At 38.1% G+C, this 72089-nt stretch overlaps 2 protein-coding genes and 1 long non-coding RNA gene across 3 annotated transcripts; 2 read left to right on the forward strand and 1 right to left on the reverse strand.

The window, feature by feature from the left end:
- Positions 1-17028: 17028 nt before the first annotated feature.
- EPYC (epiphycan) lies at positions 17029-50223 on the forward strand. The gene is made up of 6 exons (XM_026499916.4): positions 17029-17201; positions 37691-37862; positions 43067-43225; positions 44082-44284; positions 45551-45646; positions 49719-50223. Exons 1-6 carry the CDS (start codon positions 17037-17039, stop codon positions 49887-49889), a joined length of 966 nt encoding a protein of 321 aa, XP_026355701.4. The 5' UTR covers positions 17029-17036; the 3' UTR covers positions 49890-50223.
- Positions 35429-53713, reverse strand: LOC130544483 (uncharacterized). The gene is made up of 3 exons (XR_008960794.1): positions 53392-53713; positions 42299-42375; positions 35429-36053 (listed from the first exon to the last, which is right to left on the reverse strand). It is a non-coding gene; the product is annotated as an uncharacterized LOC130544483 (long non-coding RNA).
- Positions 53714-58596: 4883 nt separating this feature from the next.
- CCER1 (coiled-coil glutamate rich protein 1) lies at positions 58597-59850 on the forward strand. Its single transcript, XM_026499914.3, has one exon. It carries the CDS (start codon positions 58597-58599, stop codon positions 59848-59850), a length of 1254 nt encoding a protein of 417 aa, XP_026355699.2.
- Positions 59851-72089: the final 12239 nt, after the last annotated feature.

The raw sequence follows: 72089 nt of genomic DNA on the forward strand, positions 1-72089 counted from the left end.
CCTATGAGTTTTATTTACCATCCCGCCCTATACATTTCAGTCTCAAGATTACACCATTAACCACTGCCTGCATTTCCAGCTTGATGTTCGGCCCTAGGAATTTTGGACTTACCAGCCCCCACAATTATGTGAGCTAATTCCCTAAAATAAATCTCTATGGCCTATATGTCCATATTCTATTGGTTCTATTTCTCTGGAGAACACTGACTGATACTGGGGGCACTGACGCCTACCCTAACTCACATCATGAGCGTAGCTAACACTGCAGGTACGGTGTGATCAAACACTTGCTTACAATAGACTGCTGGAGCAGACCCTATATGGAACCCCTTGTTCCGTTACGTGCTGACTCATGCTGAGCGTGCAAAACCACGCGTACTTGCAGAAATCCTAGCTCTGCTCTCAAGCTACACGTGCCTTTAAGATTTCAGGGAACTTCAAGGATATCACCTTAGATTGCAAAGGATAAATAAACCTCCCCTGGCGCATGCCCACGGCCCCAAAGCTCCACACATGCACCCAAATTCTTGAGTGAGGTCGATTCGGTTGCCTTCAATGAAACCTAATCTGAATACGCCATGAAGGTATTTAATGTTGCACATTTTACTTTCCTGCATGACCTTTACGTTTTCTGCCATTCTAGAGATTCTGAAGTTCTATGAAGAATCTTTGCAATGATTTGTTGGAGTTTGAAGAGATCCATGCTTCCTGTTTCCTGCTAAAATTCTAAACTAATTAGGGTTGACTATAAAATACAAGACATGCAGTTAATTCAAAGTTTAGGTAAACAATTAGTAATTTTTTAGTATAAATATTTTCCAAATATTACATGAGACAGTCTTGTACTTTAAAAAAATTGTCATTCATTTGAAATTGAAATTTCACTGTGTTGCTATATTTTTTAAAAATTATTTTATTCATTTATTTGAGAGAGAGAGCACAAGCGGGAGTGGGGAGGGGCAGAGGGAGAGGGAGAAGCAGACTCCCTGCTGAGTAGGGTGCCCCTCCGAGCTTGATTCCAGGACCCTGGGATCATGACTTGAGCTGAAAACTGAGCAATCCAGGTGTCCCTGGGTTGCTGCATTTTTATTTCCTAAATCTGACAACACTTATTAATAATTGAGAGATATAATTACAGAATAAATCAAACAACAGAGTAAATCAAACAAAAAGCTCCACATTTACTATTGATATAATAATCAATAATATGGTTAAAATAATTCATAACTGTTACAGTTATTAGTTCAATTTTGATAAGAATACTATAATCAATCATAATTATAAAAGCTGACTTAAAGAGCTCTGGTGTTTCCAGGTAGCACAGTTCAAAAGACATTTCACCCAGAGATAGTGAGGGTTGATAAGAGGTAACACTTTTAAACTTAAGAAATAATAATTCTGAAAAATAAAAGTTGTATAAAAAATAAGGGAAAAAGTACAAACTTCAAGTTAATAAATAAATAAGTCACAGGAACGCAATGTACAGCATAAGGAATATAGTTAACAATATTGACCTTTGTATGGTGAGAGATGATAGCTAGATTTATGAAGGTAATCACTTTGTAATATATATAATTGTACAATCACTATACTGTATACCTGAAACTAATATAATATGTATGTCAACTACACTTCAGTAAAAAAATAAACAAAAATTTAAAAACCTGAAAAAAAAAGAAAATATTGTATTATCTGTAATTTGAACACTTTTAGTTAAACTAGTAGCATCTTGGTGTATTTCCCTCTACTCTTGTGGGGGGGGGCATGTGGCTAGATATGCGTAAGCAGAGTGAAGAATGGGTGTCATATGATCTCTGCTGCCTTCTGTCAGCCTCTTCAGCTCTGAAGTTTATTGTGTCTATTAATTTGTATTCCCTTGTGCCTATGAGTAACTGGCATCTCAGGACTGAGTAAAGACTTCTTGAATGAGGAAGAGTAGGCTCTTATGATATGTTGAGTAAGAGAAAAGTCAGGACAGTGGCTAGCACAGTGTGACCGACAGCCGAGTGGGCAGGAAATGGTACTATCTCCAGAGCTGACACAAGACATACTGAAAAGCACCAGTACCAACTACTGTTTCCACCAACAGACACTTTGGTCATGTGACAAAACAATCATCCATGTGGTCTTCTTGCGTTTTCCTTGGATTTAACGTATTTCTAGACTAATTTGACCCAATGAAACTGAATGGCTACATGACATAAATTTTAAAACTCTGCTTTCTGTACTCATACATTGATTGGAGCCCTCCTTTGTTCCAGAGACAGAGCTAGACAGTGGACATCCGAAGATAGGAAAATGAAACATGAATTTTGTCCTTCTGGAATTTAGCTTTGTGGACATTAAATTTGATAATAAATAAACACAAAATATTCAATGAAAAAATGTGGAAAAATAAAGCAAGAGGCTCTGGGGAAAAACAAAACAACAACAATAAGAAGAGAAGCATTTCTGATTCCTTGAGGCATTTACTTAGTATTTTAAATACAAATAAAAAGACTGAGAAATGCAAATCAAAACTACAATGTGATATCACACCTGTCGAATGGCTAAAATCAACAGCACAAGGAACAACAGCTGCGGGTGAGGATGTGGAGAAAAAGAAACCCTCTTGTACTGTTTGTGGGATTACAACTGGTGCAGTCACTGTGGAAAACAGTATGGAGGTTCCTCAAAAAGTTAAAAATAGAACTACCCTATGATCCAGCAATCTCACTACTGGGTATTTACCCCCAAAATACAAAAACACTAATTCAAAGGGATATGTGCACCCCCATGTTTATAGCAGCACTATTTACAGCAGTCACATGATGGAAACAGCCCGTGTCCATCAACTAATGAACAGATAAAGGTGTGTGATGCAGATAGACGATATATAGATACATAGATGTAGATATATAGACACATACACACATATATACACAATGGAATATTATTTAGCCATGACAAAGAATGAAGTCTTGCCATTTGCAATGACATGGATGGAGCTAGAGAGTATAATGCTAAGTGAAATAAGTCAGAGAAAGACAAATACCATATGATCTCACTCCTCCGTAGAATTTAAGACCAAAACAAATGAACAAAGGGGAAAAACAGAGAGAGAGAGAGAGAGAGAGGCAAACCAAGAAGCAGACTTTTAACTTTAGAGAACAAACTGATGGTTACCAGAGGGGAGGGAGGTAGAGGGATGGGTGAAACAAGTGGTGGGGATTAAGGGCTGCACTTGTAATGGGCACCAGATGATGTATGGAAGAGTTGAATTACTATATTGTGCTCCTGAAACTAATATAAAATGAAACTAATATAACACTGTATGTTAAATAACAGGCATTAAAATAAAACTTTAAAATATAATTTTAAAAAGGCTAAATAGAATTAAATCTTTAGGTTTGGGATCCATATTACCCAATATACCATATAGTTGCTTTTACAAATATTTCACCAATTATTAATAAACTTATTAAAATTCCATTTCAACTCTTTCGCAGGTGTATTTTTTCCTTTTATCATCTGTCATTTTGTTAATGCCTTTGGCAATGATATATTAAAAAACGGAAGTCTGCAATTATATGTGATTATAACTGGGGGAACTTATGAGGAGAGAAGAACGGTAACAGCTTATAAAAGCTATATTGAATGCTATCTCAAGCTGCAAACATCAGAGTCAAATGAATGTTTCAGGCATAGAAAGAGTAAAATTTGAATGATGTTCTGGGATGAGAATCAAGTTTGGAGCAAAAAGCCAATTCACCTACACCAGCTGTAAAGGCCAAGACGAAAAACGCATCATCTTGTAAACAAGCCCATGAATGACTTATTCAACTCCGGACGAGTGATTTAACCAAGTTCGACAACATTAAGTGACTTCAGCCAAGAGAAGACTAGATGTGAACTGTAACAGAGCCAACAAACATCAGAGTCAGAAAACGAGGGAGCAAAGTGTTAAGACTGCCGGCCTTTATATCCATGTGTAGACATAAAGTGAGAAGTGAGGCAATATTCTGTAGTAACCCCATAAACGTACTGTGGGCTACAGTTCTCAGCTCTGATAAAAGCCTCCTTTGAGTTCCAATGTTTTTCTTTAAAAGAAAATATTTGCTGAAGGAGACAAAATTTCTCAAATATATATTGTATATTGTATATACATACATAAAATATATATATACAAACATATATATTATATATAACATATATAAAATATAATATATAATATACACAGTGTGTGGGTTATCCCTGCAGATTAATGCAGGGACCCATCCATAACTAGAGGTAGTAGCAGTAGGAGTGGTTGTAGCCATAGTAATATTCATCTTATTTTAAAATATGGTCTATCATTATTTCAGTGTGAGATTATAGTTTTCATTTAGGTTCTCACTACATTAGGAAAGTTCCATAAAAGTGTATGCCCCAAGTACAGTGCCTGGGATACACAGACACACGTCATTTTATTTCCCTTTGCTTTATTGAGCTTCACAGATACGGTTTGTATGGGTTTTTTTCCTCATATTAAAGGTCTGTGGCCACCCTGCATTGAGCAACTCAATTGGCACCATTTTTTTTTCCAGCAGCATATTTTCTCGCTTACTGTCTATGTCACATTTTGGTAATTCTCACAATGTTTCAAACTTCTTCATTATTGTATTTGATCTGTGATCTGTGATGACTAGTCACTGAAAGCTCAGATGATTGTTAGCAGTTTTAACAATAAAGTGCTTTTTTTGATTAAGGTATGCTTATTGTTTTTAAACACATGCTAAACATAATGCTATTGAGCACGTGGTAGACGACAGTACAGCAGAGACAACTTTCACATGTACTGGGAACCAAAAAAATTATTGCAGTGGTCTGGAACCAACTCTGCAATATGTATGAAGTAGGTAGTAGTACGTACTCAAAAAATAGGGCAAATTAGTGACTAAATTAATATATTAATTGTTTTTGTGTGTATGTGAAATGAAAAGACTGAAGTTTTTTAGAAGACTGAGTTTTCGAAGAACAGTTTTAGATTTATAGGAAAACTGAGCACATGGAGCAGAGATTCCCAGATTATCAACCCCTGTGCCCCATATACTTTTCCTTTATTATAATATCTTGCATTAATATGGGATATTCATTATAATTAATAAACCAATATTAATACACTTGATATTAACTAAAGTCCATAGTTGACACTGAGGTTCACTATTGGTGCTCTATAGTTCTATGGGTTTTGATGAATGCATAATGTCATGTGTCCATCATTACAGTATACAAATAGTTTCCCTACCCAAAAAAATCCCCTTTGCTTCACCTACTGACCCCAACACATGCACTCTAAACACCTGGCAACCACTATTTTTTGATACTGTTTTTGTTGTTTTGCCTTTCCCAGAATGTCATATGACTGGAGTCATACGATATGTCAACTTTAAAGATCAGCTTCCTTCATTTAGAAATATATATTCAATTTTAATCCAAGTCTTTTTATGGCTTGATAGCTCATTTAAAAAAATATTTGAATAATATTCCATTGGATGGGTGTGCCACAGTTTATCCACTCAACTTTGAAGGATAGTTTGAATGCTTCTAGTTGTTGGAGAGTGTGAATGAAACTGCTATAAACATAGTGCTCCCAACGCCTTCCTCCCAGCCTTTCCAGCGTTGCTGTCATCCATTTTACTTGTCCGTACACTACATTATCCACTATCCTGGCAACTTGTCTACTTTTTCCAATTAAGTCCTTAACGATATTCTACTTTTTCCAATAAAGTCCTTAATGATATTTATTTCAGATTCTCTATCTGAACATTTCAAAATCTATGTAGTATCTGAGTCATGTTCTGATACTTGCTTTGTCTCTTCAGCCTGTGTTTTTCTTCTCTTTAAGTGTGCCTTGTAATTTTTGGTTGAAAGCTGGGCATCATTCTGAGATAATGGGCACTGAGGTAATTGGGCTTTTAGGGTGAGGTTTTCTGTTAATGTGGCCAGGAGTTGGGTTGTGTTTGGTGTTTTCCATAGCTGTAGGTGCCAGAAGCTTTAGTTTTCTCCAGTTTCCTTGTTGGATGTTTCCCCCAGCCCTGTTGTCTTTGGGTTTCCCGCAAGAACTCTTTCTTAAGTAGAGTCTATGTCTTGAAGCTTTCTCAGTTTTAACCATTGTTTTTATGTTGAAGCCCTGCTGATGTGCTGAGAAGGTATTGGGGAGGGTAAGCATTGTATATTTTTATAGTTAAATCTCAGTTTTTTAGTAGACCTTAGTCCCTGGGAAGTATGTCTTAGTTCTTTCTCTCTCTCTCTCTCTCTCTCTCTCTATGTGAAACAAAGAGGCTCGCAGAAGCTGGAGTTGGCTGATTGCCCTTCTGTCAAGTCAGAGGGCTTCTAATAGAGCAGCTTCCCATGGAGAACAGGCCTTTGTTAATATTCCTTTGGGCATATTTCAAAATATTTATGAAAAACAATAGAAGAGTGGCCAGTTTAAGGACATATACAGGAAAGAGAAAAATAATAACATTAACTAGAGTGAAAAGAGATGGTGATAGAAAAAAAGCCAAAATGAGTTTCAATATGATGTAATTGTTATTTTAGAAAAAAATGATTACAAAGAATTAAACAGAAATCAAAATTCAAAGGTAGGCTAGAAGAGATTTGTGCTGAGATTAAGAATAGTAACTAACCTGCAAGTGAAAACTCATTCTTCTCTTGGAAAGAGTGATACAGAACCATAAATATCAAGCCATCATTTGGTGATGTTACCAAGCCTCAAGGTGAAGAAAACATCTTATAAGCCTCCAGAGGAGAAAAGAAAATGACCTAAATGGTGGAAAATAATTAAGCTGGCTTCAGACTTTTCCGCTGCAACCTTCAGAGCCAGAAGACAATGAAGCAATGTCTCAATGTCCTAAGAAAAATGTGACCTAAGAATATCCAACCAAACAATTTGTGCTCAGAGTAAAAAGTTCACAGACATTTTCAAACATACAAGGCCTCAGGGAATTTGGCACATATGAAATGTTTTTTTGGGGAAAAAAATCTGGAAATAGATATAGCTAAAAGCATTGTTATCTGTAGATACACAGAAATAACAACATTTTGGGTGGTGAGCATTTGGATAGTTATTTTCCCTTTTTCTCAAAACGTAATTAGTCCTTGAATTTTTATAATGATGAAAATGTACAATCTATACCAAAATAATAAGCTTTTTAAATAAATGCAACATAAAAAAGGCAAATAAAATGTAATAATTTAGAATCCAAATTATGATTAAAAAGCATTAACAGCATTAACAGGGTCAATCAATGTTATTATAATTATCATTGATTAAGCGTGAGTAATGTGAAAATGGTAAGGAAAACATAGTATTCTGTAAGCTACACATGAAGCAGAGATTTAATGGTACTAGTATAACATCTTGTTTGTCAATAACTTGTTGATACCTTATGTTGATTCTTTGGGAAGACAGATAAAAATAATAAATTTAGGAAAATTCCTCAGCTCACACAAAACAGGTTTCAGAAAATCCCACACTAAAGCTCAAAGACTTTTGCCACTCGTGATTCATTTGCTCTTGTTTCACTAGTCTCTACTGGAAACCACTCCTCTCCCAGGTCACTGCAGGCTGAGGGGTAAAGCATGTGGCCAGAAATCTAAGTTGGTTCATTAGTCTACTCAACAGATGTTTATTGACTGCTTACTATGTGCTTATGGACTAGAAATGCAGCCATAAACAAAACAGATAGATCACATTTTTGTGAAGATCACATTCTGGCTAAGAAAATAAAGAAGGTAACAGTCTCGGCAGGGATGTCAAATAGTTATAAGGATTATAAAGAAGTTGCTTCTTTTTTAGATGGAGTGGTCAGAAAAGCAGGGACTGAAGAGGTAACATTTAAGCAGAGCCCCGAATGAGGTGAGGACTCAGCTGAACAGACACTAAATTCTCTCAACACCATTTTTTAAAGTGATTAATTAAACGAGGCTCTTGGGTGGCTCAGATGATTGGCATCTCCCTTCAGCTCAGGTCATGATCTCCAGGTCCTGGGATCGAGCTCCGCATTGGGCTCCCAGCTTGGCAGGGAGTCTGCATCTCCCTCTTCCTCTCCCTCTGCTTTTGCACTCTCTGTCTGTCTCTCTCTCTCAAATGAATAAATAAAATGTTTTTAGAAAGTGATAAATTAATAATTATAATTAATTATGTGTATGCAATTTGATCAGAATCAATAGCGCAAAAGGTAATATTTTCTTAGGTTAATAGAACAAAGAACTATCCCCCTGGATTTCAACCCAGAAAGATGTAAGATGTGGAGCAGACGTAGTCGCCTCCTTTGTTTGGACCCACTGAGAATGATGTGAACAAACGGAAGTTCTCCAAAAAGAGAGAAACTTGTATTTTTCAGTTACTTGGGTCAATGAATTCCCCATTCCAAAATCCGTTTGATTTGGGGTTTTCTATACCTCTATTTGGAAAGAGTCCTAACTGGTATGGAAACTCTCTCAAATTCTCATCAAAAGTCTGTACCATGTATCTTTGTATGTGACACAAGAAAGTCTTAGCAGAAAGTAAGTCTAAAACTTGCTGCATGAAGCCCATGGGCAGCGGCTTAGAAAGTGTTAAGAGACAGCTTGGCAGTTAGCCAAAAAGAAAGATGCAATTCAAAAAAAAGGAAGAAGAAGAAGAAGAAGAAGAAGAAGAAGAAGAAAAAGAAGAAGAAGAAGAAGAAAGACCAGAAACCACTTCTCATAAATTCAAGTAGTCCTGTATATTTTTGAATAACCCAAGCAAATCATAGCAGTTTATTAAGTAATTATTTATTACTTTGAATTACTATGCATTTGATTCATGCAATCATTAATTGATTCATTCATTCAAATAACACTGAGCATGAATGGTGGGCCAAGGACTATTTTAGACACTAAGGATACAATTGTGAATATGACCAGTAAATTTTGTGCATCATGGTCTTTATATTCACCTGGGGAAAATATATATTTAAAAAACAGAAAAATAAAAAAACAGATTGTGGCAAGTGCTATGAAAAAACCCCACAATTGTAGTGTAGGCATTAGAGTGTGATGGAAAGGAAGAGGGTCCACACTGATGGGGAGGGGGCTAAGCAGAAAAGCTCCTTTGAGGTAGTATTTATGCAAAAACTTGAACAGCCATTCTAACGTAAGGGGTGACAACATTAAGTGTAATGGTTTGAGGAAGCCACAGTCAGGCACGTTTCAAGAACAGAAAGGTCATTCATACACTGGTAGCAAGTGATGAGGGAGTGGGGCTTGATCTAAGCTTGGAGAAGTTGGTAGGCTGTTGCTGATGGGGAACTTTTGGGGACATGGTGTAAGAGTTTTAATTTTATTCAAAGAGAAATAAGAACCTACTCAATGTTTTAATGAAAAACCATGGAGTTTTATACATTTACATTTTAGATGACCTCTGGTGGGGTTGGAGAGTGAATGATAGAAGCACATCAGAAGAAGCAAGGAGACCTGGTAACAGGCTTTTTTGATTGTCCAGATGAGAGAGGATGGTGGAATGAGATACACAGGAAGTAGAACTAACTTCCTTTGATAGATTAGATGGGGGGAAAGTAGGGAAATGGAAGAAATCTACAATAATTTTAAGGCTTTGGACTGGAGCCAACTGAGAGAGATGTGACATCTTTTAACACAAGGAGCAAAAGAACAAAGTTTAGGGTGGGTCCAGAGCCATGATATCAGGCACACTGTGATGGCTCAATGATGGATCCAAATTAAGATGTCAAGTCCAGAGTACTCAATAGCATATATGAACCTGCAGCTCGGAGTGAATGATGAGGACTGGAGATGTAAAGCTGGAGGATTTAAACACAAGGTGGTGGTTCAGTGTTGTGGTTAAGAACTTGGGCTTTGCTGCCAGACTGCTTCAGCTTTGATTTGGGCTCTGCTCTTACTGGTTGAAGTCACTTAACCTCCCCGGACCTTAGCAATGAGGATAATAAACAATGCCAGGTGCATAGTGAGCGTTCAAAATGTTAGCATGGACATTATTCTTGTTTTGTTGTAATTATAGCATGGAAAGGGTGGAGGGTACTCAAGGGAAAAGGATAAATAGAGAAAAGATGAATCATTGGACTAAAACCAGAGGCACTCCAAAATTTAAAGGCCGAGTAGAGAAAGAAGTAGCTGACAAAGGAACAGACAAGGCATAGTCAATGGGGTAAGAGGAAAACCACAGTGAAACCAAAGTTGACTGTTAGGACAGAAGTTAAGACAAAGCCAGAAAATTACCCATACAGAGCCCAAACTGCAGGGGAATGGAGAATGAATAGGAACAGAGCAAGGGGAGACAGCCAATGAATACCATTTGTTTGGGAATTTTTTTCTGCAAAGGGGTGATAAAAATAGGACAGTGGTAAGATGAAAATGTATTTTATAAAGTTGCATAATTTCAGATATAGAGTGAATCAAGTCTGCAGATACAATTTTGGACTCTGCAGTGTTTTAAAATAATTTGACCTTGAATGTGTTTAAACTTACACATGTGTTCTCAAAGACACTGTTGTAGCTGCCATTTCTGACCTTCATTCAGTTCACTCGTGGTAGAGGGAATTCCTGCCAGAGTTTTGCCCAGAGCATATGCGTCCATATGTAGAAGTGACCTAGCAGAAAGGGAGATGCTGGGAGGGAGGAGATAGTTAGAGAAACATAGATCTCAAAAAGAGGAAAGGGAGTAAGATCCTGGGCACCCCTGGGGGAATTTATTTTTAACGTCTTGCTCTGTCACAGAGGGAGAAAACACAGAGGATGCCTATCTGTGCAGGTGGATGGGTTGGCAAAAGTCAGTATTTTTCTGATGACTTCTACCATCACTCTAATGAGTTTCAATAAATAGAAAAGGAATATGGGAGGTTTGAGAGGAGAGAAAGTGTTATAAAATAGCCATCTTAGTATGGTAGATCTGTTGGCCAGAAGATCAAGTTTAAAGAATTTGAAGTGACACCAACCGTTGTTGTGTGTGGTTTTCACTGGTAATATACAGCTGCTCAGATGCAGGAGAGAAGAAAGTGGGGGGTGGTATTCAACTAAAGCTGAGGTTTTTCCAGGTGAGTATGATGGAAAGAGAAAGAAAAAAAAGAGAGAGAGAGAGAGAGAGCAGAAAGTGTTCGAAAAGTTATAAATATGATAACGGTGCATCAAATCTAAAGGTAAGGAGAGATGTAACGATAAGAGATGTAAAGAACTGTGGAAAAGTGATGGAGGCTATGGCAAGAAGGTCTCATTAGGCAAAAAGAAAAATGACTACAGTGCCCCATTAGTAGGGTTATGTACTGCTTGGTGATGACGAGCTAGAAGGCATGACAGCGATGGCAAGTGGCTGGGTAGGAATGAGGTAACTTGACTATACATGTGAAGATAAAGGAGCCACCATGCCACCACGATAGATGGCTCATGCACACGGAGGTTGGCATCCCCGGAAATAATGACAGGGTCTGAGTAGAGGGTAAGAGTGAGCCACAAGCTAAAGTTGACCACAAGAGGTTTGGCTAGGAGATCAAACAGTTGATGACAGGGGAGAGGTGACAGATAGTTAAGCCAAATGCCATGAGTTTCAGAATGAGCAAAATTTTTGAAAGAGTAAAGAGGACAAATCATTTGGAAGAGAAAGTGTAAAACAAGAAAAACGTCTCCATCTTTGAATTATGTGAGTGAAGAAGACAAAACAAACCAACAACGCCACCACTTTAAAGGACAGCAGTAGGACACTCCGTCGGGAGACAGCCAAAGTCTTTTAAGATAAAAGAAGCAAAGGGACATTTTCAAAAACGAAACTAAGAGCAAAGCAGAGTTTGCAGGTTGCAGGTCAGCCTTGAAAGACTCTGGAGGAGGTGATCGGATCAGAGGAGGGGATACAGGCAGCACAATGTATACGGGTTTATGGTCCAAAGACTCCAGGACTCCTACCAATGAGTACAACGTCTCTACAGCAACATGGGGATTCTTCATAGGAAGGTAGCTATCATTTTGGGGAATGGTTTTATTCCTTATAATCAGTGGGGTGGGATATCTACACCCTCCTGTCGCTTGTGCTGATGTGGGCCTTTGGGGCTGAGGACAGGGACAGACAGCCATGTGCAGTCCTCAGAGGGCTCCTCTCTCTTCACCACTCTACAGAACAAAGGGCATCATTGACCATTCTGTTTCAAAGTAATTCCATTTAAGCAAGCAAGATGATGTTTAATTAATTTTGTTAAGCATTGTAGCCAAAAGGATTTGTAAAATGTTTTGGGGCTTAGAGAGATAAAGCCAGAAAGCCTCAGTTACTAGATAATGCAACTAGTCTTAATAACTGATCCCCTGAGGGTTTCTGATAACCAAGCTCAGGCTCTATTAAGAAAATTATCATGAAACTAAAAGATATTTACCAAGGATAAGAAAGGCTGGACCTGGTAATTAATCCTTCTCGCTATTAAATAGAGATTAGGTCCTCATGAGACTGTTACAAATTTGCGCTCCCACAGTTCAACATAGATTTTGAAATATTGGAGAGAGTCCAAATAAGACCAAGAGAAAGGACTTTAAAATTATCCATGTTTTATAAGGAAAAGTGAAAGGCTTATCTATTTGGAAAAAGACAAGACTCGGGAATGATCATTTCTGCTTTCAATTCTATATTAGGACAAAGAATTTAGTTATCAAACTGTCATGAAACAGCTGCATTAGTAGACAGTGTTCTGAAGCCTAAAAACCACGTCACTTAAGGCAACAGGTCACTAAAGGATAGTGTGAAAATGTTATTTCTGGAAATAGAATCTTATAGGTTCAGCCAGAGCCTTTCAGAAAAGAAGGCACAAACACAGATGACACCTTTGTCACCTGACAATGTGTGCAGAGTATTAGATTAAATAACGGTGGAAGACGAAGAAATCTTAGGTATTTTCATGGCTATCCTATTCATCTATTTTTATCCTAAAGCACCTAAAAGAGCCTAAAACCTAGTGACAGGTCAACGGTCTTAGAATTTAAGAAACTGAGAGACACCACTGCCTTTTTACCTTCACTTTCAACCCTCAGGTGAGCTTAGTAACATCTGGGAACTTGACCCAATTTGGTTTTCTCTTTGTGTCACATGCGACACTGGATAACTTAATGTGTGAGTGTCACCCATCTGTGAATGAAGAAGTCCTCCGATGGAGAATGTGTTGAGAGAGTTAGCAACATATACACTGCTCTAACACACAGTGGGGGACATTGCTGGGACAGAGCCCGTGTGGAACTTGGATTCAGTTCTCTTTCCAGAAGCGCTTCTGAAAGTAGCTTCCATATCATGTGACACTGCAAGGAGGCAGGGAAGGAGTCCCTACTTCCCAGGATGGCCTCTCTGCTGTTGGAGAGGTCTTGGTAGATTCTGTACTTCATCCAGAATCACAGCTTCCATTACAAATAAACTGGTCCCAAGAAAAATACTGCACACTGAGAGCAAATCGTGTACAAGTGCGGAAGCAGGTGTGGGTGATGAGGGTAATGACCGTCAGCGCCCTGAATCCATGAGCAGCAAAGCTCGGGCTGGGGAGGGGGGATGGCAGGGAAGGCAGAAGGAGATGTGAGAGTCCTCAGGACAGACTTTCTCCTCCATCAGTGTGCCCTAAAGCACTTTCAAAATTCAATGCAGCTAGTCACTTCTGGTCAAGGAAAAAGGACTCCTGATGCACAGGTCAGAACCAGACTCCTGGATATATGGAAAGCATGCCAGAAGCCAGAATGCATGGTACAAGTTTTGTCTTCCTCTAGAACTTCCGCAGTGTGAATGGAGGCGAAGAACGGAAGTTTAATACAAACGTATTTTCTCTCCAAACCTGTAATAAAGCTGAATTTCACAAACCATGTCAGGTATCAGGAGCCTACAACAAATCTTGTATTCTGGGGGGAAAATGCTTTTATGTAATTTGATTTGTTTGGCTCTGATAGATAAAAGAGAGGAAAAAGGAGCCTTCCCCCCCCCCAAAACTCTCAGATCATATTTATGCATTGTTTCAGGACTTTTTTTTTTTTAATGGGCGTGCAGAGAGTTTATTGTTTCATTGCTCTCAGAGCATTCCAAGCAATCAAAATAATTTGGATTTTCTTTTCTTTTTTACTTACCCAACATTAAACAGGTAAGGCTTTTGCAACATTTACTGAATTTCTGTTAACATTAATGAAAAGTGAAGAAAGTAATTTAAGACATGCAAGGAAAATTATTTATTAGGACGATTCAAAAATAGTCATCTGTAGTATCACTGTGTACATTAACTTTTCTTAATTGGTGAACTTGTTATAGATGAAATATAGTCAAACCAACTTTTTCCATTTAAAATGTTTAAGGGGACACCTTGGCAATGACAACTCCTTTAACATAATTTCAAGAGCTCTATACATTATGTCATTTGGATTCTACTGCTTATTTGGAGTGACTATAACGTAATTTGGGGTTTCTAAAGACTGAGAAGCATTTCTCAAGGTTAGCTTTTCCAAACAGAAAATTGAGTGTTATAAATTCCACCTCCCACAGACCAGAATTCACAACCATTGGTCAGGGGCAAATACTACTGGCTCTGCGTCCTCAGTCACTTCGTGCCATTTCACCAAGTAGGAGCCAAAGGTAAGTTTTTACACTTGCTTTCTTCTTGGGTCAGAGACTTTTTTTTCTAGTATAATACTCTTTAAAGAAATAATTCAACTTGCTTTAATATCTCATGGTGAACTTTGATGCAATGGGTTGGGTTTAAGTTTGCTATTTTATGTTTATGTTATTCCTGGAAAATCCAAAATTTTGAATTAGCTCAGGAATTAATAGCATACAGTAAAATAGTTGATCTTAATAGTCAGGATGGATGCCAATAAAATTATAGTAGTTTCCAATATATTCCTTAAAGCAAGTCTTCTGACATAGACCATGGTTCTTGCCAGGATAACCAGGCACTATTGATTAGTATTGATTGAAATATTATGCAAAAGAAGAAAAAGGGGAGATTTCAGATGTTTAAAAATATACTGATGAGCCTATGGGAATTAGGCATTTGGAATGTCTTTTTAAGGTCTATATTTTAAAGTCTTATAGAAGCATAATTTTCAAAATATCGTGACATGGTGTGAAGTGCACAACAAATTTAAAGTCTCCACAAAGACACTACATTAAGTACTAGTATAGTCACTCGAAGGAAAAAACATTTTTTTAAAACTAAACCTCGAGAGGTGTTCTTCACAGTCCCAGGCTTTGCACAGACTTTTCACCGCCGATAGCTCTAGAGGATAGGCACAACGCAAGTAAGCTCTAAGAATGTGGACACTGACAATCAAATAAAAAGTATGAAGTGAGGAAAATAATCAGCAAGTGCACAATTACTTTGAACAATGAAAGGTGCCAGAAATGTCGAAGGAAAATATTTTTTCGAGGTTAGCGGTGACCACTGTGAATGCTCCCCACCTGAAAAGGGCAGTATGGTTCCTGGAAGATTTGTAAATCACACTGTTTGATTAAGTAGGACCTCGCTGGTGACTGCGTACAGCGGTCCCAAATCCCCAAGCCTGCAAAGAGCCCGGCCAAGGCAAGTAAAATAGAGGCTTCGTTTATCCAGTGTGAATAAGAAAATGATTTGAAGAAAGCATAGGAGGGAATAAAAAGGAGCTCCTTGTACTGCTTCTTATTCTCAGAGGGATTTCATATCCCTCTGCCTAAACCTGCTTCATAAAGACTTTCTTTCAAGTAACTGAAGGTCAGTTAGTCTGCCAGTGCATTCAAGTTTTAAAGTAATATTTATCATGAATTCCCTTCTACGTGTGTGCATACGTACAAACACTGGAGGTTCTGTTCTTGAAGTAAACCGAAGAAGTGTACCCAAAATACAAAACCTTTAAAATTAGACATGCTTGATAAAAAGTTTTACAAATGCTTTGCTTCCTCAGGAAAGGACCACCAGGTCACATTTTTGATAGGCCCAGCTGAGATGTTTAAAATTAAACGTGAGAGTTTTTTTTCTAAACTAAAATGTATTCAAAGGTGTACATACAGAACTAAAATAATTAAAATTATAAATGTTATACATATGTTAGACATATATACATATATATACATGTATAATATATTATTCATATATTATAAATATAATTAAAATGATAGGATTTTGATTGAATCCACCCGTAAAACAGGATGTTATCATGGAAAATGAGAATTGTGCTTAACAAAGAATTATAAAACAAAACACTTTTTCATCTTATGTGTGTGGAAATCCTCCTCTAAGGAAATCTTGCCAAATAGTATCTTTTAGACACGATTCTTATTGATTCTGAGTTTAAAGCTTAGATGGCTATTAAGAATTGAAAGAAAACACTAAGGACTAAAGGAAAAATAATTTTCTTTTCTGCTCCATTTAGTTAAGTTTGGAAAAGTATTGCATGAAATATTGATGCGTACACATATTCCATTATATATACATTAACGACACCCAGAGGCAACAAGGAAGTAAAAGGGGAAACAAACAAACAAACAAACACCTTCGTTATTTTGTCCGGGAAAGGCCATAGGTTTGAATGTGCAAGGAAGAGTTATGAGCCCCAGTCAGGTCACCAGCCAACCCTGTTTTGGTTTCCTCATCTGTAAAATGTAGTAAAAGGTACAGTCCTCCTCCTCCTCCCCTTCCTCCACCTCCTTCCTACTCCCAGAGTCGATGAAAGAAACTTAAAGCTTAGCAAAAGGTAAAATTCTAATGCAAAAGTTTTCGTGAATAAGTGCATTGCAATATCTCCACATCCCCTTTTCTCTGTGTTTCTCTATGAAGGAAACTTAATTTCACCGTAATTACAGTATCTACTGTAAAACCGTGGGTAGGTTTCTGATTAATTTGAACATTGGTATCATGAGGCTTCAGAATCCATAGAAGTCCATGTGTCATGTTTACCCATGATCCTGTAGGGAAAGCTACCGGCTTAGCTCCACCGCGCTGACGTTGATTTATCATTCCTATTTCGTGAAAAGTGTTCATAAGTTATTATCAATGAAATATGTATACATTTTGGCCTTTTTTTTGATTAGGAAAGCTTGAAAAATGAGAATGTTAGCAAGACTCGTTCTGGGACTTGTCCTCTTGGATGCTGCTGTGACTGCTCCTCGTCTAGAGCCCATCAACTACAGCTCAGAGACATACGATGCCGCTTCGGAGGACCTGGATAACTTCTACAGCTATGAAAACATACCTATTGCTCAGGCTGAGGTAACTGACTCCTCCCACTCTTGAGACTTTTAAAAGCATGAGTATGGGGAATCACTGAGATGCGCTCCTTTCAAATAGTTTGTTGGTTATGTATAAATAGAGATGTTCCATCTTGATAATTCCATAGGAACCTCTCCTCCGGAATGTGTTCAATCTGTTGGAGGTTACCCTTGGGACATGCTTTTGCTTTCTCACAGTTCACTTCATTTCCTTTATATCTTCTCATAAAATTAAAACAACAACAACGAGAAAGAGTTTCTATCAGAACAAGAGAAAATTAAAGGAAAAAGCAGGCGGTGAGGAAGAGTGGAAATAATACATATGCAATGGTGAGGAAGTTGGGGAGGTTTGGGGCAAAGGAAAAAGATGTGAGATTAAAATAAGTTGGAAGAAAATAAAAAGAATGCAAAGAATGGACAATGATTTGGAACTCCACTGTATTCCAAGAGTAAATGTGCTTTCCGAAATGACTGATTATCTCTCAGCGGTAATGTAGGCATTGGCAAGGTTACAGCCCATTACATAAATCTGATATGACATGTTTCTAATTAAATGTTAGGCTTTTTACATAACTAAAGGATACAGACTAATTTTTCTGAATCAGAAAACAAACAGACCTTGAAATGTTGGCGTGTAATTAATGTACAACATTGACAAAAACTAATTAAGAAGAAACCAACCAAAAGGGAAATTACATCACCTTCACAGGATCGTAACATATTTTGGGCGGTCATTCAAGTGTAAATCTTCTTAGAATAATTACTTTTGATAACTGGGGAAATAAAATATTTGGACAAAAGCATATATTTAAATGGAACTTAGCTATATCTTTATTAAGAGGATAAACGTTCTCATTATTGTTTATGTTACCTGATGAAATTCAAGAATCAAATTTGCGCAACACAATAGTTTTCACATCTTCTTCCCAACTCCATTTTCCTTTCCGTCTCTCTCCCTCTTTTGCCCTACCTCCCCTCCACTCCTACTCTGTCTCCCTCTTTCTCTTTCCCTCTTTTTAGTAAAGTTTTAGGGTTATCAGAAGACCGCTTTTCTTCTGCAAAGTTGTGACTCTGTTTTCCAAGTCCTTGTTCACTGTTTGATTGTTTTGCTGGTTGTCTTCCGTTATGTTAAGGGCATTTCCGTAGAGTGTATGGTCATTAACACCAGTCTTGCTGTACATGGTCCTGCTTCTTCGATCTAACGCATCAGTGGAGAGTATGAGGAGAAACTTTTCCAGGGCTTAACTCATCTGCGCTGCTTCTTTTCCCATCACGCATAGATATTTAAAAAAAAAAAGACTGCATATGTATCTGCAGTCATCTACTGAACTAAATATTGTAGTTTAAACTTGTCATGCCTCCAAAAGATATTTCATAGGGTCAAGAGGTTTGGTGAGTACTAAAAGTGAATCCTGTTTTGAGTAGGCCTGGGATCAGATTCTAGGGCATGCTCGAGGATGCCCTAGATAAAATTGTGAAGGAGAGGAGCTTTATCAGCAGACTTCTTTAAAGGCATTCCTTGCTGTCAGAACCCCTTTTTGCTGCACAGACATTCTCATGAGATTCTGAAGCTTTTTCTGCCATCAAGAAATTTAAGTTAATAAGTGTATCTCTAGAAAGAGGATTTAGTATACAACCCTTCCCCAGTATTTGCTTATTCTGATATAGCAACCTTCTTGCAAGGTACCAAATATGTGGCGTTGTGTTCCCTTCCCTCATTCAAGCATCTGAAATTTTCACGCTGGCCTAGCCAAACTCAGCATCCTTAACAACTGCAGGCCCCAGAGAGCTACTAAGTAATCTCTTGTTGCTGATTGAAATAGGTAAGTCAAGGCTGATTTAATAATCTTTTGTGATGAAGTCATCATCAGAAAACCAGCTTATAGATACATGATATGCATACATATATATAGAGATATCTACATATATATTTGTCTGTGTTATAATGAAAACATAATACATCTGAAAGCAAACTACGCATATTTTTTAAACGTTACCAAGTTGGTCCAGTAGCAAAAATCAATCAACCAACCCACTCGCCCACCACCTATGAAAACAAAAACAAAAACATTGTGATACAGTAAATAAAATGTCATGAGGAACAAAATTCAGAACGTCAACTCAGATCTTAACAAATCTTTAGTGTAAGCTGCTTTACAAACAAAGAATATATAATTCCTTATAGAAAGATGTGAAATAAAGCCAATAGATCCAGTCATGTGAGTGGATTCTAGGATACAGTTACTCATATTATAAATTTCTAGAACTTAGTCTTGGAAATGCAGATTCTGGCAACTCCTGATAACCTTATTTGTCTCATCTTTATAAATTCAGAGTAATTGTTCTATATGTTACATATGTTCTTGATCCTATGTGATATTTTTTGCATGAACGCTGGTAACATACCCATATAAGGGACAGTTGATGAAAAATTCATGATAAACAAAGCACATGGAGAATGGTGGGATTGGGTTCTTTAGTTTTTTGTCCTCAATGCCAAGAGTTTGGTTCTGCCTATCTTAGCCTACAATTTATTTTTCATCTATAGAAAAGGCAACCTTATATTTTAAATTTCCAAATTTACAGAATAACTGAACAATGCTTCTGAAATATATACCAGTTTCTTTCTTCTAAATTCTAGCACTTGGCATCGTAGGCCAATATAGTAAACTTTCCAGGCTTTGAACAATTACTCCTTAAGGCCTCTGACATATGAGGTAGGCAGAATTCTAAGATGTCCCCTAAATGACCCATCCACTGGTCTGTCCAAGCCCTCTATAATTCTTAACATCATGGATATATTGGAATATCACTCCTATAATTAGGTTATTTTATATGGCATAACTGAAATTCAAAAAGAGAAGTTATCTTGGTTGGCTTGACCTATACTTGTGCTCCCTTTATAACAGTGTCTTGAGGTCAGGGACAAATTTTGAAGCATGAGAGAAATTCAAGGCAAGGGAAACTATATGTTGCTGGCTTTAAAAATGGATGGGTCCCCATAACAAGGAATGCAGGAAGTCTCTAAATTTTGAGAGAAACTGACAGCCACTGAGCACATGGAAACCACAGCCCTATAGGTACAAGGAACCCAGAGCTTCACATGAGATCACAGCCCTGGCCATTAACCTTGACTTGGGCCTTGTGAGACCCTGAGCAGAGAACCCAGTCAGGCCATCCCTGGACTTGACCCACAGAAACTGCCAGTTTTAAACTGCTGAGTGTATGGTAATTTGTCTTGTAGCCATAGAAAATGAATACAATCTGTAATAATGTAAATTTTTTCCTGAAACCCAAATTTGAATTATACTGCTGCAAGGCTTGCATTTATGAATCCAATGATTTATCTAGAAATAAGCCAGATCATCCCCCAAATCCCAGAGTTAGAATCTCAATAGGGCTTTGTTGATTTCTACTGGTGGTAGTATATTCATTACCTCCCTAGTGATTAGAAAGGGTCATGAAAGAATTTCTGGTTTTGAAAGTCTTATGCAGTAACAGTAGTCCAGACTGCTGATTTATATGATTTCTGATTATTTAGAATATCCAGGATCTGGATTCTATATTAGGAACAGATCGGAGGCCCAACAATTCTATCATGATGCTCTATGTTACCCAATGGATAATAGATAAATTTGCTGGTATAATATAAAATTGTTGCAGGTTTTTTTTACTTAGCTTTTATTTTACTTTAATGGTATAAGTAGGAATTGGATATAAGCTATAAGACCAAAATATGAACTTTTTGTTTTCTGATGAATATTAGCTAAGCTTGATTGAGCACTTATTACACGCTGAGTACTATTCTCGGCCTGTCACATACATGATCTCATTTCTGACAACAAAACTAGGAAGTGCTATTGTCATTTTCGTTGAATAGATGAGAATATTGAGATAAAGAGTAGGTAAGTAACTTGACTAAGATTATAGTTATTAATGACATATAATTATGGTGATATTATCTTCTCATATCAGAAAATAATTTCCAGCAGGTTAATAAAAAATTATACTATCCTCCCTCTGTTTTCTACCGTTTTCCAAATTGTCCTTTTAACTTGATATTTGTTTTAGTTGAACTGAATGCTGGTGCTCCCACATTGCTAAAAGAGAAAGAAAGCATTGTTCTATGGGTGAATAATGTAAACTGGAAGTAACCTTGATAGACAGTTGACTTACCTAATTACTGTGAAAAACAATGGCTTAAGTCAACTACTTCAAAGAATAATTGTAGATAGGCATTCTTCAACATAGTATATCTATGTTATGGGCTAGCCATCTATTATCTATCTATCATCTATCTATCTATTTACTCTCTATATAGATACAGATATGTAGAATCATACATATTTGGTGGCTTGGAATGCAGAGAAACATTTTGCTATTTTCTTTGAAGATTTCATCAGAACACAGTTCAAAATTTGGTATTCTCTGATTGACTTAAATTGAGTCAGTGTTTTTGACTAAGGTAGGTATTTGGTGTTTCCATTTTTGTTGTATAGTTTTGGGGTTATTGATTTTTCATTTCTCTTAGGTGTAAGATAAACACTGGCCCTGCCCATGAGTTATTTCTTTTGCCCAGAAAAGTCCTCAGTGGCTATGCTAATATTTATGGAGGATATAAACTACCATTCCTGCAGTAAGTTCTCCTTGGCTCCATCCAATCAGACTGATCCTGCCCTATCCTTACTTTACCCTTATAGAATTACTTTTACTTAATCTGCAGTAGACACCATGAATGTTATAGTACAAGCTACGTGGAGCACTTGATTGTATTTAATGTGGGACAGTATGAAGGGCATTTCCATGATGACATACAATTCTCTCCAGGATCATATGGAGTAGAAATTTCTCTCAGGCCTCGGTGTCCAAGTGGATTGCAAATTTTAAGGAAGTTGCTTATTTTTTGGGCTCTACATCTTGTAACTAACTGTGCTTGTCATTTTGCTCAGAAATCCGGGGCCTAAGTTTTGCCTTATTCTTTCCTCATTTTATTTATTTATTTATTTATTTATTTATTTATTTATTTAGATTTATTTATGAGAGAGAGAGAGAGAGAGAATGAGTGGGGGAAGGGGTGGAGGGAGAGAATCTTCAAACAGACACCCCACTGAGCAAGAAGCTTGAGGCGGGGTTTTATCTCAGGACCCATGAGATCATGACCTGAGCCGAAACCAAGAGTTGGGCGCTTAACTGACTGAGGCACCCAGGCGCCCCTCCTCATTTTATATTACTTTCCTCAGCTTTACTTTCTTATCATCGTAATGTCTTTGTATAGATTGAAGCATTACCACACATGCTTTTAGAACTGCCTCATATACTTCCGTAAATAAATAACAAGAGCAACTAATAACGGGTTATCGGTAATAATTGACCAATAGGAAATGTTTTGAATGAGAGATGCTTTCCTTGCTATTACTCTCTGTTGATCTTAAAATTAGCCCATTTTTTCCTCTTTCATAAAGAGAACAAGTAGCTAAATTGTTTAAAATCATCCTTAGAAAGAAAACCTCCATTGAAACAAATGCATTAAGCTTAAAAAATAGGTTTCAGAGATGAAGAACCTGTAAGAACCATCAAAGGAATGAAAATTACATTTAGCGGAATTGTAGAAATGGACAAAAACTCAGTGAACAAACTCAGTTGTATCCAGTAACAGTTGAACAATGGTTTCTTTTCAGTTGCCATCATGGCAATATGGTGCAATGCAAATAATTTTAGAATAAATGTTGATGCCCTGTAACACTAGAAATTGCTTAAGTAGAATGAAATTAATTTGGGGCTACTTATTGAATGAATGTCCACTGTAGATAATGGTATATAAAAAGTATTTTTAATTAGGTTATCTAAATATAATAAATTGGTATAGAACTTTGGTAATGCTAACAGGTAGCTTATTTCAAAAACTATCTCTGTATTTTCTGAACAAGTAATTAAATTAGTAATATTTCTACTATTTATTTCCTCTGGTGATGAAGGCACGGAATACTTTTATCCTTATATTTGAAAGGATGTCTCACTTTGGCCAATTTATACATTTTAAAGTTTCAAACTTATGGTTTGCATATAAAGCACTTTTTATTGGAAGAAATAACTTAAACTCAACCTGAATTAAATGTTCTTTTCAGAATTTGGGAACAAATAAAAGCTAACCTTTCCCTTCACTCTCCCTCTTCACCAAAGACACTCTGGAGGAAGGGAGGGAAGAATTTTGCTGATGAGCTTTTAATATGGTTGTCTGATTGACTTACCATATGCTTCTTTTAAAAACAGTGTTACACTTTTTGAATGTTATTTTAAAACTATTGGAAAGTTTTTAAAAATGTAGTAACAAACATACACGATGATACAGGTTCATCAGGAAACAAAAGAACACTGGGGGTCTTTGTCAGTGACTCGGTTGTATTTGCATTATACCTTATTTATGAGTCCACAAACGTAAGTTAATCCTCACAACTTTCCCTTGAAATGATAAATTATTCTATTATTATTATTAAGAGCAATTGAGGATCAGAATTTTGCTCAAGGTTATTCAGCTAGTAAGTTTCAGAGTAAAATTTAAACCAGATTGTTTCAATGCCAAAGCAGAAAGACTTTGGCATTAAAAGCTTCCATTATTTTCCTTTTTCTTCTCTTTAATCTTTACTTCTTTTAGCTGTGTCCAATGTTGAGCTTTCTCTCCCCTGGAATTAAGTAATTTGATTGCTAGGAATCACAAAAGCAAGAATTTTCAAGCGATTATAACTAACACAATATCTAAGCATCTGTCTTAGCTGTCAAAGTATTTAAAGGAGCGAAAGGTAAGACAATCCTTCTGAACTAAAAGCTGCTTTGTGAGAAATGTGGCGATTGAGCAATCTTTGCCAAACACATTTCTTCCTTGCCCATTTTCAAGATAAAATAGAAAGTAAGATACAGCTTTCATTGCCAGTCTTCACAGTCACATTCTTTTAGATAATTAGCATGGGTCACTTAAATCAATTTGAGCACCAGGCGCAATGTTTAGGGAAGAATTCCATTGCACTGAAGATATCCACATGCCAGCCTATGAAACCCCTAAGAATACATCTTTAGTAACCAGGCTGACGACCTCAGAGCCTTTTAACGCCTTTGGAAGCCAACTGTTGACATAATGGTAATGACAAGGAATAGCTTCATGATTTATTATCAACTGTGTGGGACAATTTTGGAAAAAGATAAATTTAAAATTCCATTCTGTTTAACAAACACCTTAGTCTGTGTTAGAGTGAAAATCCATTTTTTTTTTTTTAATGAGAAGCAGTCCTATAATTTAAATATTATCTGCTGAAGGCCTGGGCCTGGTTAGGAACTGACTGACACCAGCGAGCCTCCTAATCCGAGTGACTATATCGGTGGGGACCCTTCTTCCCAGACCTGACTTTGCCTGGGCATTTAAACTATTAAAGCACACACTACGAAGAATCATGAAAGAAACCACTGGCTTTGGGTGTTTCTCATGTAGAAACCTGTTTCATCCTTAAGATGTGGTTTGTCGCAGTGTTGAGTGACATGGGTCCTGGAGTGAGACTCCCTGCGTGTCAGTCCCAGGTCTGGACACCACTGTACAACCTTGGAAAATCGTACAAGCCTGCTGAGCTTCAGCTTCCTGTTTATAAGCTACCTCATGAGAATGAGGTAAGACACACTTGGTAACTGCTTAACGTAGAGCTCGGCACACGGTAAATGTTTCATAAAGTTTAGTAGCTTTGTCATCAAATGACTCATTCAGGCAATAGCCACTGAAGCCCATGCACCGTGCGGGGGGCAGGGAAGCCTTCACGCAAGGGGTGGGATTTCAGCTGTAATTAAGCCTCACTGCAGCGGGCATGAGCTCACTTTAGATCTGCCTTCCGGTCTTTTGCTGGGAGCCAAGAACTGGGGCAGGTAGATCACACCAGGTCTTCTCTGTCCCTCAGTATCTCTCAGTCTACTTGTCTTACAAATACATCTCTTCAACACAGTAGAGGAAGTGAAAAAAGATGTGTGTGTGTGTGTGTGTGTATAAGATCTGTAGTTATCATATATATATATTTATATTTATATATATTTATATATATATATAAAAGATCTGTAGTTATCTTGTGAGACATAAAGGCTTCTATGAATTCTGTCACAAAATATATATGCTGAGAAATTATGCCCCAAATCCGTCCTCAGTTGCAGACCTGACAGCAAACCTGAGACATGTGATTTTACTTGTGTGTTTATCCACCACAGTATTTGAGGCTGCTTACATGAATAAAAGCTGTAATGTGTACAGCAATAGATATATAGATATATAGTAAATAATGTAGACATAGATAAAATATATAATCTGCATACATCAGTATCATCTCATAAAATAATTTCTAAAACTATATAATACACTGTATATTGTGTTATGTTCTCCACAATATCACATCTTGTATATGTATACAGATTACATATATATAAAATATATATTATTAAGTATGTATTATTTTACATTATTTCATGAAAAATATAAATTAAGAAAGTGAAGCAAAGAAAAAAGAAACAAGAGTTGGGAACATAATATGAAGCCAGGAATCAGGTACATATATAAAAATGCATATTATTTTGTACTGTAACACATATAGATACATATAATACTGAATTTTTTCTGGGCAATTGGTGTTAGGTTTTAAGAGACCCCATAAAAATTCCTCCTAATGTACTGCCTAACTTCAGACCCAGTTCAGTAACAGAAATGAAACTCAGACAAATAGTTCAAAATATCTCCTTTACTATGGATAAAGACTGGATTGAAATACACAACTTAGGTATGAAGCAATAATGAGCAGCCTAATATAAAATTCCAGAAGTAGATAAGCCATCAGTCTTAGGCAACGGTGGTTAACCACAGTCCTCAGATGAGTGCCTGATCCAGTAAATCTTAGTGCACAGAGGGCCAAAACGGTATTTCTTGACAGGCAGGAAATTCCGCTGAAAGGGAGGGTGAACCACTCAGGCCTAGTATCTTCTCCCACCCACCAATTAGCCTAGTCATTCTTCCTCAGGAAGCGTGAGTAAAGGAGCCAACAGAGGATACACCCACTTCCCAGGATGGCAGCCTTTAAGCCATTAAGCTTAACTATTAAGTTCAATATAACTCTTCCCTTCAACAAAAAACTTCCCATTTTTAGGACGATCATGCCCCTGCCTTTATGAGACCCACCCCCATGCCAACCACCACTCTTAGGTGTCTTCTGACGGAATGTAGATTTTGATCTCAGAAGCTCTAAACTGGATCCAAGAGCATCAATGAATTTATCTCAAAGGCCTTCCTGTACCTGAGATTGACATTTTACCCCCAGTTCTAGGTTCTACCTCAAATTATATCCAGCCACATTAATAATAGGGCTTAGGAAAGACTCCGAAATGAAATTAAATGCTAAGTAAATATACTCAAAAAAAAAAAAATTCCAGAAACATCAAGATAACACAAATATGTATATATTTCCCCTACTTCTGCAAAGTTTTTGAGGAAAGATAATTACAGATTAACCTCTTCTGCAAATTAAAGTCTTAACTTGTTTAAATCCAAAGAGATTACTGCACAAAATCAGAATTGCTTGACTTTGATTTAAAAACCCAAAGAATAGATAGTCCAAAACTTCCTTTTTCTAATTCCTTTTGCTTTCTCTTCATCTTGCCTGGGCCAAGCTGGACTGTCAGTAATGACAACATGAGTGCATTCTTCCAGGTACACGTAGTTCCTTCAGAGGCACAGCCTTTGTTATTAGCTCATTACCAACTGTCCCATGACCTTAATATTAAAAAGAGTAGAGCATTAAGTGCACACACAGAATTATCACAAAACTGACCCTATTTTAAAGAACAAGTTAATCCTGAGTCTGCAAAATAATTATTCTGAGCAAAAGTATATTCCCCAAAACCAGTACATAGTGTGGGCAGACACTCAAGCAGAGACTGGGTGGTACCTAAGAAAAATTAGTAGATGGGAAAAAAAATCTTGGTGTAGCCTCATCCAGATGTTGGTCAGCTTATGTTTATTGTCCCTGGTTTGCAAATTTTGAGCTCAAACACTCAGAGAAATCTTCCATCAGGAGTTAAATTATGGCACTCTTGCACCGTTCTTAAGAGTAGCTGTTCTCAAAACGTAGTTCCTGAATGGACAATATCAGCATCACCTGGGAGCTGGTCAGGAATGCAAATTCTCAGGTCCCACCCCAGACCTAATGAATCAGAAACTCCAGAGGGCCAGTGATCAGGGATTTAACTCTTCCTGGTCATTCTGAGGGATCCGTGGTTTGAGCAGCACTGAATTAAGAAACATCCCCTAATATAATGGCTCTTTTCTCAGACCAGCATTTGAGACACTCCTGTTTTCCAGAATGTTTTTAAAACATATGATGGCGGCCAGCCCAGTCACCAGGTCAATCAGAAGTTTCCTCCTCTTTTTGCATACTCAACTCAAAGCCTTTGAAAGTTTATTTTCCTGCTAACCCCGGGTTTCTGGCACCTGATGCTGCCTTGTGTATTCTCTCAGGTGACAGATGATCTTGTGAGCAAGAATTTTCGGCCGGTGGGGGTTCTTCAGCCTGAAAGCTATGCCAGTGGCTTCTCCTTGGCTTCCTGCTCTGGAATCCAAGAAGTCTACCTCCCAGAGAGCTTTCTCTTCTTCCCCATGTTTTCTTTCAGCCGGGGCATCAACCTCAGCAGATTCTTGAACTGAAGCTGTCATGAATGTTTGTGAAGTCTCTGGCCCCTGGGAGCCAGGGTAAAACAATCCTTCTACCACATTCTCATCAAGACTTAACTAACCTTTCAAAGTTCCAGGACTTAATTAGCATTTCTGTCTTCCACGTCCTTTCCAGTGGAGTACATTTCCTCTCTTAGTGTAAAGGTTCTCAACTTCGGCCACATATTTTTCATCACCTCTAGAGCTTTTAGAAGTCCTAATGCCTAGGCCACACCTCAAACTATTGAAATCAGAATCTCTCCGGACGGGCCCAGATCAGGTGTTTGACTTCCCTCAGCTCTTCTTTTAGTGTGAGTCAGTTGTTGTTGGTTTTTTGTTTTTTGTTTTGTTTTTTTCTGAATTATTTCAATCCACATTTACTTTGGATGCCATACTGCCCTAGGACTGTGTGCTAGAGGTATGCCTTCTCATTTCTTTCTGATCCAGACTTTTGTTTTTCTAACATAGTCCTATAGATTTTGTCTTGTGGCATCTAACACAGGGACATATATATATATATATATATATATATATATATATATATATGTGCACCTGGGTGGCTCAGTCGACCAAGTGGCTGGTTCATGATTTCGGCTCAGGTCATGATTCATGGGCCATGAGATCAAGCCTGAGTTGGCTCCTCGCTCATCAGGGAGTCTGTTTGAGATTCTCCCTCTCTGCTCCTCTCCCCACTCACACTCATTCTCTCTCATATAAATAAATAAATCTTTAAAAAATTAGTAAATTATGGGCACCCGGGTGGCACAGTCCATTAAGCATCCAACTCTTAATTTCAGCTCAACTCATGGTCTCAGGGTCCTGGGACTGAACTTCCACACGCAGCACGGAGTCTGCTTGGGATTCTCACTCTCCCTCTGCCCCTCCCCTCCCAAATGAATAAATAAACAAAATCTTAACATTTTTTTAAAAGATTAGTAAATTGTAAGTCTTCCAGAAGTAACATTGTTCAAACATTTTTTGGAACTTGTCATATTTTTGAGTTGGGTAATCCTACCCTGAACATGTTCTCCCATCACACTAATATCTAATCTAAGATTGAAATTGACCTGTTATTTTCCTGCCTGACTCCCTTTTAATATTCCAGTTTTCACTGGATCTTCCCCAATTCTACAAATTCATCATTTCAATACACCTAGGACAAGTTCTGGTTAACCTTGTCTTGAGTTTGCCAGGAATACATGGGCTTACCTAGTGTTTGTTAAAGTCCACACACACAGGCATGGAAATAGTGCAAGAATTATTGCTTGGTAATGTTGTCACCCACCAGGTTGTGCAACCACTGGGTTTTGATGTCAATGCAGCCAGTATGAGATGCAGATAGATGAACTCTAAAAGATAACCACAGTGACACCATGCCAGTCTCTCTGCTCAAAATAAGTGGTTGCAAATATATATTATACACTCCATTTCTTAACTGTAATATATGAGAAGAAGAATACAGAAAATATATATAAAAGATATTGAGGCTGGATCAACTTTTCTTGTGTGTTTTCTTTGGAGTTATGATATCAAAACTCTGAGTAAAGACATAAATATCAAAGAAATTAAAATCCAGGACATTTAAGATAAAAATCCTTCCACTAAAACTATATTGAATCTATAACATATAAAAAGACATAAAGGAAGTTGAAGGGAATTGGTACATTTGGTACTGAGAGAAAAAAAGAAAGATCATAAAATCAAATATTTTCAAGGTCAATTAACTACTATTCGGCAGCCTTCTCCTATTGGCAGGGTGATTCAATCATAGTAATAATAGCAAAAATTTATGCTTGTCAAGAAAGTTAAAGATTCCGATACCTTGAAAAACAGTTCTTCCTTTGCCTCATGCTATTGCAGAGGTGATTTACCTAGAGTCCTTTGTTCTGGTTCTATGGTTATCAACAATCTTTTGATCATAATAGCTTCTCAGGTGAGACTACGGAGGCTACAGAGACTGGTGGCAGTAGGAAGATTCAGGTCAGCTTTCTGGTTTAGTACAATTTTGGGGTTTAAAGTAATTCTGCCCTAAAAGATAAAGTCAGATTTCTAAGTTTGTAAAATTGTGTAAGGCTTTACCATTGAAATTGGACAGCAGAAACAAATTAACATACTAATTATCTCTTTCAAAAATGATTGGCTATTAGCTGGTCCTCCCTGAGACATCCTTTATCAGTGCACATATTAGCCTATTCAAAATGTCTATTATTACCCTCTGATGATATATACATCATCATCATCATCACCATGAGTGAATAGCAATTTCATGTAGAGAAGTTCTACATATGAAAAGGCATGGCTTATTATGCTCTGTGAATCGATAAAGTCTGTGTTAGAAGGAACAATTTGCTTTGCGTTAGCATAAGAAAGATTGAAATTTAAAAGAAAAATACGAAATTACTCCATCATAAAAAACAAAAAACAACTAGAGTCTAGAGGGTTCCAAATCTCTTAGTTTTCAGTCCAACTTCTTGTTTTCAATTACTGTGATTGACTTTCCCCCTACCCGTATCCTCATGAGATTACTGATTTCAGCCTACACTAAATTGTCTTTCTGGCATCCTTACTTGGGGAACAAGGACAGTAAGGGGAAAGGGAATGTGAACTGGCTTTGTTATTAGATGTGTCTAAAGCCTTTGCCAAAGTTCCCTACCAATATTATTTAGAGACATTCAACTAGAACTAGATGATACATTTTGTGAGAACTCGGATATTGAAAATCTATTAAGTTTCTGGAGCCTAACAGGATGATGGTGAATGAAGACCTCAATAAACTGGGATAAAACTGAAGTAGAATTTTTTTCTGGCAACTAAAAATGGAATATTGCCACTTCTGACAAAAAAGAAAGGAAATGAGAAAATAAACATGTGAACAACAAAATACTGTGGTCCCAGAAGAGAGACACGGATTAGAGAAGGTATGATTAAATGAAACCTTCAAATCATCAGCTCTCTTTTTTGCATTAAAATTTTCATTTAAACATTATATTAAATACAAAGAAGCGTGACCATTTAGAGTTACAAATTTATGATGAATCACCATCTATTAGGATAGATTGTTAAAAATATGAAAGAACTCACATGTTTTCAGAAATACATCCTAGCAAGTCAATATCAACTATTATGATTTTATGGCTTCGAAGTAAATAGAAAGTGATTAACTAATTTTGATATTGGACTTGTAGATATTTACTCCTTATATAGATTTATTAACTCTGATTTATATAGATTTATTAACTCTGATTTAATCCAGTTAATAAAATACTGAGCTTTAAAAATAAGTAAATTGAAATAATGGTGAATTCACTCAAATGTGGTAGTATACTATTTCAGCAAGTACGCCACCAAATCGGCAAGATCAAAGAAAAGTTATTTATAAAAAAGAAATCAGAGAGAATAGAGTGACAACAAAAATAGGCATTTATTATTTTTTTTCTAAAGTCAGTGATACGTGCTAGGTAAATCAACCCATAAAAGCATTAAAAAATAGTTCCCTCAGTATGAATAAGAAATGGATAAGAAAACAAAAATTGAAAAGATGTATATTAGGGCAAGTTACATCAGCAAACAATCCCCAAATCCCAATGGCTCTACACAATAAAAATTTGTATCTTGCTGACATGACTGTCCAACGCAGGTCAACAGGTTACAGTCTTCCAAGTAGTTATTCAGGGATTCAAACTTCTTTCATGCTAGAACTTCACCATCTTTACCTTGGGACTTCAAGGTCACACTGGTATCTTCTGTTGACAGATTGAGAAAGTATCCTTGCTCCTCACTAATTTGGACCAGATTTGCTGCATGACTTCCTTTTGCATTCAGTTGGCTAAAACTAGCCACATGACCTAAGCCACATTCAAAGAAAGTGGAAAATGTACTTGAGCTGAATGCCCAGGAGGAAAATGAAACTGTGGTGAATACATAGAACTGTCTTAGCCATCATGTTCAACCAGACTAAAGTTTCATTCTGACATAATACTTCTTTCTCACAAAAGTGAGAATTATAATAAATGCTACTTGAATTTTACAATCCACCCACATCGATGTTATATGATATTTTTCATACTTGTCAATATCAGGGGAAGACTGGATGACTGTCAAGTGCTCCCACAGGGCAACATGCCTTGGTATGGTCTTCAGCCTATAGGATCAGCAATTGACTAACATCATCAGTGATGATCAAATCAGATTGTAGGTTGATGAAGGATGCCAAAGCAAAAATTAGATGAGGCTTAAAATTTGTTCGATGAAGTCCATTTATGAATTTATCATGGGAAGGCATTTCCGCGTGATCATAAGGCTCATTTCTATGATCCAGAATCCCTCTTTCTCAGAATGCAGGTACCTACTAAGAAGCTAGATTATTCAGCAGACATTTATTTGGCTGAGTACAGAATCAAAATTAAGTAAATTAAGGCAGTCTTGTGGCAGCTCTAATTAGATTCAAATCCTGGCCTTACTACTTAGAAATCATGTAACCTCTGACAATTTACCCATCCCTGGTCTCAGTTTACAAATCTATTAATGTGCACAATACTGTACCTGCTACATGAGTTCTTCTGATAATTACATGTAACTCAATGGAAAGGACATGCCGTCTCTCACACAGTGAATATTCAATCCATGCTAGTTATTTTCATCTAGCCCCTGAGGAGAGTCAATAAAACTTCTTTTGATACCAGAGATGATCTCTTCAGTGACTTTTGTGTATATTCAACAAATTTAATATTTCTCTCCTCCAAACAATGTTGGCCACAATAATAAGCCATTCTTTCCTGAACTTGAATTTTTTTCAGGCTGCCACCCTCTTCATTTCATTTTTTCTTTCCTTAGCTGTACTATTACCACTGGTAAGTCAAGAGTCAGGAAGCTGCTCCCAAACACTTTTCTTGTGCATTTTTAAGGTCAGTTTTGTAACATGAGAACAATCTAAAGTCACTTCAATTTCTTGGGATGGAGACCTCACTGTGACTCTATCCCAGACCCTATTAATATTTACACAAAAATCTGCATTAATTTTTGTATGCTAAAAGGAACAATTATATCTTCATCCTTAAGTGAATATCAATGAGTCAACGAGGATCTCAGTGTATACATGCTTTTTCTTCATGGATTTACTGTGCTGTTAAAAAATAGAATAAAATAAGATTGGGGAAAGAAAGATGAGGAATGGAATGAACTCCAAGCAGAACAACTCATACATGCAAATGTCTTCTAGAACAAGGAGCATAAGAAATTAAAGATGGCCAGTGCAGCAGAAGAGCACGTGGATATGAAATGGAGGAAGGGGACACCGGACAGGCCAAGCCATGCAAGACCTTGTAGTCAAAGAGTTTTGAATTTAATACTAATAGCAAATATAAAATAAAAATAGCAAATATAAAAATAGCAAATAATAACAGCAAATTTCCACGGCACTTAGTATACGTATTAACGTTTTCATCCTAACACAGATATACTATCTACTGTATATACCAGGATTTCGCAGATAGAGAAACGGATGCTCAGGAGATAAAGTAACTCCCCCAAGGTCTCAGAGGTAGGCTAGAGTCAAGCTCACCTCCTCTAAGCCAATCTGTTTCCGGGCTTCTGCAAGGCCACTGTTCTTGTGGCTATTAAGAAAAATAAAAATCCATTTAAGGATTTTAAGCAGAGGTTGACATGATCAGCTTTGTCTTTTAAGAGCTTATTCTCATTACAGAGTGAATACATAAAGGAGAAGGTGCCAACTCCCTGTGAGTAGACTATTGTTGTATTCCCAGCAAGACAGGGTAGTGACTTAGATTATGGTGATGGTGGTGGACACAGGAGGAAAAAAGAAAGCATTGATAGATGTTTGAAAATAATACTGACAGATAAAATGGACATAATGATCACAATTTAAGTGTAATGCCTGGCACATTCATTCTGGTTGATTAGATAATTATAAAGACTGGCAAATCTTCCATCATTTACAATTTCACCCTTTCATTCAGTGATCTTTGCATTCACTCACGAGGGTAGGAATCCAATCTAGGTATCATGAAGTCTTTCTGTTCTGCATATGTGATATTTTCATTAAGTTCCTCATTAGAAATTTAGCTGCAGATTAAGTGCTGAGATCAAAAGATATCAAAATATTAGGAAAAAACCACACATTATGTTTTATTAGTTGAAACACATTCTTAGCAGCAGCATATGGCTTGGGATCATCCTTAACAGGTATAAGGAGACTATTCAAGAAGAAATCAGTACTGACAGGGTTCCCTGGCAGAGGGGAGGAAGGCAGTCAGGACGAAGTATGACTGTTGTTTCCAAACGCACTATTTTTTTCATATTTTTACTCTGAAATCAAGACAAACATTAAGTAGACCCAGTGGTGGCAATATGGTCCTACGGGTCATTCAGATGTGCTTTTGCTAAGAGATAAATGGATTTGACTAAAATTATTTATAACTAAATGTTACCACTTAAAATGGTACTGTGTACTTTCATAGAAAGATTTTCTGTGGATAACTCTTCTGATTATTGGAGAATGAAAGTCTCAAATCTCTTGCAGGATTTTTAAACGATATAAATATTGCTGGTAAAGTCTCAGTACACGCCATCTGCAGCAAGAAAGGTAACCGAATCACTTTCGACTGAGAGACCTGATGTCTCCAGGGAGCAGAGGCTTCATCTAAGACACCTGAGGGTCATGTCAGGTCCTTTTTCCCTGAGAGTGTACTGGGGTGCTGGATTACTCTCATGCAGTCAAGGCTGTGGGGGTGCAGAGGCCGAGGCAGGCCTGATGACTCTTCTTGGCACTATTATCGCTCTAAGCTGACATCTGCAACATTTCACTCTACCAGGGTCACTGTCTGTGGGCTATGCATGTGTCATCTCTGGTACAGACGTACTCTTTCACAGGCATGGAATGTACGCCTAAATACAGTCCACCATGACATAAACTATCTAGCTCTGAAGCCCAGTTAAAAGGGGATGGAAAGGGACAACTTACTACAAACCAGTCAACTCAGAGATGTGCCCTGCTGGTCCTATGTCAGGAGGATATGCAAACACAGGGATGGCTAAGTCCAAGGCCATAGGCGGGAGGGATCCTTTGTATTTAGCATGTTTTTAAAATTCAGGTAAATATAATAAAAAGGTTAAAACAATTTAGTAGGGAAGAGGTCAGAGTAAAAGAAGAAGGTAAAAGGAAAAATAATGGAGGAAAATTCCAGAAGGATGAATATTTATATCAGAGCCTCGGTTATATTTGCATTTGAGGGTTGCCAGTTGTAGCCTGAGAAAAAGGGGCAGGGAGTTTTCTGGCCATTTGTGTTTATTCCCAAATTTCGGTCTCTGTAGCGTAAGCTACAAGTCAGCCACATGGACAGCCAGGTCCTCATGCTCCTCTGGCTTCCTTTCTTTGCATGCATTGCCTCACAACTTCATATTGCAGTATGGAAATTGTTAAAAGAAGAAGAAGAAGAAAAAAAAGACAGAAGCCTCAACCATTTTTATTCAATAGTGAGAATAAATGTGTCTGCAACAAGAATAGCTTACCAGGAACAGCACTTTGAGTTTATAGTTCTGGGATTTTGCTGAGCCGAAAAAGCATTCCTCTCCCTTGGTCTTCAAATTGTCCAGCATTCACATTTTATTAGCGAGTAAGCATGAACAAAACAGGTTCTGATAAACACAAAAGCTGTTTTTGCCTCATTACATTGGATGACAAGTGAGATCTTACAGCTTCACGTCAGATCAGCGGAAAAACAATTATCCGTAGAAAGTATGTGCAAACATTTTTCCTGCAAAGCTAAAGATTCAAGGCGACGTGTCTGGAATGTGCTTCTCCCTTTAGGCTACCTCCATTCCATGAAACATCTGTCTCAATTTCCGCTCTTCCTGGAGCCTCCTTTTGGTCTCTGCAGGTCTATTCCTTCTAAATCTGCTTCATTCTGATCCTGCAGATGGAAACCGTATGTCTCCCTGTTTAAGGAAGTGTGCCCCATCTTCTCGAGTGCAGATTTCTGGCCAGGTTTTACAATATCTTCACGTACGGCTTCCTGATGCACCAAATACAGTATGAGCGGCTTTTGGTTTGATTTCCTGCTTTAGGTGCATTTAAAGTGAGCACCAACCCATTTGTGATTCTTATCAGTAAAATCTCTAAAATGAAATATAAAGCTGTGAATTAGATACACTTTGGACAAGCAGTTTTTAAATTATATTTAATAAGTACTTGTTGATCACCTATTATGCTACAGCCTCGAGTTACAAAGATAAAACATATAACTTAGAGTGAACCATCTAGGGGGCTTGGATAGGCAGAAAACTGACAGGGTCATTTCAATACAGTGTCGGAAGGGAGGAAATGGGGAGACTCTACAGAAACATAGAAAGAAATACAATTCTGAACTGACAAGAGTTTAGTGTTCCTTTAAAAGGATAATTTTCATTTGTGAAGCATTGTATTCAAATTTATTAAAAATGATATTAAATAATAAATGCAGCTTTAAAATATTGTGATTATCTAAAACATCTATCTAAAGTACTCAGAAAATATCTAGCCTAGTTATGTACTTATTTTACACATAAAAGTAACACTGTGCATGTCATTTTGACATTAAATAAGTTAGAAGGTAATTTGTGTATTTTTTTGCTTGTTTAATAAATGCAAATAAAGAAAGGTGGGAAGGATCAAGCAGCCCTATCAGGGTGGTAAAAGAAGAATCTGGGATTTCTAGGGATGCCACGAAGATAGTACGTCCCCAAAAGTGGGTGCTGCATGTTGCCAACAAACTGTCTTGAGCAGATTTCCTGCCTAAAGTGACAAGGTTGTCAGGGAGGTAGACATTTATTAAGTAATACAGAGGAAAAGAGATTGAGGCATGGGAAGGGATTTGAGAATAAGGAGTTATTCTAAATGCAAACAGTGTTCTTAAGAGCAGTTACTCATTACCTAAAATATGCAAGAAGAGAAAACCAAGTATAATCCAAGATACAATCCCTAAAAAAATATTTGAGCATTTTTTCGATTTTAATAAGTTCCCTCCATTGTCAAAGCTCTCAAAGCTCTGGGTAATAAACCCAAATAGTGTTGGTAATACTTGTTACTCAAAATAATATTGAAAGTACATGAGAAAGGGCACATCATAATCTAATCATATAGTTTTCATATCTCCCTATATATTTTTCTTTCAGCAGAAAGGATACTTTACAGTAAAACAATTGGAAGAAGTATAAATTATAAAAAAACAAAAACAAAAACAAAAACAAAAAGCAAACCCAGAATATTTGAATCTAGGAAACCAAGGATTAAAAGGGCTGGAATATACACCTTAATTTCTTAATGGTTGTTATCGTCAAAGGGAATGGAATCAGGGCCTCAGGGTGAAGGAGACTTCGGGAATTTATTCTGCAAACTTCTGGATTATTTTGAATCTTCCACAACAATAATGCATTCTTGCAATGCTATGTATTTAGAAAACAATAAATGAGGTTTTTAAAACATGAATAAACATGTAAGAATGTTTGAAAGAGCAAGATGACTAAAAAAAAAAAAAAACCCCAAAAACCATGGGCATTGGAAATTATTACGAAGATTTGAGAAGCAAAATTAATTAAAACCAGCAACAGTAACTAAAACCACATGTGCTCAGCCAGGCGAGCTGGCCCAGCAGCGTTGAACTTCAGAACACTAGCGACCTCTTGTGGCAAAAATGGATACTTTTAAAATTTGTGTCCCTGCCTCATAGGACGGGTGATTAAGAAGGTTGCCTGATGAAATTTTGTTTCTTTTTCAGATTGAAATAGCCACAGTGATGCCTTCTGGGAACAGAGAGCTCCTTACCCCACCCCCACCTCCAGAGGAGGCTGAAGAGGAGGATGAGGAGGAGTCCACCCCCAGACTGATTGATGGCTCATCTCCACAGGAGCCTGAATTCACCAGGGTTCTGGGCCCACACACCAATGAAGGTCAGGTCTATCAAGGCTGATCTGAATTAAGTCCACTTGGTCATACCTCAAAGCTGCCAAACTCCAATGCACAGGCAACCCACACGACCCACAGGGAAAGTTTTGCCATAGGCTGGGTTTGAAGCAGGAGACACACATGTATTTTGTATTCAAATACAAAGCAGTTTTAATAAATCATCTTTGGCATGATGGAAATGATCAAATAACCAAAGATTTGGGGGAAAATATTTATCTAGCCCCAAACCTTTGTGGTGGAATGCATTTCTAGAACAAAGAATCCACTACCCTACGAGCAAGATGAGAGATTTCTGTGTCTGACAGAGTGGGCCACAGCAGTTCAGGGTGATAGGTAATGCTGGCGGACTGTGATGACGCAGCAGTAGTAATAGTCTACACTGACTGGACACAGACTCTCTGTGGGTCACAATCCTCACCTCACAGTCTCTCATGTGACTACTACAACCTGTGTGTGAAGGTCTCAGGTCTTTCCTACTGAGGAAACTAGCTCAAAAATGGTAGGAACTTGTCAGAGATCACACAGCTGTTAGTTTCACTCACTGGGTGGAAAGCGAGCCTGTTCTGATTCTTGTCTGTGTACTTATGGGAACATGGGTCTCTTCTCATTCAGTCCTTGGGAGCAGCCGAGTGGAAAACATTCCGTAACACCGGACTCCATCCTGTACAGCCTGAAGGTGGTCTAAACCACAGTCTCTTAGTTAATGAGAAAGAGTTCCTGATGCTCAATATGATTCTATGATCTGTCTATATTCCTTGTTAGAATTTGTCCGTGTCATCCTTGGGGGCACCGGACGGACTCACACCAGACGGCTTTCCCACACGGAGAATGGCATAGCAAGGGGGTATAGAACAATGAGTGGAATTCCTACTGCAAAGGTTTATGAGTATAGAGTTGGAGTGTCTCTGTTCTCTAAGTTCTGGAGATACAAAACTTAAAATGACTACTGTTCTCATGGATATTTTTGTCTAGTACAGGGAGACAGGCAGGCAAATGCAGAGGAAATAATGTGCTCCACGGAATACGACAAAACCCTGTACAGAACACACTGAGAGAATCAAAGAGAGGGATGACATTCAAATCCCAGCTTTGGGACTTGCTGGACACACAATTTGGAGCAAAGTAATCAATACTTTTTGCCTTAGTTTCCTCATCTAAAATAGGGGATAATAAATAATAGATCTTACTTCACAGAATCGTCCTAAGGATTAAATGAATGAATTTAGTGCCTGACCCATAGTAAACATAATAAATGTTAGTTATTCTCATGACTCTATTATTGATAAAAGAGTCTTTTTTTTTTTTACCCTCGACAAATGTTTCAGCGTACAGTAGTCTTGTTAACTCTGGGCATTGTGTTGTACAGCTGATCTCCAGAACTTAATTATTTTGCATAACTGAAACTTGTCACCTGTTGCCCAACAACTCCCCTCCCCCGTTGCTCCCCATCCAGCCCCGCCCGTAACCCCCATCTACTCTCTGCATCTACCAGTTTTTAACTGTTCACCAATAAGTAATATAAAAAGTTGTCTTTTGTACAATGCTATGTAAATGCCAACCACTAAAGTGTTTTATGCATATGAACTCTTTGAGGAGTCGGAATGATATTACATACGAGGTATTGTTATTTCCACTTTACAAATAGGAAAACTAAAACCCCAACCTAGTGTAAAAGTTGTCCAAGATCTTGGAGGTGGTACATAGCAGAGCTGAAATGCAAATGGAGACCACTAAACCCTAAGCCAGTATCTCTAATGAATACATTATATTCTTTCCACACAGTTAACACTCTATGGAGTAGAACACTCTGCAAATAAAACCAAGAAGAGACACATACAATAGAAGGAAATGTAAGTGCCCAGAAGAAAGTTTCCAGTAGGGAAATTAAATATATCTAGAACATTACTTACTTTTAAGAAATTTCGGATCCATCAAAAGTTGACTGATCTGGCATCATTACCTATACTCAGGTCTTTCAGCCAAGCCAAGGAACAACAGAAAAACATAGTGCCCATTTTTTTCAAAAGCTTTAGTCAAAATTATGGCTCAAGAATGTCAGCTTTGAAATCATATAAAAAAATCTATAACTTTAGGAAAAAAAAGTTATCTCCAAACTAGTCTGAGGGTGAGAAATGAAGTTAATTAAAACTTTAATTCACATTTTAATTTCCACAGATGAAGCATCACCAGAAATTTTAAACTTTAAAATTAAATAAAATCTTATCTATTCATCAAAGTTAAATAGCTTGGAAAGAAATATTTAGAGCATTAGTAATCAAAATATCATATATTTTTACTATTAATAATAAAAACAACATTCCGAAGCCATATAAAGTAGACTTGGGTTATGAGTGGAAAAAAGAGAATTAAACGATAACTGGTGTGAATATATTATTATAAAGTACCCTAAGCAGCTACTGCTAAATTAGCAAAGTCTTGAATATATAGAAGAATCAAATGCCTTACTTTTTAAAAATGTTGTAAGTGGCAAATATTAATTTATAATGATTTGAAAAATTGGCAAGTGTTAAATGCTTTACAGCTTCCCCTTAAATTGTCTTTCCTAGATTTCCAGTCTTAAAATAGTTTTCATTACCCAAGCTATTATTGTAAATAACTGTCCTACTTAATGACAGCAAAAAGACCTCAGTAGGTGCATTACTAGTTCTTTTTTTTTTTTTAAGAATTTATTTATTTATTTGACAGAGAGAGAGACAGCCAGCGAGAGAGGGAACACAAGCAGGGGGAGTGGGAGAGGAAGAAGCAGGCTCCCAGCATAGGAGCCTGATATGGGGCTCGATCCCAGAACACCGGGATCACACCCTGAGCCGAAGGCAGACGCTTAACGACTGAGCCACCCAGGCGCCCCCATTACTAGTTCTTGATCACAAACTACAAATGGATCCTTCCACTCAGGCAACCAAGTGTCTGGTTTGCCTGGAGCGAGGGGTCCCACTGTGGGGAATTTTCAAGGCTAAAACTAGGAAAGTCCCAGTGAAATTGGGGTGAACGGACTAAGAGCAATCACGAGAAAGTCCTTCCATCATTCCATCTAGTTTCTTTCTTGACTGTTTCACATCCTTTGTTCATCTCACATCTTACATCCTTCCTCTCCTCCTCCCTCTACTCCTCGAGCTCCTCAGAGAGCTGAGCCTCCCATTCCACAGAGGAAAGACAATCTTCTGGTCAGCAGCTTTTCAGTCTTTCTGCTTTCAGATGTCATCTTTACCTGCATGGACATGTATGCACCTTATCTCCCTCTCCTTAGCCTGTTACAACAGACCAACTGTCTGTCCTCTCACATGTAGGATGCTTCCGGTCCCACTTCCTCCTGCCCTCTCAGGATCCTTTTGATATTCAACTTCTCCTACTTTGGATCTTTTTCGTCAAATTTTTCCTGCTTCAGTCAATTTACACACCGCAAATGTATCTGCTTATACCTATCACCATCTCTCTCTCTCCTCCTTCACGAACATCTCAATAGCATTGTCTGTATTTGCTGTAACTACTTCTGCCCCCCCCCCCAGTCCCTGCTCAGTTGGCTGTTAATCTGGCTTCCAGCCCCATCACTCCGCAGTTCTTACCGAAGTAGCCTATAACCATCACAATGACTAATCCAAGAGATATTTTCAGTTCTTAACTTACCCAACATCTCAGCAGCCTTAGAATGTTTTCTATCCCCTTTTCCTTCAAACCCTTTCTCTCCATCTGGCCTCCATAACATTTCCCCATTCTCTTTTCCTCCTTTCCTTCTGGTCATTGCTCTTCTATCTTCCTTGGAAGCTTGCTGTCCTCTGCAGCACCACCGAACAGAGAGAGAAGGAGGTGTACGTGTGCGCGTGCACGTGATAGAGACAGACCAATACGTTGACATATAATCCAACCTCACAAATATCTTTTGGATCTGTTGCCTTCTTGACATGTCACCATGACCCCAGCCAAGCAACTATCATCTTTTACCCAGATAACAACTTATCTCCACTCTGTCCCCTTGCCCTCCCTCAGTCTTCTACACACCTTCAAGCAGAGTGATTTCTTAATATGCAAATCTGATCAGGCAATACCCTGCCCATCCTTAGGATAAGGAACAAAACCTGTCGTAACACAGCCGATGAGGCTTCCGTATGGTATGTCCCATACATTTCAATGCTCTCTGTGCTGTAGCCGCATGGACCATCTTTCAGTCCATCCAAAGTGAGGGGCCTTGGCACATGCTGCTTCCTCTGCCTGTACACTTCACTCCCAGTGTGAAGTGTGTGGTCAACTCCTGCTGTTTTTGCAGATCTCAACTCGGTTATCACCTTCTCAGAGAACCATGACTGTCAGACTGAGTCGAACTCCCCTATTTTATGCTCATCTATTTCATGACATTTTGCACAGTCATCATTTTATTTGTGTGATTCACGTTTATCTTACTTACATAGAAGATCATAAAATAGAATTGTGTCTCCTCTTTGTGGTCCTCACTGTTTCACTAGCTAGCACAGTGTCATTTACCTAGAAAGGATTCCATAATTACATATTGAGTGAATTCATATTAATGATCATTACCCTATCTTTCTCTTGAAGCAGATTGTTTCAGTGGGGTGTTTAAATATTGAATCAAAGACCTAATAAAAATATTATGTGTGCTGTTTCAACTTTACAAAAACCACAGTCTTAATAGTTACATTTGAAAAGAGAATTTCTAATAAGGATAAAAGCAACATCCACACTGTATCCACTCGGTAATTTAAAATAAAATTGAAGGGGCGCCTGGGTGGCACAGCGGTTAAGCGTCTGCCTTCGGCTCAGGGCGTGATCCCGGCATTATGGGATCGAGCCCCACATCAGGCTCTTCCGCTATGAGCCTGCTTCTTCCTCTCCCACTCCCCCTGCTTGTGTTCCCTCTCTCGCTGGCTGTCTCTATCTCTGTCGAATGAATAAATAAAATCTTTAAAAAAAAATAAAATAAAATAAAAAAATAAATAAAATTGAAAACCGTACAAAGAATATACTAATTATTGTGGCTGCTTTAATTGGTACATTTGACTTTAATTTCCATTTATAGAAAACTATGTGAGAAAATATGAAATATAGCAGGATGGTCTGCATGAGACTGTAAACTCATTTAACAAACATCTAATCACATTATTTCTTAGAAATTGCTTTTGTTACTTACATATAATTATTTGCCTCTACCTTTTAGACTTTCCAACTTGCCTTCTGTGTACATGTATACGCACCACCGTATACTGTGATGACCATGAACTTGATGCCATCCCTCCACTGCCCAAGAACACCGCTTATTTCTATTCCCGCTTCAACAGAATTAAAAAGATCAACAAAAATGACTTCGCAAGCCTAAGTATGGATGACAGCACCAATATCCTTGTCTTCTTTACACACCTTCCTAAAATTGTTACACTATAAAATGCTGGTATTAAATATAAAACTTGATTATGAAAATATGGCTCATAAATCAACTATTTTTTCTTATTTAAATATTTGAAGGTTTGCTTTAATTATGTGAAAAAATGATGAAGAGCTAAAGGTCATTATGAAACTATATAGTTGATATTTTCAAATACAATATTTTCAAGAAATAGGATCATAAATATGTATATTTTATAAGCTAGAACTCATTATCATGTCATGACATTGAGTAAAATGTCATGGTCATATATTTCCTAGGATTTGGGCTGTTTGAATAGACTTCCATTAAAGCACAATTGCTTTATGATTGATGCATACAAGCCTACATTCTGAATTCATAATTGTTGCCAACTTAGAAGAATTTTGGTACTTGTCTTTATAAAGTGTTTCAATCATTAGAAAATTTCTTTTTAATGCCTTTGTATTTTAATGCTAATGTATCTATAACTGTTAGAAAATATAGCAATCTGTCATCACCGAGGAAAACCTTTTATACAGCAAAATCTAGACAAAGCTTACAAAGAATGTAGGGAAAAGACCAGTTATTTTAAATATAATATGTCAATACCTTTGTTAAAATTATGCCTTCTTACAAGTACATAAATATGTATAGTATTGGGTGGAAACAAATTTTTATATAAAGTAGTTAGAAATGATTACTTCATTGTCTACTGCTAATTAACTTCATATTCATATTTGCTTTCATGTGGGAGAATTTATCTTCATATTTTTACGTGAGCAAAACATAGTCAAGAGTTTTTAACTACTTCCTTCATTTCTCCTTCTAGATGATTTAAGAAGGATCGATCTGACATCAAATCTAATATCCGAGATTGATGAGGATGCATTCAGAAAGCTCCCTCACCTCCGGGAGCTGGTCCTGCGTGACAATAAAATAAGGCAGCTCCCGGAACTGCCAAGCGCTTTGACGTTTATCGATATCAGCCACAATAGGCTGGGAAGGAAAGGAATAAAGCAAGAAGCGTTTAAAGTGAGTTTTAAGTTTGGATATGGAAGACTCATCCCTCCATCCCATGTGCCATCAATGACTAGCATTTTTATTTCCATAAGGAGATTCAATTTGATGAGGTTTTTACCTCCTAAAATAAACTATACAATACAATTTATCAAACTTCTGGGAAATACTGCGTTTTGGTAAGTCCTGAGGCTGGCCGAGCAAGAAGAGAGGGCAGAGAGAGCCTGTGTAAGGAGTGAAGGACTCTCTGGAACACGAGGCTCTAAGGAGTGCCTGGAAATGGTGTCAGCCAGACAATTTGTATTTCCCAAGAACTGCACTCAAGGCGAATATTTTATAGGGCTTAAAGGAGGACTACTTGTGCAGGGTGTGGGTGGTGCCTTGAGGTAGAAGCCTTTCAAATTACCCTGCAAAGAAGATGGATTCTGTTAATCTTAGAAATTTTGTTTTCCAAGTGAAGAGAGCGAGTTTGGGGCTAAACGGTCTTCCTAGAGTAGCAGCATAGAGTAAGAGAACACTCACCAACCAGCTTTCTTACCCACTCTTACTGTATTCCAGCTGCTCTTCTAAATCTCCGTTAAACAAATTTAAAATCCTGTTTGAAGGGACACAGGGAGAGTGCAGGGGGCTGTGAGGACCCATTAGCACTGAGCAATGGCAGAAGTCCTGTCTCTCCACCAGCTCTCCTGTAACCCTGGTAGGCGAGGGAGCTAGGACACCTCAGTGTAGCCTGCCAGGGGTCAAAGTTCAGTCTCCCCATTCAGCTTTTGTTGGGCGGTGGTGAGTCAGGGTTTGTTCTGTGGTGTTTGGCTAGTGTAGACCTGTTACTGTCTAAATGTTTTTTCGTCTTGCTAGGCTGCCCTTTTCCTGGTACTTGTACTAGAGAGAACAGGATTTTGTTGGACAGAAATTCTCTTTTCTCTGTCCCTGTAACACAAAGGCCGTTCTTCGTTTGCCTTACCCAAATCCCCAAAATCCTGTGCAGAATGTCTTCCATGGGAAGACACTGCCTTGCTTAAACTGAGAAAGTGAGAGTGAAAAGCAAGGTTCTGTGTAGAGATTGAGAAGCACTTTACTTTTTCATCAAGAGATATTTGCGTACAGTTAATTCTTCCAAAACTCATTTGAATTGTGAAGTAACCTGGTGATTTGCTTCATCTTTGCAAAACAAGACCTTGGGAAGCATGTATTATTTTACAAATAGTTGTGTGAACAGGGAATGTAAAATACAACTGTGGCTCCGTTAATTTCCACTAAGTCCTACATCTGCAATGTTTACAGGACATGTACGATCTCCATCACCTCTACCTCACCGATAACAATCTGGACCACATCCCTCTGCCACTCCCAGAAAACCTACGGGCCCTTCACCTCCAGGTAGGCTTCCACCAGTAAGGTATGCCCAACAGCCCCATGGAAAACAAAAGCAAAGAGGAGGAAGTCAGGACACGAAACCTGTTCATAATGGCCTGTTGACACACTGTCACCATTTTTCTTCTTTTTCTCCTCTCATTCACTCTGTCTCGATCAGAGTGCAAGGTCTTTGTACATTCCTGCCTCTGTCTGTATTGACTTACTGATGATAACCTTAGTCTTTAAAGAGTTTCAGTCTTTGTCAAATTACAATGCATCTTTCTGGCACCCAAAATTACTTTTGAAAAAAAAAAAACCAAAAAACAAAACTGAAAGCTTTATCTCCCGAAGAAATGTGTAAGAATTAGAAATGGAAGAGAAAGCAGGAGAAAGAAAAATCTAATTTAATTTCTAGCTTTCAAGAGAGGAAAAAAAATGTCAACTTTAGCTTTTAATTTTAGGTTTTATGTATTGAATTAAATTCAATCCTAGGGCATTCCTATTTGCTGAGAGATGACAGACTTCCATCATTCTGGATTAAGAAAATATGTTTCCAATGTGTTTTCTAATTCTGAATTAAATTTTATTACTATTGTCTATGATAATATTGACCCTACAAAGTAACTGCGTCTCTGATGTTGTATTCAAACACAATGTGCTTGTGTATACAATACAACATTAAAAAAAAAAAAGTAATTGGTTTCAGATTGCCTATTTTAAGGTTTAGAAAGGCAGTAAGTGCACCCTTTAAAACATCTCTCGTTTCATGACCACCTCACCAATATCAAGTATATAGCTGTTTTTAATTTACTTTGTCTTCAATTTATTTTTTTAATGCTTATATAAAAATCCCCAATTTTGATTCATTTAAAAATGTTTGCCAAAATATAGTAATTAAGTATGAAGGCTCTGGCAGATTCCCTGGGCTGAAATTCTACTTCTAATAATATCTAAAAAATATTGGACAAAATATCTGAGCCTCCCCGCACCACAGTTTTAGTTTATAAAGTGAATAGTACAGTTATTGGAACATGATAAGTACTTACATGTAAGGCACAGTTATTATTAACAGCAGGTACCTATTACCTATCAAAGGGAGTAGTACAGCTCATAGGCACTAAACCTTTTATTCTTCATGGACACTTTGTAATGTCCGTGACATTGAGGGTCAAGCCATCAGAAAGATATAATGATTATAAACATATATGCACCTAAAAATATACAATTATACACTCATATATATTGTTATTAATCATTATCACATTATTATAATAATGATTATAAACAATATGCCTCAAAATGCATGAAGCATAAACTGTCAGAATTGAAAGAAGAAATAGACAATTCAACAATAAGTTGGATCTTCAGTACTCCACTTTCAATAATAGATAGAACAACCAACCAGTTATAAGATCAACTAGGAAATAGTTCAAGAACACCTTAACAACACTAAAAATCAATTAGACTTAACAGTCGTCTACAGAACATTCTACCCAACAACAGCAAAATCTGCATGGTTCTCAAATGTTCAATGAACATTTTCCAGGATATGTCATATACTAGGCCACAAAATTAGCCACAACAAATTGAAAAGAATTGAAATCATTGTACTTTTTTTATTACAATGGAACTAAAATAGAAACAATCAAAAGAAAGAAGAGTCAACCTATAGAATGAAAGAAGATATCTCCAAACCATACATTTGGTAAAGGGTTAATATCAGAAATATGTAAAGAACTCAAATCACGCAATAAAAAATTGATTAAAATATTGGCAAAAGACCTAAACTGACATTTCTCAAAACATACAACTGGCCAACAGGTATATGAGAACATGCTCAACAGCACTTATCATAAGGGAAATGCAAATCAAAAATCACAATGAGATGTCACCTCACAGAATAGCTACTATCAAAAACACCAAAGATAACAAGGTTGACAAGGTTGTGGGGAAAAAAAGAACGCTTGTGTACTATTGGTGAGAATGTTAGGGGGTACCGTCATTATAGAAAATGGTATGGAGGGGCGCCTGGGTGGCACAGCGGTTGAGCGTCTGCCTTCGGCTCAGGGCGTGATCCCAGCGTTATGGGATCGAGCCCCACATCAGGCTCCTCTGCTGGGAGCCTGCTTCTTCCTCTCCCACTCCCCCTGCTTGTGTTCCCTCTCTCGCTGGCTGTCTCTATCTCTGTTGAATAAATAAATAAAATCTTAAAAAAAAAAAAAAAGAAAATGGTATGGAGGTTCTTCAAAAAGTTCAATGAAACCACCATATGATCCAGCAATCCCACTTCTGAGTATATACCCAGGGGAAATGAAATCAGTATCTCAAAGAGACATCTGCACTCTCATGTTCACTGCAGCATTATTCACAATTGCCAAGATATGGAAGCAAACTAGGTGTCTATCAATGGATGAATGAATAAAGAAATTGTAGTATATGTATACAGTGGGATTTTATTCATTCTTTAAAAAAGAAAAAAATTCAAAGAAAAAAGAAAAATTTGGCTATTTGCAACAACGTGGGTGAGAACTTTATGCTAAGTGAAATAAGCCAGACACAAATGGGCACATATTGTAAGATCTCACTTTTATGTGGAATCTAAAAAGTTGAACTCAAAGAAGCAGAGAGTAGAATGGTGGTTGCCAGGACTTGGGGATTGGGGGGTATGGGAACATGTTAGTCAAAGAATATAAAGTTATATAATCAATATAAAGAATATAAAGTTATAAAATCAATATAAAATATCAATTGTATTCAATACACTAGCCATGAACTAAACCATAATGTGATACCATTTCACATCCACTTGGTTGGCTAAAATAAAAAAGACAGATAATTACAAGTGTTGATTAGGATGTAGAGAAAATTGGAACACATACATTGTTGGTAAGATTCTAAAATGGTGCAGCTACTTTGGAAAAGTTTGACACATCCTTGGAATGTTAAACATAGAGTTACTATAAACCCGCAGTTCAACTCCCAGGTATATACCCAGGAGAACTGAAAACATATATCAACACAAAACTTGTTCGCAAATGTTCACAGAAGCATTATTCATAAGAGCCAAAAGTAGAAAAAAATCCAAATTTCTATTAACTGATGAATGGATAAAAATGTGGTATACCCACATAATGGAATATTATCAGGCAATAAAACACAAAGAAGTACTGATACATGGTACAAAATACATAAACCTTGAAAATGCAATTCTAAATGAAAGAACCCAGTCACAGAAAATGATCCATGATTGCATGTACATAAAATATCTAAAATAGGAAAATCCATAAAAACAGAAAGTAGATTAGAAGTCACTGTGGGCTAAAGATAGGGGAAATGGAGGAGCGGAGAATAATTGCTAACATCTTTAGGGTTTAACATGTTCTAAACTTAAATTATGGTGGAAATATTCGTTAAAAAATTTAAAAATTTTAGTTAAGCTATGGTGATAGTTGTACAACTGTGGCTATCTTAAAAACCACTGAACTGTATACTTAAAATGAATGAATTTTATGGTATGTGAAATATACCCAATAAAGCTATTTTTAAATATGTATTTCTGGGCCCTGTTTATCTTCCTGACACTTGTTCACTTTCTCCCTCACTCTACTTCAGCCATATTGACTCTTTTCCCATTCTTGAACATTCCAAAGCAATTACTCAGATGGAACATGGTCTTCTCTCTCCCTGCAATGTTCCTGCCTTGGCTCTTTCCATGCCCGTGTGTTGTTATTCCATTCTCAGCTCCACTGCTCTCTCTTTAAGATAACTTTCCACAGTTACCATTCCTCCTTCGCAGTCCTCATCAGTTTTAGAAATAACTTTTTCTTTAAATTTGTTTTCTCACCTCCCTATCTTACATTTCTACTACTGAAGTACGAGCTTCATTAGGGCAAGCCTGTATCTACTTCGTGCTTCAGTGATTTAATCCCCATTGCCTAGAAAGTGCTCAAGGCATAATGATCCCATAACATGCATTTTTGGATAAGAGAAGGAACAAAAGAATTAAAATAGGGGTGAAACAAAATGGACTGTGTTATTAATCAGTAATAACCATATGTTATATTTTGCCTTATCATTTATTGCCCATCTCTTTTAGAATAACAACATTTTGGAGATGCATGAAGATACTTTCTGCAACGTTAAAAATTTGACTTATATTCGTAAGGCGCTAGAGGATATTCGACTGGATGGAAACCCTATCAACCTCAGCAAAACTCCCCAAGCGTACATGTGCCTACCTCGTTTGCCTATTGGAAGTCTTGTCTAATTTCAGATGACGGTTAGCATTATGATGCCCACTATCACGGAACAATTCTTACTGCTCTCTTCAAAAACAGAAACTCAGCATGATACTTTCAAACTGTGTTTTAAAAAATGATATGCAACTAAAAGTTTTAAGATAAGATGACAATTTAGCAAGTTAAACAAACACCAGGTGAGTCAGGAATAAAACCAAATGATGTACAGTAGAAGCAAAACTAAATGATAACAAACATTTCACAGATATTCTTGTAAATCACATGTAACTTGCAAGTTTTAAGAATTTATATCCCATATAATTTCAAATTAGGTCCATAATAAAGAAAAATAGAAAATGAACTCTTTAGGTATACTGCCAAGATTTAGAGGTTTTTAATTAAACTTTTCTATTCTTTTTTTTTTTTAACTACAGCATGCTTCTTTTTCCAAATTTATTAAAGAGAATGAAGGAGAGAATAAAATAATTTGAAATTTACAATGGCCTTGTGGGAAAATATTCATTATAATCACAACATGCAAATAATCATATCCAACAATATAACACATAGCTTCAGTTTTTGAATAATAATATTATCAACCTAAAGATCTGACAACTCTTGCTTAAATGGCAATTTATTGGTATATCTCAGAAGATGGTGGTGTTGTAGGAGGACCCTAGGTTTGCCTCATCCCTGGAACACAACTAGATAACTATCAAGTCATTCTAGTGGTATATTTCTGTGCCTGTGAACAAAATAAAATTTAGAAAATAGAAAATAGACGATGATATGATCACCACACGAGGGAAGAAGCTAAGGAATGTCTGTTAAGGAATGTTGATCTTCTGAAGTGTAATGATCATGATACACGCACATGGTTATAAACTGAAAAATGACAGCAGAATATACAATGAAAGGTGATTTTCCTTCCAGCTGCAAACCTCAAGTTCCACTCCCGAGAAATAACCAGGCCATGGTTTCTTGCATGCTTTTGTGAAAATTTCCATGAGAAACAAAAATTTGACCACAAGCAACTTCCCTTTTTTTAAGATTTATTTATTTATTTTAAAGAGAGAGAGAGAAAATGGGAAATTTTCTATTGCAGGGAAGAGTGAGTGTGAGCAGGCTGAGGAGCAGAGGGGGAGGGAGAAGGAGGGGAGGGATCTGGAGCAGACTCTGCACGACCATGGAGCCCAACCTGCGGGGCTCAGTGCAGGGCTCCATCTCACGACCCTGGGATTATGATCAGAGCCAGAACCAAGAGTCTTAGGCTTAACGGACTGAGCCCAGGTGCCCCAAGCAATTTCCCCTTTTTATACAAATACACATGTCCAGGTACTACAAGCAGACCCATCACTATTACGTATGCATCTATACGGGTAAACATGGATTTTTGAACACAAGAGATAATCGCTATTCTAAATCTTGCTTCTTTCACTTAAAAATACTTGACGATTTTTCCATACCAGCACATACAGCACTACTGACTCTGAAAAGCACATATCAGCCCATTACATAAATGCACATTTTTTTTGTATTTATACTAAAATTGCAAAGACTATCCTTGTGTAAACATAATTAGCTTTGTGTACATGTGAGAGTACATCTATGGATAAATTCATAGAACTGGAATTCTGGGTCAAAGACCATATTATTTTAAATATTAATAAATATTACTAGATTGGCCTTCAAAGATGTTATACCCATTTACACTTTCACCAGCAATGTGGGAGAGTGCATGGTTCTCTACAACCTCACTAAAATGGTTTAATATCAAACTTTTTCATCATTGCATAATCTATTTCTGAATTAATCTATTAAAGTAAAAAAAGAGACAATTGGTAATAGAACACCTCTAATTTTTAAAAACATACAATATATATTTTTATTTTCAACTATCTCTTTCAGACAAATATATTTCTTCATCTCTCTTATCTGAATTTTTCTCATTAATCTATATCATCTCTCAGATGCCATTATTAGTAGACACTGTAGCTAAATCCCGAATTTCTGTAGCGCAGCAATTGAAAAGAATTGTTCTCATGTTTCTCCACAGTAGATGCGTAAGCATTTCCTTGTTTCAGTTTAAAGTACAAATGCTGAGGGGCACCTGGGTGGCTCAGTCGCTTAAGCGCAAAGATACAGATGTAGTGAAAAGAAGGGGTAAATGCACCCCAATGTTCATAGCAGCAATGTCCACAGTAGCCAAACTGTGGAAGGAGGCAAGATGCCCTTCAACAGATGACTGGATTAAGAAGATGTGGTCCATATACACAATGGAATATTACTCAGCCACCAGAAAGGATGAATACCCACCATTTGCATTGACACGGATGGAACTGGAGGGGATTATGCTAAGTGAAATAAGTCAAGCAGAGAAAGACAATTATCATATGGTTTCACTCATCTGTGGAACATAAGCAATAGCATGGAGGCCTACAGGGGAAGGGAGGGAAATCTGAAGGGGGAGAAATCAGAGAGGGAGATGAACCATGAAAGACTATGGACCCTGGGAAATGAACTGAGGGTCTCAGAAGTGAAAGGGTGGGGGGAGGAGGTAACAGGGTGATGGGTATTAAGGAGGGCACGTGTTGTGATGTGCACTGGGTGTTATATGTAACTAATGAATCACTGAACACTACATCAAAAACTAATGATGTACTATAAGTGGCTAACTAAACATAATAAAAAATAAAGACTGCAACCTTAAAAAAAAAAGAAAAGAAAAGAAAAAGAAAAAAGCGTCTGCCTTTGGCTCAGGTCATGATCTCAGGGTCCTGGGATCCAGCCCCGCGTCAGGCTCCCTGCTCAATAGGGAGCCTGCTTCTCCCTCTCCCTGCCCCCCACTTGTTCTCTCTCTCTCTCCCCTCTCTCCTCTCTCAAATATATAAATAAAATCTTTAAAAAAATAAAAAATAAAGTACAAATGCTGATACGTCTGTAATAATGAAAAATATCTATTAATTTCCTTGAGATCTATGGGGAAAACTAATCATGCAATCATTTAATCGTTATTTGATTACCCAAAGTTATAAAACTTAAGGAAGAATAACCATCAACCCGTCATTATAAACCAGTGATATTGAGAAATGGAATTTTCATTTTGACTTTTTAGATATACTCCCTCATAAATACAGTATCGTGAATCAAACTAAAAGTAGAATTCTAATATTGGAACTCTGTTTAGTTTTCTATTACCGCCTTTAAAAAATTGGCACAAAATCAGCAGCTTATTATCTCTCAGTTTATGTAGGTCAAAAGTCCTTTGTGACTCAACTGGGTTCTCAGCTTAGGATTCCACAGGTGCCAAAGGCCGATAATAATTTTAGAGACCTATGAAAATGTCTTCATTTCTTTTAACATAAAAAAGCAAGATGATGATAATAACGATGATAATAAAAATAAATATGGAGTAATAAATCTAGCCTGGTTTATATTTATCCTTATTGCAACAAGTCATAAAATAGAATTTTTATTTTTATTTTTTTATGGAGGAAAGGGGTTCATGAAAAAGTCATAATGAGGCCTTACCCACAAGGACTTCACTGATGATCTTAGATCTCCCCGCCAATGGTCTAGAAACCACTTCTGTCCTCACAGCCGTCCATGAACACTGTTATTACAAAACTGGGGGGGGGGGTTGTAGCAAAAAGTGAAATGAAATAAAATACTGGGATGAAAAGGGCATTATTATACAAACATATAGGGCCAACTGACATGTTCCCAGGCATTATGGCTTCCTACTCACAAGGCTACTCTGCAGATTTAATTCACCATGAATTCCAGAAGGACAAAGTGCTAAGATAGCCCTGAAAATGTGAAGATAACATTTTAGTATTCCTTCTAAATGCATTCTATTTCAGGGGCCATTTCCAACACCTCACATTCTTAATTGAAAGCTCGAATTCTAAAACTGATCCCTGATTAAATGCTGTATTTTTTTAAAGCCTTTTTTTTCTTCATTCAATTGTTACACATTTATTTTTCTCAAATATTACAGGTCGTTTATCACAGGGGGAGGCACTTCATTCTATTGCCCCATAATATAGTGTACTTTAAAATTATTTATAAACAAACATTTCCATGCTAATAATTCCTAATTAATCATTACTGACTACACATGTTTTTTAGATGTCATGACTACAATACGTTGGGTTAATTCTCTGAAAATCCTGAGTTATTAAAAGGTTAATAATATTTTCAAAGGTGATAGCAAATTATACCTGCACATAGTACTATTACGTGTGCAAATTTCCCATCCTTACTTCTCAAGTCTGCAGAAACTGTCTTTGTAGTTACCTCTTCACAGTTAATTTTCTCTTCATATTTACTTGAATGACATGAGAATTCATAAATGGAGAAGTGCCACAATGTGATTCCCTGATGCACAACACACCTCACCAATTTTCCAACGAATCCCACAAGTTCCCACATTATCAAGAGAGAGCAATGAGTTAATTTCATCTCACTTACTGAAAAGCTGGAAAGGCTTAATACCTTGTAGTTAGCTTCTATGACCAACAGATGGCGCCTACCTCTTTGGTTTCAAATGACTGTACATGGATATCTTCAGGGTTGCAAAAGGCGTTTTTGAGTGTATAAAATGCATTCCATTTATTTTTTTCATATCCAATAGAACTTAATTGGTTACAAAGATGGATCTAAAAATATTTGTTGAATTTTATTTATCTGACCAAATATCTCAGGTATATCCAACTTCTCTCTAAAAAGTTGTATTTATAAGTTTAATTAGCTGAGGCTTGCTTTCTAAAAGCCAACTGAAAAATGCTAAAATCTACTAAATATACCCAAGTACACTGCACCAGAATAAAGGGTAATTAATATTGGCAACCTGGAATAGTTTAAATATGCCATTCGTGATAAATATAAAAATGAAGTACCTAGCTTCTCATAGTTTGTTTTGTATACGGGGGCTTTCGCTGACTGAATTTTGAATGAGTTACTACCGCCATCAAGTGTTAGAATTCATCCTTTTCAATCCACACAAATGCACAAAAAATAAGTGTGCTTTCAACTTAACAGTATAGTGTCCTGCGGAACGTAAAGCACAGCGTAACCTATGCTGTCATATGACATTTAACGGAATTTCAAAATGATGCATGCCATTAAAATCTCATACTAAAGTTATAACTCGTTAATATGAAGGGGATATTTTACTCAACTTACCTGGTCTGTGTGGTGAACAGACTCTAACGTAATCCCCCAGTGAACTTCCCACTTCTTGGTATTCATGTCTTTGTGTAACCTTCTCCCCTGGAATGCTGTAAGACCTGGGTCTTGCTTCTAACCAGTAGAATATGACAAAGACGGTGGATGTCACAAGCATCAGTGCCAAGCCCATACTATGATACATATGACGTGGGTGTGTGTGTGTGTGTGTGTGTGTGTGTGTGTGTATTCACTGTGCTAGGTAGCACTACGGAGATCTGCTTTGCTGACTTGATGGAATGAGCAGCGCTACCGAGAAAGCCCATGGTCAGGAGGTGAGATGGTCTCTAGGAATGGCTGTTGCCCCCCGGGACCTGTGGGTGCCCTCTAACTCTGGAGGCATCCTCCAGCCAACAGACTGCTAAAAGGCAGGGCCCTCCCTTACACAGTCACAAGGGAATAAATTCTGCTGATAACATTTTCCCAAATGGAGCACCCCAGATGAGAACCCAAGCCAGCCAGGTGCCTTGACCATAGCCTGGTGAGACCCCGAGCAGAGGACCAGACTAAGCTATTCCTGGACCCCTAATAACGGAAAACTCTAAGATAACAAACATGTTATTTTAAGTAAGTTTGTGAGAATTTGTTACCCAGCAGTAGAAAACTAATACTACATATTAAAACACTTCATTTTGCAGTATTTAAAGAATATGGGCCAATTAAAAGATGTCTTTAAAAATTCCTTAATTGCGTTTCTGAAAGTTATGTTTAACAGGCTGTGGTGGTAATTTTCTTGGGTGATTTGCCAGCACAGGAACAATTTGGATTACAATGCCAATCTACTGTAAGAAACTAAAAATCATAAATCATAATTTTCTGCTTCTCTTAAGAATAGTAAGCATGGAGCAAGAACAAGACCATGTTAATGTTCTTTAATAAGGAGAATTAATATGAAATGCATGTCGCCATGGAAAAATTGTACAAAAACATTGTCTTTAACTGATGAGAATTCCACCACAGCAACATGGTCAGTTTCTGAAGTTCCCAATTAAAACCCAATATGTATACCACATATGTCCTCAGAAAAATAAATCTGGCGTATCAGCATTCCAATTGGAATTAAGCGGAATAAGGAGAGAGTAACAGCCAAATGTGAGATTCTACATCCAGAAAGGGACACTGGGGGCTAAAAGTGTCAGCATTCTGCACTTTGAGTCAAGCAGGCTAGTCTCCAGCAAACCAGAGAGCAAACAAAATTGAATGAAGCCTGTGGAGTCTACAGGTCCCAGGGCAATGGTTGGAGTCGTGATCCAAGAACCCCCACCCTGTTCTCAATTTTCAACCAGGAAGGCATAAATGGCCTTTGCAGGCTTCGGGGCTTTCCCACAGTTGCTTCTCTGGCATTTACTGGAGGCTTGCATAGACTCGGGTTCCCAGCGGGCAATGTTCCATTTTCCACAATTCCACTCACCACAGGAAAGCAATAAAAGGATATACTCTGGGATGGTTTTCTCTAGGATCCAGCCTGGTAGCTCATCCTCGATGTTTCTAAAAAGTGGGACAAGAAAAGGGCACAAGGGCAGGGATGCCGATTTTGGCATCATGCACAGGGTTGGTTATCTTTACATACACTATCAACTTCTTTTAAAGTCCGAAAGTACTTAAGTGTGACCTTGATGACAGCTAACAGCTACCGTGCGCTCCGGGTACCTGCACTACTGCTTTAATGAAGCACCTTACCTAACCTTTAACACAACTCCATGGAATAGGTATGATAACTATACTCTTGATATGGGTTAGGAACCTGAAGCTTACAGAGGTTCATCATTGCTGAATTGGAGTTGAAGCACAGCTTCACTAATAGATTTCATCTTTTTTGAGCAGTTTTAGGTTCACATTAAAATGTAGGTTTCCCATATACTTTCCCATATAGAGAGATTTCCCATATACTCCCTCTCCCCACTCATGCAGAGCTTCCCTCCTTGCCAACACCCCTCACTAGAACGGTGTTTTCCTTTCAACCGAGGAACCTATATTGACACATCATCATCACCTAAAGTCTATAGATCACATTAGGGTTCAGTCTTGATATTGTACATTCTATGGATTGGGATGAACGCATGATGACGTATATCCACCATGAAAGTATCACTCAGAGTAGGTTCATGCTAATTTAAATCAAAGCCCATATTCTAAACCATAATGTTATAAAGACTCCCAGTGTATGCGTTGTCTAGTAGAAAAAGGGACCTACAAAAAGACATAATTAGCATATTTGTACTCTCGAGAATAAACCCACTGTATACATCCTAGTACTATTTATTTAATCAGTGGACATTTGCATGCTATGTAACAATTAGCAAAGGGTTTTCCCAAAGGATTTCGTGTATGCATCACAAGAGTCCTACTTAAGGTGGTTGGGGGGCTATAGCGCAGCCATGTGATTAAGAATTTGGTTTGGGAGCCAAATAGGTTTAAATACTAGCCCCCAAGTTCCTTATCCCCACCATCTTGGGTAAATTAACCTCTCAACTTCCTGATCTGTGAGGCGTGGTAACAATGCCTACCTCACAGAGCCTATAGGTGTGAGGATTACGTGCCATGAGCCCATGCTCGCTGCAAGCACACGCAATAAATGTTCGTGGTCGTGTTTCACGTATGACGCGCTTCAACCCCCAGGAGTTAGAAGAGTGTGCCCAGGCCATAAGGTAAGGAGTGGGGCCCAGTTTTCTGACTCTAGGCACCTTCCCTCTATCCCCTCGACCTCCAAAGGTGTAGGGTATACATTTTCCAATATACAAGTTCTCCCCCACCCCCTTCCAAGGGGCTCAGCTACAGGTCCATCTTCTTTATCCCCGCACCTCCAGGTGGTACAAAGGTTTCAAAATAACTGCCCCAAACGTTGTCTAAGTTGGGAAGCACAACCCCAGCCTAGGGCCCCCTTTCCCTCTTTGAAAAACTGCGTCACAAGCCCCCTGCGAACATTCACGGGGCACCTCGTTCCACCCGGAACCCGCTCCTCGCACAGGGAGAACGACCTCGACCCCAATTGGCTATCGCCCTGGGCAACCAAGGACGCGGTGGGCACGCGGGGGCTCCGGCCGGTATTTAAAGGCTGCGGCTGCCCGCGCCACCTCAGTCCCGCCAGGACTGCGACGGTGAAGCACCTGGGTTGGGAGGGAGCAGCAAGGTAACGCGCAACCCCTGCCTCCCCGGTTCCCAGCCCGCGCCTCCGGTGAGGCGGGTGTGTGTGGGACCCGGGAGCGGGTCTCACTGTGCGTCGTCCACCTACACCTTCCTCCCCCACCATCCTTACCCAGCCCCAGTCCCGCCCAACCCACCTGGGCAAGACAACTTGGGTGCGAAGGACAAGAGATTACGAAGGAAGAGCGATCGAGCAAGCGGAGAAGAAGGAGAAGAGGGGTCCTCTTAAAGAGAAAGGCACCATCCCGGTAGCAGGCACGTGGTGCTGCGCAGACTGACGAGGCTCTGGAGACCTTCGGATCTGGCCAGCCAAAGGCAGCTTCTAGGACGCTTCCATTTAGACCTCCGGGAGCTCCCTGAACGATGACCCAGACCCTCGACAAACGGGAGGACCCTCTCAACCTGGGCGGCGGCTGGGCGTCCTCCGCCCCCTTACGTACCTGGTCTACCTGCCACCGAAGGCGCAGGGGCGCTCCGATACACAAGCGGCGCCACCGCTATGGTCCCAAGTCCGAGTATGAGCCCCCCAGGAAACAGCCGAAGCAACAGCACGGTCCGGGCCCTTGGTTCCAACCACCCCGACGGCCCTCTTGGGCCGTGTACTCTAACTGGGGACGCTGGGGAGGGCCCTGGCGCCCACCTCCAGCGGGATTCTGGAAGCCTCCAGGCCGAGTGCAAGTGATCCGGGTGTTTGGTGTGCACCCGCTCTGCCTCTGCTGCTGCTCCTGCTGGCGCGGGCCCTGGAACCCCGGCTGGGCGAGGCCGCCGGGCAGGAAGAAGCGCTGGGGCCGCAGGGGTCGCGGCCTGCGCCGCCACCCTCGCCGCTCGCCGAGGAGCCCGCCCGTGGATCTGAGCACGCTGCTACGGCCAGTCAACCTGTACGGGTGGCGGGCGCCGGGCATGCGGGCGCCGCGCAACACCACGCAGTTCATCATGAACCAGATCTACGAGGACATGCGGCAGCAAGAGAAGCTGGAGCGCCAGCAGGAGGCGCTGCGGGCGCAGCAGGCCCAGGCGCGCGGCGCGGCCTCCCCCGAGGGCTCCTCCGGGAACGACGCGCCCCCCAGCGGCGGCGAGGAAGACGCGGAGCTGCAGGAAACCTTGTACAACTTCGGGCAGAATCCCTCTGTGGTCTTCAGTCCTGACCCCGAGGAGGAAAACCAGTCTCCCACCGCACAGCTCGGGGAGGAGGACGAGGACGAGGAGAAAAAGGAGGAGGAGGAGGAGGAGGAAGAGTGTGACGAGGAGGAGTGTTACGAGGAGGAGTGTGACGAGGAGTATGACACGAAGGAGGAGAGCGAGGAGGAGGAGGAGGAGGAGGCAGAGGCCGAAGATGAAGAGGAGGTCGAAGAGGCTGACTGTGTGGAGGAGGGGGAGGAGGACGAAGAGGAGGAGGAAGAGGAGGAGGAGGATAGAGAAGAGGAAGAGGAGGGGGTGGAAGAAGAGGAGCAGAGAGAGGAAGAGAACCATTTACCTCTGGAAATGCCTTTATCATTCCTAGTGGGGGCTGAGGAAGAGAGAGAGAACTTTATAAACTATGCTTATTTAAGTCCCAAACAGATCACTCCCAAAGTACCACAGGAAGCTCTCCTCATGGTAGAGGACATTAACTGTTAGACATCAGGAAAGGGATTGAAAATGGGATGGAACTGATTTGAGGCTAAAATGGATTAGCAACTTATTAAAAACTAATTAAAAAGTGAGTTCCATTAATAAACATACCTATGTAAACCCCTTCTTTGGCCATTATAAAATGTTTAAAAAGTGGTGTGTTTCTTTATGACTACGGGTGGGGGAGGGGGAGCTTTCAAATCTAATTTAACTGGAAATGATTAAAGGCCAACTATTTTATTACTGCAGTTTGAATAGTTTCATTTGGTGTTTTCCCCTCCAGACACTTGAGATTTTTTTTTTCTTTTTTTAAATTCTGGCAATGCCGATTTTTTTTTTTTTTTTTTTTTTTTTGGTAACGAATTTATTCAACTATCTACTTAATGAGCTTGGAATCCACAGATATTTTGGCTGTTACATGCTCAAGCACATGCCATGGCTATGGAATGTCTATCAGTGCTCTTAACATAATAGAGAAACCATTGAAAAACGTCTATATTTCAAAAAATATTTTTCCTTGTAGCTCCTCCACCTTCAGAGTTCATTTCTGAGGGTTGTATTTTGATAACCCCATTTGCAGTCTCGTGGCATCGCTCATTTATATTCCTTGTTCCACAGTGCTATGGATCTTCCTCAGAAGAACATGAAGTTGCTTCTGTGGAAATGGTTATCTGCCATGGCCTCAACAATCCATAAATCCATGCATGGAGAGGATTCCCCATGGTCAGAAGTCAACTTGTACATCTAGTTAAAATCCAAGGTAACTGCAAACAACGGAACATAGCTTAGATTTTGAAGCCTTGTTCCTGGATATATTCCTTGTCATAAGTTCACAGGAACCATAAAAATAGTTTTTGCAGAATGGATTTTTTTTTAAGGATTATTGGCCTTTTGGGGGTGGAATATCTTATTTCTTTCCCAGTTTGTCTTCCTGATGAAGGAGAGTACAAACAAAGATGTGTAAGTACAAGCCCGTGTAAGATAGTTTCTAATGTCTAAACAACTACCTACGGAGACTACATTATTCAAAGTAACAGCTTTTTTCCAAACATTTTTAGGAAGTAATAATACATTTCCTCCTGGGCATTTAATTCTCATAGCTTAATAAAAGGCCCCATCCATAGCATATTTCCAGAATATCCCTAGATGAAGAATTTGAACCTGCTTTCTCAAAAATTACATTTTTTTACAAACTGTACCTCTAAGTATAGTTTGAACCACAATTTAGTATTTATTTGGTGAAGAGAAGACTGGACAGTGATATCTTACCTGGATGTTGACTTTTACTCATATACCCCAGTGTACTGCAGCGTTTGGGGATGATAAGCTTAAGCTCTTGAAAAATAAAAAAATAAAAATAAAATTAAAGTGTTAATGGAAAGTACTCCACTTTTCACTTCTTATTATTTAAATATCCGAGGTCTATTCAGCCGTACTTCAGTGGTCAACAGGATGAACCAAAGCAACAACAAACACACTGTAGGAATTTTACATGGACACTGAACACTCCAGACTCTAGCAATGGATAACCAAATATTTAATAATACTCTAAAAGATCATGACTTTCTACAAGATGCAATTTCTGAGTGACCTACAAAAGTAGTTTAAAACTAGCTACCCATAGTACTATTACTACTCTAATGTAGATATGTAGGGGGAAGCCAAGAGTCCTGCTCCTGAGACTGGGCCACAAATCCTTGCAAATCATAGCTCATAAATACTTTATCCAAGATATTCAGATATTCACTAAGTCGTAAGTATGTTCTCATTAAGGATTTAGGATTTCATTTAGGATTTCATTTCTTCATAATCATATCTGGACAATTCTCAGTTTATTATTACAAAACATTCTACTTTTGCATTAAAAAAATTTAACACAGTAATTGCCTCCACAGGCACAAGGCATTCTTCGCTAGCCCTTGTAAAGGATGTAAGCATGAGCAGTGCCTCAGGAATTTCCTCTACTTCCAGAACCGTTATTCAATAAATAGTTACTGCACTACTAGGGGCCAGGCAATGTGAATTGTGATAAGGATACAATGACGAAAAAACAAAATCCCTACTCTCATGTTGCTTATACTCTACTAGAAAAGACACATTAAATGAGGAGGTAGACTAATTGGTCACTACAAGCAATGCCAAGGAAATGCATCGCTATGAAAGTATAAATCACAAAGAAACCCAAGAATAAAGCTGGGGATATTAACTGTGGGCAGAGGGAACCATGCGGGAGGCTAAAGGCCGAGAACTGGGAGGAGCTTGGTGCCCTTAGGGAACTGAGGATGGAAATAGAAGCGTCTGGAAGGAGCAGACAATGAAAAGTGACAGAGCTAAGCAGAAGCTCTATTATCTGTTCATGTCTGTGCAACCCTATCTTCTGAAAGACACCAGCAAAAATTAATGAACAAAGAAAATGATTAGTCACTGATGGTTCTCTATCTGAACTCTTTGTTTTACTAGCCAGATATTGTAATGGCCCCTTTAATATGAAATAATTAACGCCAGGGTGGGGGGCGATAGTCATCCCGGTACCAGCTCCCCACCCACTATCGTCTAATGACAGGGTCATCGGGACTCTCGTCAAGTGTGCTTGGAGTGCTCCCGTGAGAACCCGTGCACGGCACGTTCAGTACAACTTGATAATTCAGTAGTATTGGCCTGAACTCAGAATAACCCAGTCTTAGTTTTAGAGTTAAGTGTACACTTGAAGAAAACACAAGTTTCTGAAGTAAGCTCATTATTGTTAAAGTCAGTTCAAACTTGTTGAGTGAACACGGCCATGAAGAGGTGCCACTTAGCCGTTTTCGTCAAGAATGGAGGTATTCTTTCCTTTGTCAACGAGGAGAAAAATAACATCATAAATCACAAATATGTTTAGAAGGCCCAGGCTTGATAAGAATCTCTGCTGTCTATTCTCAAGTGTTTTTAAATATAGAGACTTTGGTAATTTTCCTTTCCTAGTGACTGAAAGCATTTCTTGATTTATCTTCATTACTTTGTCTCCACAGTAATTCAAAGGAATTTTTTTTTCTGTGAAAATATTAGTCTTCTAAGGATGGGAAATCCATTTGACATTTAGAGATCAACTCTGAATTCTGAGTATGGTTTCATAAAACTTTTAACATCTGCATATGAAAAAAGTAATCCCAACATATTTAGTTCCATTAAACACAAGAGGTGAGATAACCAGGTTCCTGTCAGCCACACCAAACCCAGAGAGTCTGGGAGGAAAATGATACAGATACCTTCTCCTAGGTGGTCTCAGGGCCTGGGAGCAAATAGGACTAAGAAAACATCTTCCTTAATTTTGATTTTAATAGCATAATAAAATTATACATGCACCTTTGTTGTTTGTGTTTAGATAGGTTTATATTAATGTAATAACCATAGAAAATTACTCTGTAATGCTTCCAAATTCCTTCAGCCTTGGTTATCTGTGTATTTAAAGCAAAATTACAATGTGGCTGCCTCTTACATGTTTCAGTACTATCGTTTTGCATCAATTTACTTCTTATTTATTTTTGCATCTATTTACTTTTAATCAGTTAACAGAACATAGCCAGACATCAGGGTCAGTGGATGGAAGAGAAGAATTTGAGCATCTTTGCGTGGTCACTGCTGCAAAAGAGTCACATGGCAATCGTCACTTGCCTTGGGTCTGTTTCCTCGGATGTACTCTTCATATTACCGCTCAGACCTACCACGAAGATCAAATAACTCAATATTTAAGAAGTCAGTATAGACTGCACATCACTGTTAATCATTATATGCTAAACTACACCTTACAATCAAAATCATGTCAATCTCTGAACATTAGATCAGTTTAGGTTCATTAATGAGGCTCAGGAAGTATCTCATGGCAGTTCTGTTGGACCGAGATGTCTAGATCTTTTAGTTATTAGCACAAAACTAAGCATGAACCAACTTGCCCTAAACATTCAGTTTTGGCTGGTGGTAAAAGTGTGTGCCTTGACATTGAAAGTGCAGCTCATAGACCACACAGCATCGGCCCCACCTGAGATCTCGTTAGAACTATCGATGCCCAGCCTCCACCCAAACCTACTGAGTTGGAATCTGCTTCGTAGCAAGACCTTTAAGTGATTCGCATGCACATGCAAGACCTAGAAGTTCTGTGGTTGAGGGGTGTGTGCCCTCGCAGAGCCCTCCTGGGAAGTTAATGATCAAGACCGCAGTCTGTGGCTCCGAAACTTCCATTATTGACTACTTGTGTGACCTTAGGCTTGTTAGTGAAATTCTGGAATCTCTTTTTCTTCCTCTGTAGTATCTACCTCGTGAGATTAAATGCAATTTTGAAGACTAAATGGGTCAATACTGACCAAACACTCAGAACAGTGCTATTCAGTACTTACTAGTTATCAGAACAAGCCCTCAGTAAATGCACAGATGAGACCATTGACATATTATGTGGCGTCTAAAAGTCACTTGTTAAGGGGCGCCTGGGTGGCGCAGTCGTTAAGCGTCTGCCTTCAGCTCAGGGCGTGATCCCAGCGTTCTGGGATCGAGCGCCACATCAGGCTCCTCTACTAGGAGCCTGCTTCTTCCTCTCCCACTCCCCCTGCTTGTGTTCCCTCTCTCGCTGGCTGTCTCTGTCAAATAAATAAATAAAATCTTTAAAAAAAAAAAGTCACTTGTTAAGTAATTGGAGCAACTACAAATGTAAAACCTCACAAGACAATTAATAAACTGATTCATTAACTGTCTCATTCCCGCATGGGTAACTAATCAGATCCATTACTTTGAGCTGCACTTACCACTGTGCAGACTATGAAAATCAGTTAAATCTCTACAGCTAGAACTTTCTGTCCTTTATCATCTCCCCCTAATGCCTGGTCAGTGATATTTCTTTCCTTCTTATGGCTGACTTTAATACCTTAATAGCTAGTACTGAGAATTATCCACTCAAGGCAGGCTCATTCTTTTTCATACAGGCTATGCATCCTTTCAACATGTGTTTTGATGTAATGCTTAAAGAAGAAGGTTCTGTCTTATGCTAAGCCTAAAGACAGTGAAAATTCCAATAAATATTAAATACCTGCTATAAACTAACTACCTACATGAACGCAAAAGCTATTCAGAACAGAGACCTTAATATTTCAAAAACTGTGTAAACATATGCAAGATTCTTAACATGCATTATCACATTGAAACATATAGCTACACTGGGAACTAATGCTTTATTTTCCTCGTACAGATGAAGGAGCTGAAATTCAAAGAAGTAATTGTTTCAGGACCCAAGTCCTCTGTTTTGAGTTTAAAGTTATAGCAGGCCCAATGTATTATTGGAACATCTCTCTCTGTTGTCTTATTTAAGACAGCCTGTGGAGGAGCAAAATTTCCTTGAATAAGCTTGACCTCAGTTCCAAGGAGAGGAGAGGAGAGTATAGTCTCTTCAGTGTGGGGTTGGTAATAACGGCACCTCAGGAAGATATACTAATATTCCTGTCTGAATTACAATTCTCAGTAGTAGTTTACTAGTTTATATAAGTCATATGACGACAATCTTAGAAACTATTAATTAACAATTTTACATATATGTGTGTCAACATACACATAATTGGTCAAAATCAAAACACCCGATTGGGATAATTTATAGTTTTAGATGTTGTGTTGCTTTTCATATGTAATTAAACTACAATCAAAATTTTATGTCAGAAAAATATTCACAAGAATGGTAGGTAATTTTGTAGGGATGTAAGATCCCGGATATCATTCATAATACTATAACATTATTGAAGGTTCTGTCTTATGCTATTAATATTACCATCTTCTGTTGTTTTCATGTGGCATTTGAACTTTTTATAGTGGTTGATACTCTGTTATCATAAAATATTTGGATATTCTCTCCTATGAATAAATTTAGATTTTTAGCATGTCACTTTTAGTTCTAGTAATTCAAGGCTTTTTACTGGTATTAATTTAATTTTCCAGTTCTCACAAAAATCATTATTAGACTTCATATGATATTTACCATTAATAGCACTACCAAAAGCGAAATTATAATGCTGCTATATATAATTGTATTTTTTTGTTGTTGTAACTTTCTTTTGATTGTAACATTTCCTGAGAGAGAATATAAAATGACAAGCTAAGGTCAGGACTAAGTGGATCTGCATTCTCCCACCTCCAGTGGATTTTCCAAAGTCAATGTTCATCTTTTATTTATTCTTTAAAAATAAAAAATACCAGGGGCACCTGGGTGGCTCAGCTGGTTGGGTGACCAACTCTTGATTTCGGCTCAGGTCACGATCTCAGGGTCATGAGATCAAGCCCCACATCAGGCTCCACTCTCACTAGGGAGTCCGCTTGAGATTCTCTCTCCCTCTGCCCCCCTCCCGCTTGTGCTCTCTCTCTCTCTCTCTCAAATAAACAAAAATAAATCTTTAAAAAAAATAAAATAATAAAAATAAAGCATGTTTTCCTTTTCTTAGAAAGAAAATTGGTGAATTCCACACTATTTCCTGCAATAAACTCATCACCTTGAAGTATATAGCAGGACAAATATTAAAATACAAAATAAAGTTTAACTTTCCTTTGTTTTATTTACTCTGTTTCGCCTTGTTTCAGAACATACCCTCTTCAACTATTAATATACAGGTGCCACCTAGTGGCAAAGGAAAAAATTTTAGATGTAAACTAACAATCATGGAGCTCCTTTTGTGTTTACAGATGCATTTGGGGGGACACATATATATTAATACATAGAAAACGAATATTTTAAAGATGTTGGCAAAAAGCACCATATTAAGATATTTGTATCATTTATTTGAAAGTGTTACCAAATATCTTGGTATCTAATAATAGTAAAATAGGTTTTTTTGACCCATGAAACTAAGTCATAAATATAAACTATCAGAGTTTGCAAAGAAAGAAGGAAAACAAACCCACAAGACTCTTGGATTTCCGTGGGTTATTTTTATACATATAATTTATACTGATAATAGAAGTTTAGCTAAAGGTATTACTGCAATAAATCTACTTTGAATTCCTTTTGACATTTATACCACTAATTAATATCAGCAATCTAGACTGACAGTATTTGTTTTGATTGTAATATCAATAACAGAAAAGACAACAAATTTGGAATTGACCTTTATGCTGAAATTTTAAATCCAAATTGTTGAAGTAAATAATGCTTAATACCTTAATCCTGAGAAATAAAATTAAGAGTATGTGTCCATTGGCCTAGTTTTATTTATTTTATCATATATATATTTTTTTTTTAATTTTAAGTTTTTATTTTAATTTCAGTTAGCTAACAATACAGTGTTATGTTATTTTGGCCTAGTTTTAAACGAAGGACTTCTGATAGTCAACTAACTCCTGGGACTTGAGCATCATTTAATTTATTAATGATCACAGACACTAATTAGAACAAAACTTATTAGGGAAAGAGACAAACCTGCTTATTTGTTTGTCTGGCATCCAGAGGATAATTAATATTTTTATTACTGTCCCATTTCCAGCTCTTTCCAGCTGCTTAACCACTTGTATTGGGAGCATTCATCAGTGCTAAGGATTGGCCCTGCCTTAGCCTGAGAAGCCATTTCCACATTTGCAACTTTCTTAGTAATGCGTTCATCAGTTGCTCCGAGCCCCTCCAGAAAGAGCAGGTACTCTGCTTTGTACTTCCTTCACACTCACTTCATTGATGATTCCATTACCCTTTTAAAATTCTAGTTAGTTTTCAGTAGTTCTCTTCTGCCTAGAAAACTCCCCCAGGGCAAAGAACCGATTTCCTATTTTCAGTGTGGACTCTTGATATAAGAAGCCCTCAATAAATGTTTTTAATACTATGAAAAAATAAAACGGAATCTATGAAATGATCTCTGGTGATTAGGTAGGTCCCATAAGGAAGCATAGTGACTAATTCATGATGTGTGTACTAAAACCATTTTCAGCAGGAAGCCAGGAGAACATCTCTTGAACCCTAAACTCTATGTCATACAATGGGCAGGTCCTTGGGGACAGACAGATCCTTATGGGACCTGAACACAAAGTCCTTTAATGTCACAAGGAAGCTTGTGGCTCTAGCTTGTTAGGCTACAGAATCATGAATAGGAACCACCTTGATAATTTTCACAGCAATGATTTTCCTCTTAAAGGGCACCTGAAAATACATTTGAAGTTTATCATAATTCTGCAGGTTGAAGTACCTGGTTTGGAAATTTAAACACTTGTTTTACAGGGGCACCTGGGTGGCTCAGTCAGTTAAGCATCTGCATTCTGCATAGGTCATGATCCTGGGGTCCTAAGATCCAGCCCCACATCAGGTTCCCTGTTCAGCGGGGAGCCTGCTTCTCCCTCTCCTCCCTGCTCATGCTGTCTTTCGCTATCTTGGTCTCTCTCTCTCTTTCTCAAATAAATAAATAAAATATTAAACACACACACACACACACACACACACACACACACACACACACACACACATTTATTTGATGCCACGTTTAAAGTAGCATTGGCCAGTCCTTATCCTGTGCCAGGACCGCGGGCCCGTTTAGTCTAGCAGTGAGCAGGCGGAAGCCAAGGGCTCCCGAACGGCTCCTGCAGTCAAGGGTGCAAAGCTACCAGACGACTGAACTTGGAAGCCCCGCACTGTTTCCTTGGATCATTGCTCTACTCCGTGAAATGGAAGGGAGGATGAGGAAATTTCCAATTCAGTTCAGATTATTCAAGGAGATACCTCTGAGTGAACATCCAAAGTCAAACTTCGGCAGTCATACCACATATTGTAATCCTGTCCTGAAAAAATGCTGAGTCTCGGTAATTGAGGTTCAAAGGTTCTGTGATAAATTATTTATGGGATGAGACGTTTTTAAAGGCAGACAAGAAGCAGAGTGCCAAACCGTGCTAGAATATTCACATCATTAGCGCAGTCTCCTGGCCCCTTTCCCCTTCCTTCTAAGGTGAAAGTAGAAAGCACATTCTGATTGCAGAATTCTTAATTCTCTAAATGTGGAATCAGCTGTCATTAATGGAAGTGGGTGGAAATGGAAAACTGTCAGCGGCAGGCAGGGTAAGAACCCGAGGGCTGTCACTGGTAGGGGAAAATATAAAATACCGTCTAAAAAATAAAAGCCGTAGCCAATATCAGGAGGTCAGTTGAAAGCGTTGGGTCTAATGAAGAGTCCGAGTGTAAAAGCTGAGAAAGCATCAGGAATTAGAGGAGGCAAGAATTGAAATAGGAAATGTGGATGAAACTTCATGGAAAATAAGGGCTTAGCCAGGAATAATACTATGTAAACGGTCACAACTCCTCTGCCACTCATTACCATCAGACCCAGCCCTAAGTATGGCAACTGACAGGGGATTTAAACTTTGGTGTACTTTAAAATTCTTTTTCCTAAATAGTGTCCATCGGTCAATGTCATATTTATGTTTTCTCTAGCTTTAACACCCTACCTTAAACCTCACTACTCCTTTAGTTGAAGACAATTTTTTTCTTTATAAATCAGCTATTACATTCTGCACTTATTGGGAGAGAGTTGACAATGAATAATGCCCAGTGAATATATTAGCATGGATTAGTCTGTCCAGTGTAGCAAAGCTGTTGACTTAGAGGAAAAGAGGGTCTGTGGAAACAGAGCAGGGATAAGATTTGAGGAGGATTATACATGTTGATGCATTGCTGATAGAGGCTGGAAAGAGAAAGCTGATTGGTCTAGATTACCTACACCTGACAGATTCACAAGGATTTTACTAAAATCTTGAGGTCAAGTGTGTTTTAGAAAGCAGAATTTTTCAGCATTTAGATTCATTATTATTAGCCATTTTTATACGAAAACTATAGGACACTAAAGTTTAGACTCATAACACAGCTACTTTGCAAGCAGAAGATAATCAGTACTCACTAAATTGAACATATATTAGATATGTTACACATGGGCTGTCAGGTCATTTAAATCATTTCGCTAGGCAATGATCAAACATTAAGTTTACTTATCCAGGTAGATTAATTTAAAATTCATGTTAATGCACCTAAGAATTTCTTTTTAACTAAGCTCCACACCCAGCATGGAGCCCAATGCAAGGTTAAGATTGAGAACTGAGCTGAGATCAAGAGTCAGATGCTTAACTGACTGAGCCACACAGGCTCCCCAAGAATTTTTCTGTTCCATTATCAAATATGCTACTTATTCTTAAGATGATATTTATATGCATGTATAACTATATATACAAATACATAAATACACATTTATAATTCTATATGACAAAATAGTTCCCTTTGGTGTGCCATTACTGATTGATTACCTATAAAGATGCGTAGGCTAGTGATCATCTAAAAAAGGCTAAGAATAATTTATGTTTGCCTTTGCCTTACAAATGTTAATCATACCTTCTACAGTAGATTAGCTTAATTAAGGGATATTCGTGTGTGGGGGAGAGTGATACATTCAATAAACTATACTTAAAACAGAGGGTAGGCCCAGTTTGGGAGACCATTCATTCATTCACTCACCCATTGTGTTTTGTACTTCCTAAATGTCAGGGACTACTGTTCGCAGTGCTATAGATATATCTAAGGGTTATATTCAAAATATTTAACCACCGGTTGGTACTATGGGTATCAATTAATGAGAACAGACACTGACCAAATGGCACTCTAGAAATGATCACACATAAAAAATAGTCTCTGCCTCCAAAGGGCTTAACATTTCTTGGGGGAAGATTGATGAGTTAATAGGCACTCACCAAACAGTATGACAACAGATCTAACGAGGGTAAACACAGGACAATAAAACTTCAAATAATCCCCGAGTTGTCTTTTCCTGTTTATACTCGTACCTCCTCCATAAGTCTAGACACATTGAAAATTGAAAACCCGAAGGAATCCAATCAACCAAAAATTGTTATCTTCAGAACATGATTTAATGTAAAATCATTTTTAGGGACTTTTTAAGAGAGTTAACTTTTGAGGTTGGCAGTTTTTCTTTAAAAAAAAAACAGGATATACATTTTTCATAGCTGCTAAATCATCCATTTAAACCTACCGTAAAGATCTGTTGCTTCCTTTCAAGTTCCTGTGTTTGTTACATTGCACAGCAAGATTACTGCATGGATCAAATTTCATGTTAAATATGCTTTTAGAAATTGCTGTGATTGAAAACCATCGGAAATCGAAGCAAAAAGATTAGCCCATTTCTATCTGAATCAACCAACTGCACTACCTCCTGTCCTACTTGCTATGATTTGGAATCTAGTCAGAATGCTCAGAAACCAAGGAGTTTAAGGAAAATTGGGTTTTTTTTTTTTTTTTTTTTTTTTTTTTAAAGATTTATTTATTTATGTGACAGAGAGACAGCCAGCGAGAGAGGGAACACAGCAGGGGAGTGGGAGAGGAAGAAGCAGGCTCCCAGCGGAGGAGCCTGATGTGGGACTCGATCCCGGAACACCGGGATCACGCCCTGAGCCGAAGGCAGACGCTTTAACGACTGCGCTACCCAGGCGCCCCGGAAAATTGGGTTTTTTGGTTAATTTCTAAGACTTAATTCCTTAGTTTGTTGGGCTCTTAAACATTTTCAGGGTACTAATGAAATTACTGATTAAATTTCCCCAAATGCAAATTTTACCCCTGCAGTCAAATATCAGGATATCTATTTTCTAAAAATATTTCCAGATATGGAGGAAAAAAATATTTCCAGATATGGAGGGAAAAAATTAGAAGTCAAACCCCAATACATAAACAAAATCTATATGCAGTTTTAATGGTACTTAGGAATAAAATTAAATTATGCAAAAACACACATACTAGGCACACGACTTAATATGTATTTCCTAGGTGGCCCACCTCATTCACTGCAATACATGTTTTTCTTCTTATATATGTCATTAGGTATTATGCCGCATGTGTGGTGCATTGCAGATGTTGCTTTGACTCCTAATGTCCTCTAGGTGGCGATCTCTTCAAAGAAGCGATGCCAGCCCTGCCATCTGAGAGAATTGAGCTAGTATCAGCGCCCAATGTTTACACCTTACTTACTATTTTAATGTCCACAGGAGGAAAAAAAAATACAATTTGGGACACATTATGATTTTAAATTCTATCACCAAAATCTAACAAAATTGAAGAGATGGACATTATCTATTTTAAAATTTTAAATATATGTTTGAGAAAAGATGTTTCAAAAACATTTGTTTGAATTAAGCTACGTTTTTTCTTTATTAAGAGGTGACTGAAACATTTTACTGAAATTTTAACTTCGGGACCGTCTTTAACTCCTTTTCTA

The sequence above is a fragment of the Ursus arctos genome, unplaced genomic scaffold (assembly GCF_023065955.2).
Source record: "Ursus arctos isolate Adak ecotype North America unplaced genomic scaffold, UrsArc2.0 scaffold_21, whole genome shotgun sequence".
Taxonomy (NCBI): Eukaryota; Metazoa; Chordata; class Mammalia; order Carnivora; family Ursidae; genus Ursus; species Ursus arctos.

Coding starts and splice junctions, on each gene's coding strand:
- EPYC (XM_026499916.4), top strand. CDS start 17,037: ATGAGAATGTTAGCAAGACTCGTTCTGGGACTTGTCCTCTTGGATGCT. Junction 17,202..37,690: donor TACCTATTGCTCAGGCTGAG/GTAACTGACTCC, acceptor TTTCTTTTTCAG/ATTGAAATAGCCACAGTGAT. Junction 45,647..49,718: donor TACGGGCCCTTCACCTCCAG/GTAGGCTTCCAC, acceptor CATCTCTTTTAG/AATAACAACATTTTGGAGAT.
- CCER1 (XM_026499914.3), top strand. CDS start 58,597: ATGACCCAGACCCTCGACAAACGGGAGGACCCTCTCAACCTGGGCGGC.